This window comes from Leptodactylus fuscus, chromosome 2, assembly GCF_031893055.1.
Source record: "Leptodactylus fuscus isolate aLepFus1 chromosome 2, aLepFus1.hap2, whole genome shotgun sequence".
NCBI classification, from domain to species: Eukaryota; Metazoa; Chordata; class Amphibia; order Anura; family Leptodactylidae; genus Leptodactylus; species Leptodactylus fuscus.
In genome coordinates this window covers 273,160,071-273,232,159 of record NC_134266.1, presented here as the reverse complement: position 1 = coordinate 273,232,159, position 72,089 = coordinate 273,160,071, and the positions used below count along the sequence as shown (strand labels likewise).

General features: G+C 42.5%; 1 protein-coding gene across 4 annotated transcripts; it reads right to left on the bottom strand.

Moving 5' to 3' along the window:
• Positions 1 to 27,976: 27,976 nt before the first annotated feature.
• Positions 27,977 to 56,033, bottom strand: LOC142196092 (P2Y purinoceptor 2-like). Of its 4 annotated transcripts, none has more exons than XM_075266300.1 (2): positions 55,913 to 56,033; positions 27,977 to 30,242 (listed from the first exon to the last, which is right to left on the bottom strand). In XM_075266300.1, exon 2 carries the CDS (start codon positions 30,217 to 30,219, stop codon positions 29,155 to 29,157), a length of 1,065 nt encoding a protein of 354 aa, XP_075122401.1. In that variant the 5' UTR covers positions 30,220 to 30,242; positions 55,913 to 56,033; the 3' UTR covers positions 27,977 to 29,154. The 4 variants fall into 4 exon arrangements, with proteins under 4 accessions (XP_075122401.1, XP_075122403.1, XP_075122402.1 ...); XM_075266302.1 differs by lacking the exon at positions 55,913 to 56,033 and adding an exon at positions 54,074 to 54,096; XM_075266301.1 differs by lacking the exon at positions 55,913 to 56,033 and adding an exon at positions 34,143 to 34,227.
• Positions 56,034 to 72,089: the final 16,056 nt, after the last annotated feature.

The following is a 72,089-nucleotide window of genomic DNA, read 5'->3' as shown; positions in this document are numbered from 1 at the left end:
AATACTGCGAGCCATACAAGAATTCACACACACAGAGTCCCATGTAACCGCGTCCCCGAGCCTCCAGTCCAACACAGGGTTATGCAATTGTAACCACGGCAACCCTAAAACAACCTCAGAATGTTCTAGAATGTTCCGTTCCCACTTTACATCTAAAGGAGGAGTAACAAATGTAAGTGACTTCTGGGTCAGAGGAGAGGAATCAATGGCAGTCACCGGATCAGGAATCTCTAGTCCAATCAGAGGGCCATACAAGGGGGGACCCAAAAGTTTCCAGAATGAGGCTGCTGCGCGCGCAGTTTTCGTAGTACTGCAGCTAGTTATTTGTCCAACCACGCCTTCTCAGTCAGTGTGCCAAGCGGCGTTGATGTGGAAGGTTTCGTCTACCCGCAGTGAATTTTCTTGCAAGAGCTGTTTTGTCCAGCCGTCATTTTTCAATTGATGATCAACCGCGTTCTGGACGTCCGTCAACTTCCCGAACAGACGAAAGTGTCCAAAAAATCAACGAGCTCGTGCATAAAGATTGACGACGAACCATTGAGGAACTCGAAGAGTTGTCTGGAGCGAGTTGGAGCCGATTCAGCGCATTTTATCGGAGGATTTGGGCAGGTCACGGGTCGCTGCAAAGTTTGTGCCCTGGCTCTTGACTGATCAACAGAAAGAGCGTCGCATCAAAACATGCCGTGCCATGAAAGAACATGCCGAAACCGACCCAGAATTTTTTTCTAAAGTTATTACGGGAGAAGAGTCTTGGTGCTATGCTTACGACCCGGAAACCAAACAACAATCAAACCACTGGAAGACGCCATCCTCGCCCCGCGCCAAAGACAATGGTCATTTGTTTTTTCGATGCAAAAGGGATTGTACACTCGGAATTCGTTCCAACAGGTCAGACCATCAACCAGGTTTTCTACTTGGGGGTTCTCAAGAGGTTGTGCAACAGTGTGTGGCGAAAAAGGCCCGAAATGTGGCAGTCTAGTGATTGGTTTTTCCACCACGACAATGCCCCAACCCACACCGCCATCTCAGTGACCACTTTCATCCATGCCCCACCCACCCTATTCACCCGATACGGCTCCCAGTGACTTTTTTTTATTCCCACGAATGAAGAGGAACCTGAAGGGGAAGCGTTTCGCCGACGTGGAGAAGGTGAAGAGGAAACCGACGGAGGCGCTTGCACACATCAAAGTAGATGAGTTTAAAAAATGTTATGAACAATGGCAGACCAGATTTGACAAGTGTATTGCCGCTAAAGGAGAGGACTATGAAGGAGATTGAAGGAATTTTGTACATGCTTCAAAAACAACTTTTCTGGAAACTTTTGGGTCCCCCCTCGTATGTATATGAAAGAAATTGGCTACCGAACCACAATCCCCAAATGCACTTGCCTTACCAGATACAATTTCAACAGGAAACACAACTCTCTGGTAAGACATGGACGGAGGTGCCTGTTCACCTAGGCGGTACTTCTGGGAAGATTCCCAACACTAAGAACCCTTCGCCCCAAGATGTTTGGGGCATTTGTTTAACACGTGACCAGTTTCACCATAGTAAAACATAGAGCCTTTCGTCTCCTGAAATCCTTGCGTTCCCCAGAAGTCATAGCAGAACCGAGCTGCATTGGTTCAGGTCCTTCCCGGCAGCGCCGTACTATTACGGCAGATATTGGGAAGGGGTTAACAATAAAGGACAGAATCAATAGGGTCACCTCATTAACATGAAGGGATAGAGTTATCTCATGGATACTCAGGGTCAGCGGAGTCATCTCATTCTCATTCAAAAGTGGGATCAGGCAATTCATTTAAGTATCACCAAGGTCAGCAGAGTCATCTTGTTGTTATTATTAGAGGGTGAGGCAGCAGAAAGGATATTATAATTAAAGGGCAAAAATATTAGAGGACTTGGACAACAAAGTCATTTTATTATCATTAGAGAACAGAGTCATCTCAGCGACATAAGGGAAAATAGTGATCCTATTTTCAACAGAGTCGGCAGAGTCATCTTCTAAACATTAAAGGACATGTCCGCAGAGTGTTAGTATTATTATTATTATTATTATTATTATTATTATTATTATTATCATTAGAGGATATGGACAGGAAATTCATATTACCATTAGAGCCTGGAGCTGAAGAGCTATCATATTATTATAAGAGAACAGGGACAGCAGAGTCATCTCATAATCATTAGTGAATGGCGTTGGCAGAGTTATCTTATAATTATTTTTATTATTATTAGAAAATATGGACAGCAAAATCATATTAGAAGCAAAAGCAGCAGACCTACCTTATCATAAAAGGACAGGGACAGCAGAGTCATCTCATTATCATTAGTGAATGGTGTTGGCAGAGTTTTCTCATTATAGTTATATAGTAGATGAATTTGGACAAGTCCATCATGTTCAGCCTATAATATGATTTGAGGGATATGGCACTAACTGCTTACCAATAGAGGGCAGGGACAGCAGAGTCATCTCAATATCATTAGAGGAAAGGGTCAACTGATTCCTTTCTTTATCATTAGAAGGAAGTGTCAGCAAAGTCATATCAGTATCAATAGGGGAAATGGTCAGCAGTATTGTTACAGGACAGGGACAGCAGAGTCATCTCCTTACCATTTGAGGGAGAGAGCTGCAGAGTCATCTGCTTATCTTTTGCAGGAGGGGGCAGCAGAGTCATCTCATAATCATAAATAAGAGTTTTTATTGTCAGATATAGCACCCATGTGGCCCAGCCCCAGAATGGAGATCTGTGACGGTTATAATGAATATGTCACACGGCAGCGTCCTCACCCCAGCCTGTCCCATTCCAGCCCATTCCACTACCCAACTCTCTCAATACCAGAATGGAGGGATTGATAAATCTCCCCAATGTGATGCAACATCTGCATAGTAATAATAACAGTGATGATATAAAATACGATAATAGCAATTAAAATACTGATACTAGTAATACTAATAATAGTAATAGCGCTGTGACCCTGACGGCCTCTCGTGTCCTCTCTCCTTGGTGATGTGATAGGGCAGTATATCCTGGAGACTGTTTATATCCTATAAGGGTGCAGTATTATCCGGTCGCCGACTGATTTCCTAGTATATGGCTATTGATTATACCGCCTGGTATATTGCACTACACGAGCAGTAATGCGTCCGAGCACGCCGGGGACCATTCACAGCTTCGTGGAACATTGTAAAATCTTTAGCGCTCACAAACATCACTAGAGTTTCCAGAGATGATTGATTTCTGCACATATGTTATGTTACATAATTGTTAGAGATGAGCGAACACTAAAATGTTCGAGGTTCGAAATTCGATTCGAACAGCCGCTCACTGTTCGAGTGTTCGAATGGGTTTCGAACCCCATTATAGTCTATGGGGAACATAAACTCGTTAAGGGGGAAACCCAAATTCGTGTCTGGAGGGTCACCAAGTCCACTATGACACCCCAGGAAATGATACCAACACCCTGGAATGACACTGGGACAGCAGGGGAAGCATGTCTGGGGGCATAAAAGTCACTTTATTTCATGGAAATCCCTGTCAGTTTGCGATTTTCACAAGCTAACTTTTCCCCATAGAAATGCATTGGCCAGTGCTGATTGGCCAGAGTACGGAACTCGACCAATCAGTGCTGGCTCTGCTGGAGGAGGCGGAGTCTAAGATCGCTCCACACCAGTCTCCATTCAGGTCCGACCTTAGACTCCGCCTCCTCCGGCAGAGCCAGCGCTGATTGGCCGAAGGCTGGCCAATGCATTCCTATGCGAATGCAGACTTAGCAGTGCTGAGTCAGTTTTGCTCAACTACACATCTGATGCACACTCGGCACTGCTACATCAGATGTAGCAATCTGATGTAGCAGAGCCGAGGGTGCACTAGAACCCCTGTGCAAACTCAGTTCACGCTAATAGAATGCATTGGCCAGCGCTGATTGGCCAATGCATTCTATTAGCCCGATGAAGTAGAGCTGAATGTGTGTGCTAAGCACACTCATTCAGCACTGCTTCATCACGCCAATACAATGCATTAGCCAGTGCTGATTGGCCAGAGTACGGAATTCGGCCAATCAGCGCTGGCTCTGCTGGAGGAGGCGGAGTCTAAGGTCGGACCTGAATGGAGACTGGTGTGGAGCGATCTTAGACTCCGCCTCCTCCAGCAGAGCCAGCGCTGATTGGCCGAATTCCGTACTCTGGCCAATCAGCGCTGGCCAATGCATTCTATTAGCTTGATGAAGCAGAGTGTGCACAAGGGTTCAAGCGCACCCTCGGCTCTGATGTAGCAGAGCTGAGGCTGCACAAGGGTTCAAGCGCACCCTCGGCTCTGATGTAGGAGAGCCGAGGGTGCACTTGAACCCTTGTGCACCCTCAGCTCTGCTACATCAGAGCCGAGGGTGCGCTTGAACCCTTGTGCACACTCTGCTTCATCAAGCTAATAGAATGCATTGGCCAGCGCTGATTGGCCAATGTATTCTATTAGCCTGATGAAGCAGTGCTGAATGTGTGTGCTTAGCACACACATTCAGCTCTACTTCATTGGGCTAATAGAATGCATTGGCCAATCAGCGCTGGCCAATGCATTCTATTAGCGTGAACTGAGTTTGCACAGGGGTTCTAGTGCACCCTCGGCTCTGCTACATCAGATTGCTACATCTGATGTAGCAGTGCCGAGTGTGCATCAGATGTGTAGTTGAGCAAAACTGACTCAGCACTGCTAAGTCTGCATTCGCATAGGAATGCATTGGCCAGCCTTCGGCCAATCAGCGCTGGCTCTGCCGGAGGAGGCGGAGTCTAAGGCCGGACCTGAATGGAGACTGGTGTGGAGCGATCTTAGACTCCGCCTCCTCCAGCAGAGCCAGCGCTGATTGGTCGAGTTCCGTACTCTGGCCAATCAGCGCTGGCCAATGCATTCTATTAGCTTGATGAAGCAGAGTGTGCACAAGGGTTCAAGCGCACCCTCGGCTCTGATGTAGCAGAGCTGAGGGTGCACAAGGGTTCAAGTGCACCCTCGGCTCTCCTACATCAGAGCCGAGGGTGCGCTTGAACCCTTGTGCAGCCTCGGCTCTGCTACATCAGAGCCGAGGGTGCGCTTGAACCCTTGTGCACACTCTGCTTCATCAAGCTAATAGAATGCATTGGCCAGCACTGATTGGCCAGAGTACGGAATTCGGCCAATCAGCGCTGGCCAATGCATCCCTATGGGAAAAAGTTTATCTCACAAAAATCACAATTACACACCCGATAGAGCCCCAAAAAGTTATTTTTAATAACATTCCCCCCTAAATAAAGGTTATCCCTAGCTATCCCTGCCTGTACAGCTATCCCTGTCTCATAGTCACAAAGTTCACATTCTCATATGACCCGGATTTGAAATCCACTATTCGTCTAAAATGGAGGTCACCTGATTTCGGCAGCCAATGACTTTTTCCAATTTTTTTCAATGCCCCCGGTGTCGTAGTTCCTGTCCCACCTCCCCTGCGCTGTTATTGGTGCAAAAAAGGCGCCAGGGAAGGTGGGAGGGGAATCGAATTTTGGCGCACTTTACCACGTGGTGTTCGATTCGATTCGAACATGGCGAACACCCTGATATCCGATCGAACATGTGTTCGATAGAACACTGTTCGCTCATCTCTAATAATTGTCCCTTTAATTAGTGTAGATTGGAATAGAGCATTGTGGGTAATGGGCACTGTGTGCTATATACTGGATTGTGTCCTGTGCATTGTGGGTAATGGGCACTGCATGGTATATACTGGATTATGTCCTGTGCATTGTGGGTAATGGGCACTGCATGGTATATACTGGATTATGTCCTGTGCATTGTGGGTAATGGGCACTGCATGGTATATACTGGATTATGTCCTGTGCATTGTGGGTAATGGGCACTGTGTGGTATATACTAGATTGTGTCCTGTGCATTGTGGGTAATGGGCACTGCATGGTATATACTGGATTATGTCCTGTGCATTGTGGGTAATGGGCACTGCATGGTATATACTGGATTATGTCCTGTGCATTGTGGGTAATGGGCACTGTGTGGTATATACTAGATTGTGTCCTGTGCATTGTGGGTAATGGGCACTGCATGGTATATACTGGATTATGTCCTGTGCATTGTGGGTAATGGGCACTGTGTGGTATATACTAGATTGTGTCCTGTGCATTGTGGGTAATGGGCACTGCATGGTATATACTGGATTGTGTCCTGTGCATTGTGGGTAATGGGCACTTTGTGCTATATACTGGATTGTGTCCTGTGCATTGTGGGTAATGGGCACTGCGTGTAATACTGGATTATGTCCTGTGCATTGTGGGTAATGGGCACTGCATGGTATATACTGGATTATGTCCTGTGCATTGTGGGTAATGGGCACTGTGTGGTATATACTGGATTGTGTCCTGTGCATTGTGGGTAATGGGCACTGCATGGTATATACTGGATTATGTCCTGTGCATTGTGGGTAATGGGCACTGTGTGGTATATACTAGATTGTGTCCTGTGCATTGTGGGTAATGGGCACTGCATGGTATATACTGGATTATGTCCTGTGCATTGTGGGTAATGGGCACTGTGTGGTATATACTAGATTGTGTCCTGTGCATTGTGGGTAATGGGCACTGCATGGTATATACTGGATTGTGTCCTGTGCATTGTGGGTAATGGGCACTTTGTGCTATATACTGGATTGTGTCCTGTGCATTGTGGGTAATGGGCACTGCGTGTAATACTGGATTATGTCCTGTGCATTGTGGGTAATGGGCACTGCATGGTATATACTGGATTATGTCCTGTGCATTGTGGGTAATGGGCACTGTGTGGTATATACTGGATTGTGTCCTGTGCATTGTGGGTAATGGGCACTGCATGGTATATACTGGATTGTGTCCTGTGCATTGTGGGTAATGGGCACTGTGTGGTATATACTGGATTGTGTCCTGTGCATTGTGGGTAATAGGTTCTATGTGGTATATACTGGATTGTGTCCTGTGCATTGTGGGTAATGGGCACTGTGGGGTATATACTGGATTGTGTCCTGTGCATTGTGGGTAATAGGTTCTATGTGGTATATACTGGATTGTGTCCTGTGCATTGTGGGTAATGGGCACTGCGTGGGACAGTGTTGGCCAAAAGTATTGGCACCCCTGCAATTCTGTCAGATAATACTCGTTGTCTTCCAGAAAATGACTGCAAGCACAAATTCTTTGGTATTATCTTCATTTAATTTGTCTTCAATGGGTGGACAAAAGTATTGGCACTGTTTGAAAAATCATGTGATGCTTCTCTAATTTGTGTAATTAACAGCACCTGTTACTTACCTGAGGCACCTAACAGGTGGTGGCAATAACTAAATCACACTTGCAGCCAGTTGAAATGGATTAAAGTTGACTCCACCTCTGTCCTGTGTCCTTCTGTGACCACATTGAGCATGGAGAAAAGAAAGAAGACCAAAGAACTGTCTGAGGACTTGAGAAGCAAAATTGTGAGGAAGAAGTCCATCTCCAAAGACCTGAATGTTCCTGTGTCTACCATGCGCAGTGTCATCAAGAAGTGTAAAGCCCATGGCCCTGTGGCTAACCTCCCTAGATGTGGACGCAAAAGAAACATTGACCAGAGATTTCAGCGCAAGATTGTGCGGATGGCGGATAAAGAACCTCGACTAACATCCAAACAAGTCCAAGCTGCCCTGCAGTCCGAGGGTACAACAGTGTCACCCCGAACTATCCAGTGTCAGCGTCTGAATGAGAAGGGACTGTATGGTAGGAGACCCAGGAAGACCCCACTTCTTACCCACAGACATAAGCCAGGCTGGAGTTTGCCAAAACTTACCTGAGAGAGCCAAAACCGTTCTGGAAGAATGTTCTCTGGTCAGAGGAGACAAAAGTAGGAGAAGGCCTCAACATAGAGATTACAGGGAAAAAGAGGCCTTCAAAGAAAAGAAAAAGAGTATTATCTGACAGAACTACAGGGGGGGCCAATACTTTTGGCCAACACTGCATACTAAAGTGTTCTTTAGCTTCTTTGTTGATGGTGCTGAGTGGGGTTTGTTTTTTGCAGGACAAGTTGAAGTTTTCATTGGCACCATTTTATGGTATTTACATTTTTTTTTTATCCCTTTTTATTGTTTTTTAGGGACCAGTAAAGATCACATCAACCTAAAGGTTAAGCTACTGGAGTCCAAGAATTTTATGACTACCCTGGGTCTGGAAGTCGTGATGCGTTAGGTTGTAGGGGGAACCTATGGTGACGTAAGGAAATCTCCTCCATTAAGTTCCCATTTAACACAACCATTACAATACTCTGCTACATAACGCTGGATAGTCAGAGTTTCCTCCCGGGGTCTTCTCCTCTCATCTCTCTCTTCCCATAAATCATCTGTATCAACGTCCTTTCTTTGTATAAACCAAACTATTAAATTCATCCGCCATTATATCCCCTCACATACATCATTATAGGATCATAATCTAATAAGAGGTTCATTGTAATGGATGTGTCAGAACGAATCAGTCAGGAGAATATTAACCACAAGAGCGTCATACCGGAAGAGAGTGTACACTGTGTAGATCTGCAAGAAACCTATCGCCCAGTTATATTATATACCGACATCTGCTGTGTCCATATACAACCGCTAACAAACCCAGTAACCTGTAACCTCCAATGGTATGGAGACAAAAAAATAGTAGTATTATAGTAGTTATATTCTTGTACATAGGAGTAGTATTATAGTAGTTATATACTTGTATATAGGAGTAGTATTATAGTAGTTATATTCTTGTACATAGGAGCAGTATTATAGTAGATATATTCTTGTACATAGGGGGCAGTATTATAGTAGTTATATTCTTGTACATAGGAGTAGTATTATAGTAGTTATATTCTTGTATATAGGAGCAGTATTATAGTAGTTATATTCTTGTACATAGGAGTAGTATTATAGTAGTTATATTCTTGTACATAGGAGTAGTATTATAGTAGTTATATTCTTGTACATAGGAGCAGTATTATAGTAGATATATTCTTGTACATAGGGGGCAGTATTATAGTAGTTATATTCTTGTACATAGGAGTAGTATTATAGTAGTTATATTCTTGTACATAGGAGTAGTATTATAGTAGTTATATTCTTGTACATAGGGCAGTATTATAGTAGATATATTCTTGTACATAGGAGTAGTATTATAGTAGTTATATTCTTGTACATAGGAGCAGTATTATAGTAGTTATATTCTTGTACATAGGAGCAGTATTATAGTAGTTATATTCTTGTACATAGGAGGTAGTATTATACTAGTTATATTCTTGTACATAGGAGGTAGTATTATAGTAGTTATATTCTTGTACATAGGAGTAGTATTATAGTAGTTATATTCTTGTACATAGGAGCAGTATTATAGTAGTTATATTCTTGTACATAGGAGTAGTATTATAGTAGTTATATTCTTGTACATAGGAGCAGTATTATAGTAGTTATATTCTTGTACATAGGAGTAGTATTATAGTAGTTATATACTTGTATATAGGAGTAGTATTATAGTAGTTATATTCTTGTACATAGGAGTAGTAATATAGTAGTTATATTCTTGTACATAGGAGGCAGTATTATAGTAGTTATATTCTTGTACATAGGAGTAGTTTTATAGTAGTTATAGTCTTGTACATAGGAGTAGTATTATAGTAGTTATATACTTGTATATAGGAGTAGTATTATAGTACCGTATTTTCCGGACTATAAGGCGCACATAAAAACCTACGATTTCCTCAGAAATCGTAAGTGCGGCTTATAGTCCGGTGCGCCTTATATATGGATGGAAGCGGCGGCAAAGTCTGCGTGCCGCTTCCATACATACATAAAAGGCACCGTAAGGGTGCATTCACACTACGGAGCAGGGCTGCCGGACACTTCCTATACATTTCTATGGGAGCCGGCATGCGAGCGCTCCCCATAGAAATGAATGGGAAGTGTCCGGCAGCCCTGCTGTCACGCCGGCCTGAAACAGAACGTGAAACTTACCGAGCGGTGCAGGGCGGGCGGGCATTCAGGCCTCCTCTTCCTCCGATATCCTGACCACTTCCTCCGGCGCTCGCGAATTGATAATGGCCTGGGCGCATGCGCAATATCATAATGCTTCTACTACGGCTACTGCGCATGCGCCCAGGCCATTATCAGTTAGCGAGCGCCGGAGGAGGAGGACGGAACATCGGAGGAAGAGGAGGCCTGAATGCCCGCCCATCCTGCACCACTCGGTAAGTTTCACATTCTGTTTCAGGGTTTTATTTTAAAACGGGGGGGTAGTTTAATATAACTTTTACGGTTGGGCTCTATCAGCATGATTTTGCTGATAGAGCCCCTCCTCGCCTGCCGCCGCTTTCAATAACATATAATGCGCACCGGACTGCGGCTTATAGTCCGGTGCGCCTTATATATGAACCGAGACGGACTATAAGGCGCTCATGGGCAATGCGCCTTATAGTCCAGTGCGCCTTATAGTCCGTAAAATACGGTGGTTATATTCTTGTACATAGGAGGTAGTATTATAGTAGTTATATTCTTGTACATAGGAGTAGTATTATAGTAGTTATATTCTTGTACATAGGGGTAGTATTATAGTAGTTATATTCTTGTACATAGGGGGCAGTATTATAGTAGTTATATTCTTGTACATAGGGGGCAGTATTATAGTAGTTATATTCTTGTACATAGGGGGCAGTATTATAGTAGTTATATTCTTGTACATAGGAGGAGTATTATAGTAGTTATATTCTTGTACATAGGGGTAGTATTATAGTAGTTATATTCTTGTACGTAGGAGTAGTATTATAGTAGTTATATTCTTGTACATAGGAGGTAGTATTATAGTAGTTATATTCTTGTACATAGGAGTAGTATTATAGTAGTTATATTCTTGTACATAGGAGTACTATTATAGTAGTTATATTCTTGTACATAGGAGGTAGTATTATAGTAGTTATATTCTTGTACATAGCAGCAGTATTATAATAGTTATATTCTTGTACATTGCAGCAGTATTATAGTAGTTATATTCTTGTACATAGGAGTAGTATTATAGTTGTTATATTCTTGTACATAGGAGTATTATTATAGTAGTTATATTCTTGTACATAGGAGTAGTATTATAGTAGTTATATTCTTGTATATAGGAGCAGTATTATAGTAGTTATATTCTTATACATAGGAGCAGTATTATAGTAGTTATATTCTTGTACATAGGGGCAGTATTATAGTAGTTATATTCTTGTACTTACGAGCAGTATTATAGTAGTTATATTCTTGTACATAGGAGCAGTATTATAGTAGTTATATTCTTGTACATAGGAGCAGTATTATAGTAGTTGTATTCTTGTACATAGGAGCAGTATTATAGTAGTTATATTCTTGCACATAGGAGTAGTATTATAGTAGTTATATTCTTGTACATAGGAGTAGTATTATAGTAGATATATTCTTGTACATAGGAGTAGTATTATAGTAGTTATATTCCTGTATATAGGAGGTAGTATTATAGTAGTTATATTCTTGTACATAGGAGTAGTATTATAGTAGTTATATTCCTGTATATAGGAGGTAGTATTATAGTAGTTATATTCTTGTACATAGGAGTAGTATTATAGTAGATATATTCTTGTACATAGGAGTAGTATTATAGTAGTTATATTCTTGTATATAGGAGCAGTATTATAGTAGTTATATTCTTGTACTTAGGAGCAGTATTATAGTAGTTATATTCTTGTACATAGGAGCAGTATTATAGTAGTTATATTCTTGTACATAGGGGCAGTATTATAGTAGTTATATTCTTGTACATAGGGGCAGTATTATAGTAGTTATATTCTTGTACTTAGGAGCAGTATTATAGTAGTTATATTCTTGTACATAGGAGCAGTATTATAGTAGTTATATTCTTGTACATAGGGGCAGTATTATAGTAGTTATATTCTTGTACTTAGGAGCAGTATTATAGTAGTTATATTCTTGTACATAGGAGCAGTATTATAGTAGTTATATTCTTGTACATAGGAGTAGTATTATAGTAGTTATATTCTTGTACATAGGAGCAGTATTATAGTAGTTATATTCTTGTACATAGGAGCAGTATTATAGTAGTTATATTCTTGTACATAGGAGGTAGTATTATGGTAGTTATATTCTTGTACATAGGAGTAGTATTATAGTAGTTATATTCTTGTACATAGGAGTAGTATTATAGTAGTTATATTCTTGTACATAGGAGTAGTATTATAGTAGTTATATTCTTGTACATAGGAGTAGTATTATAGTAGTTATATTCTTGTACATAGGAGCAGTATTATAGTAGTTATATTCTTGTACATAGGAGCAGTATTATAGTAGTTATATTCTTGTACATAGGAGGTAGTGTTATAGTAGTTATATTCTTGTACATAGGAGTAGTATTATAGTAGTTATATTCTTGTACATAGGAGTAGTATTATAGTAGTTATATTCTTGTACATAGGAGGTAGTATTATAGTAGTTATATTCTTGTACCTAGGAGTAGTATTATAGTAGTTATATTCTTGTACATAGGAGTAGTATTATAGTAGTTATATTCTTGTATATAGGAGGTAGTATTATAGTAGTTATATTCTTGTACATAGGAGTAGTATTATAGTAGCTATATTCTTGTACATAGGAGCAGTATTATAGTAGTTATATTCTTGTACATAGGGGGCAGTATTATAGTAGTTATATTCTTGTACATAGGAGTAGTATTATAGTAGTTATATTCTTGTACATAGGAGTAGTATTATAGTAGTTATATTCTTGTATATAGGAGGTAGTATTATAGTAGTTATATTCTTGTACATAGGAGCAGTATTATAGTAGTTATATTCTTGTACATAGGAGTAGTATTATAGTAGTTATATTCTTGTACATAGGGGGCAGTATTATAGTAGTTATATTCTTGTACATAGGAGTAGTATTATAGTAGTTATATTCTTGTACATAGGAGGTAGTATTATAGTAGTTATATTCTTGTACATAGGAGTAGTATTATAGTAGTTATATTCTTGTACATAGGAGTAGTATTATAGTAGTTATATTCTTGTACATAGGAGTAGTATTATAGTAGTTATATTCTTGTACATAGGAGTAGTATTATAGTAGTTATATTCTTGTACATAGGGGGCAGTATTATAGTAATTATATTCTTGTACATAGGAGCAGTATTATAGTAGTTATATTCTTGTACATAGGAGTAGTATTATAGTAGTTATATTCTTGTACATAGGAGTAGTATTATAGTAGTTATATTCTTGTACATAGGGGGCAGTATTATAGTAATTATATTCTTGTACATAAGAGTAGTATTATAGTAGTTATATTCTTGTACATAGGAGTAGTATTATAGTAGTTATATTCTTGTACATAGGAGCAGTATTATAGTAGTTATATTCTTGTACATAGGAGTAGTATTATAGTAGTTATATTCTTGTATATAGGAGCAGTATTATAGTAGTTATATTCTTGTACTTAGGAGCAGTATTATAGTAGTTATATTCTTGTACATAGGAGCAGTATTATAGTAGTTATATTCTTGTACATAGGGGCAGTATTATAGTAGTTATATTCTTGTACTTAGGAGCAGTATTATAGTAGTTATATTCTTGTACATAGGAGCAGTATTATAGTAGTTATATTCTTGCACATAGGAGTAGTATTATAGTAGTTATATTCTTGTACATAGGAGGTAGTATTATAGTAGTTATATTCTTGTACATAGGAGTAGTATTATAGTAGTTATATTCTTGTACATAGGAGCAGTATTATAGTAGTTATATTCTTGTACATAGGAGCAGTATTATAGTAGTTATATTCTTGTACATAGGAGGTAGTATTATAGTAGTTATATTCTTGTACATAGGAGTAGTATTATAGTAGTTATATTCTTGTACATAGGAGTAGTATTATAGTAGTTATATTCCTGTATATAGGAGGTAGTATTATAGTAGTTATATTCTTGTACATAGGAGTAGTATTATAGTAGTTATATTCCTGTACATAGGAGTAGTATTATAGTAGTTATATTCTTGTATATAGGAGCAGTATTATAGTAGTTATATTCTTGTACTTAGGAGCAGTATTATAGTAGTTATATTCTTGTACATAGGAGCAGTATTATAGTAGTTATATTCTTGTACATAGGGGCAGTATTATAGTAGTTATATTCTTGTACTTAGGAGCAGTATTATAGTAGTTATATTCTTGTACATAGGAGCAGTATTATAGTAGTTATATTCTTGTACATAGGGGCAGTATTATAGTAGTTATATTCTTGTACTTAGGAGCAGTATTATAGTAGTTATATTCTTGTACATAGGAGCAGTATTATAGTAGTTATATTCTTGTACATAGGAGTAGTATTATAGTAGTTATATTCTTGTACATAGGAGTAGTATTATAGTAGTTATATTCTTGTACATAGGAGCAGTATTATAGTAGTTATATTCTTGTACATAGGAGGTAGTATTATAGTAGTTATATTCTTGTACATAGGAGTAGTATTATAGTAGTTATATTCTTGTACATAGGAGTAGTATTATAGTAGTTATATTCTTGTACATAGGAGTAGTATTATAGTAGTTATATTCTTGTACATAGGAGGTAGTATTATAGTAGTTATATTCTTGTACATAGGAGCAGTATTATAGTAGTTATATTCTTGTACATAGGAGTAGTATTATAGTAGTTATATTCTTGTACATAGGAGTAGTATTATAGTAGTTATATTCTTGTACGTAGGAGGTAGTATTATAGTAGTTATATTCTTGTACATAGGAGTAGTATTATAGTAGCTATATTCTTGTACATAGGAGCAGTATTATAGTAGTTATATTCTTGTACATAGGAGTAGTATTATAGTAGTTATATTCTTGTACATAGAAGTAGTATTATAGTAGTTATATTCTTGTACATAGAAGTAGTATTATAGTAGTTATATTCTTGTATATAGGAGGTAGTATTATAGTAGTTATATTCTTGTACATAGGGGGCAGTATTATAGTAGTTATATTCTTGTACATAGGAGTAGTATTATAGTAGTTATATTCTTGTACATAGGAGGTAGTATTATAGTAGTTATATTCTTGTACATAGGAGTAGTATTATAGTAGTTATATTCTTGTACATAGGGGGCAGTATTATAGTAGTTATATTCTTGTACATAGGAGTAGTATTATAGTAGTTATATTCTTGTACATAGGAGTAGTATTATAGTAGTTATATTCTTGTACATAGGGGGCAGTATTATAGTAGTTATATTCTTGTACATAGGGGGCAGTATTATAGTAGTTATATTCTTGTACATAGGAGTAGTATTATAGTAGTTATATTCTTGTACATAGGAGTAGTATTATACTAGTTATATTCTTGTACATAGGGGGCAGTATTATAGTAGTTATATTCTTGTACATAGGAGTAGTATTATAGTAGTTATATTCTTGTACATAGGAGCAGTATTATAGTAGTTATATTCTTGTACATAGGAGTAGTATTATAGTAGTTATATTCTTGTACATAGGAGCAGTATTATAGTAGTTATATTCTTGTACATAGGAGGTAGTATTATAGTAGTTATATTCTTGTACATAGGAGTAGTATTATAGTAGTTATATTCTTGTACATAGGAGTAGTATTATAGTAGTTATATTCTTGTATATAGGAGGTAGTATTATAGTAGTTATATTCTTGTACATAGGAGTAGTATTATAGTAGCTATATTCTTGTACATAGGAGCAGTATTATAGTAGTTATATTCTTGTACATAGGGGGCAGTATTATAGTAGTTATATTCTTGTACATAGGAGTAGTATTATAGTAGTTATATTCTTGTACATAGGAGTAGTATTATAGTAGTTATATTCTTGTATATAGGAGGTAGTATTATAGTAGTTATATTCTTGTACATAGGAGCAGTATTATAGTAGTTATATTCTTGTACATAGGAGTAGTATTATAGTAGTTATATTCTTGTACATAGGAGTAGTATTATAGTAGTTATATTCTTGTACATAGGAGGTAGTATTATAGTAGTTATATTCTTGTACATAGGAGTAGTATTATAGTTGTTATATTCTTGTATATAGGAGTAGTATTATAGTAGTTACATTCTTGTACATAGGAGTAGTATTATAGCAGTTATATTCTTGTACATAGGAGTAGTATTATAGTTGTTATATTCTTGTACATAGGGGGCAGTATTATAGTAATTATATTCTTGTACATAGGAGCAGTATTATAGTAGTTATATTCTTGTATACAGGAGTAGTATTATAGTAGTTATATTCTTGTACATAGGAGTAGTATTATAGTAGTTATATTCTTGTACATAGGAGCAGTATTATAGTAGTTATATTCTTGTACATAGGAGGTAGTATTATAGTAGTTATATTCTTGTACATAGGAGTAGTATTATAGTAGTTATATTCTTGTACATAGGGGGCAGTATTATAGTAGTTATATTCTTGTACATAGGAGTAGTATTATAGTAGTTATATTCTTGTACATAGGAGTAGTATTATAGTAGTTATATTCTTGTACATAGGGGGCAGTATTATAGTAGTTATATTCTTGTACATAGGGGGCAGTATTATAGTAGTTATATTCTTGTACATAGGAGTAGTATTATAGTAGTTATATTCTTGTACATAGGAGTAGTATTATACTAGTTATATTCTTGTACATAGGGGGCAGTATTATAGTAGTTATATTCTTGTACATAGGAGTAGTATTATAGTAGTTATATTCTTGTACATAGGAGCAGTATTATAGTAGTTATATTCTTGTACATAGGAGTAGTATTATAGTAGTTATATTCTTGTACATAGGAGCAGTATTATAGTAGTTATATTCTTGTACATAGGAGGTAGTATTATAGTAGTTATATTCTTGTACATAGGAGTAGTATTATAGTAGTTATATTCTTGTACATAGGAGTAGTATTATAGTAGTTATATTCTTGTATATAGGAGGTAGTATTATAGTAGTTATATTCTTGTACATAGGAGTAGTATTATAGTAGCTATATTCTTGTACATAGGAGCAGTATTATAGTAGTTATATTCTTGTACATAGGGGGCAGTATTATAGTAGTTATATTCTTGTACATAGGAGTAGTATTATAGTAGTTATATTCTTGTACATAGGAGTAGTATTATAGTAGTTATATTCTTGTATATAGGAGGTAGTATTATAGTAGTTATATTCTTGTACATAGGAGCAGTATTATAGTAGTTATATTCTTGTACATAGGAGTAGTATTATAGTAGTTATATTCTTGTACATAGGAGTAGTATTATAGTAGTTATATTCTTGTACATAGGAGGTAGTATTATAGTAGTTATATTCTTGTACATAGGAGTAGTATTATAGTTGTTATATTCTTGTATATAGGAGTAGTATTATAGTAGTTACATTCTTGTACATAGGAGTAGTATTATAGCAGTTATATTCTTGTACATAGGAGTAGTATTATAGTTGTTATATTCTTGTACATAGGGGGCAGTATTATAGTAATTATATTCTTGTACATAGGAGCAGTATTATAGTAGTTATATTCTTGTATACAGGAGTAGTATTATAGTAGTTATATTCTTGTACATAGGAGTAGTATTATAGTAGTTATATTCTTGTATATAGGTGTAGTATTATAGTAGTTATATTCTTGTACATAGGAGGTAGTATTATAGTAGTTATATTCTTGTACATAGGAGCAGTATTATAGTAGTTATATTCTTGTACATAGGAGGTAGTATTATAGTAGTTATATTCTTGTACATAGGAGTAGTATTATAGTAGCTATATTCTTGTACATAGGAGCAGTATTATAGTAGTTATATTCTTGTACATAGGGGGCAGTATTATAGTAGTTATATTCTTGTACATAGAAGTAGTATTATAGTAGTTATATTCTTGGTTATAGGGGCACACTGAATTTCCCCATGGTGGGACTATTAAAGGATTATCTTTTCTTATATAGGAGGTGAGGAGATGATATATTATATAGTATAGGAGGTATATAGCTCAGCAGCAGTATAACATATTATCAGGTTAGATACACATCTTAGCAGACAGTATGTTATATTTTGGTATAAATTACCTATTTTTTATAAACTTGTACTAGAAATTACATGTTTTTTCCTGCTTGTAGCTGCCGCCATCTAGTGGTCATATCTTACTATATATCTTTCTTGGTCCAGTATAAATCGCTCTGATACTATTCCTCTTCTCAGTCATCCTCCATACTCAGATCTATCCATTAGCAGATAGTGAGCCGTGCGCCCTCACTCCATACAACATGTTCTGCTGCTCTAGAGGGAACAACGAGCTTTACTCCACTCCAGCTGACACCTGGCATTGTGCATGTTGACCATAGGCAACAGGCCACTGGTTGCAGTCCTATTGCTGTGGCAATCTCATAGTCAGTACGACCTGCGTCTTTATTCAGGTGTAACCATAGAGCAGGACTAACATCAGGAATATCAGAAAATGGAGACGTCACTGGAAATTGTATTTTATTTCTATATTACTTTCTTTTGATTTTTTTACATTTGTAGAGTTTCATACCAGATGGGCCACTAGGGGGCTCTGTGCACCAAGACATTTGTCTAAACTGTACTTAGAGTAACTTATTTCTTCAGGGAATGATCAGAGAAGTGAAATAGTCTCCCAAGTGTCCTGCTAACTGCTTACATTACTGCGTCTTATCTTATTGTGAACTCTGTAATATCTGTATAGAAACCGTAACAAGTATCAGCAACCAAAGAAAATTATAATCTATCTCCTATCTATCTATCTATCTATCTATCTATCTATCTATCTATCTATCTATCTATCATCTATCTATCTATCTATCTATCTATCTATCTGTCTTCTATCTATCTATCTATCTATCTATCTATCTATCTCATATCTATCTATCTATCTCCTATCTATCTATCTATCTGTCTTCTATCTATCTATCTATCTATCTATCTCCTATCTATCTATCTATCTATCTATCTATCTATCTATCTATCTATCTATCTATCTATCTATCATATCTATCTATCTATCTATCTATCTATCTATCTATCTATCTATCTGTCTGTCTCCTATCTATCTATCTATCTATCTCCTATCTATCTATCTATCTATCTATCTATCTATCTGTCTCCTATCTATCTATCTATCTATCTATCTCCTATCTATCTATCTATCTATCTATCTATCTATCTGTCTCCTATCTATCTATCTATCTATCTATCTATCTCCTATCTATCTATCTATCTATCTATCTATCTATCTATCTATCTGTCTTCTATCTATCTATCTATCTATCTATCTATCTATCTATCTGTCTTCTATCTATCTATCTATCTATCTATCTATCATCTATCTATCTCATATCTATCTATCTATCTCCTATCTATCTATCTATCTATCTATCTATCTATCTATCTATCTATCTATCATATCTATCTATCTATCTATCTATCTATCTATCTATCTATCTGTCTGTCTCCTATCTATCTTTCTTTCTATCTATCTATCTATCTATCTATCTATCTATCTATCTTCTATCTATCTATCTATCTATCTATCTCCTATCTATCTATCTATCTATCTATCTGTCTCCTATCTATCTTTCTATCTATCTATCTATCTATCTATCTATCTATCTATCTCCTATCTATCTATCTATTTATCTATCTCCTATCTATCTATCTATCTATCTATCTATCTATCTATCTGTCTCCTATCTATCTATCTATCTATCTATCTATCTCCTATCTATCTATCTATCTATCTATCTATCTATCTATCTATCTGTCTCCTATCTATCTATCTATCTATCTATCTTCTATCTATCTATCTATCTATCTATCTATCTATCTATCTATCTATCTATCTATCTGTCTCCTATCTATATATCTATCTATCTCCTATCTATCTATCTATCTCCTATCTATCTATCTATCTATCTATCTATCTATCTATCTATCTCCTATCTATCTATCATCTATCTATCTCCTATCTATCTATCATCTATCTATTTATCTATCTATCTATCTATCTATCTATCTATCTATCTATCTATCATCTATCTATCTATCTCATATCTATCTATCTATCTCCTATCTATCTATCTATCTATCTATCTATCTATCTATCTATCATATCTATCTATCTCCTATCTATCTATCTATCTATCTATCTATCTATCTATCTCCTATCTATCTATCTATCTATCTATCTATCTATCTCCTATCTATCTATCATCTATCTATCTCCTATCTATCTATCATCTATCTATTTATCTATCTATCTATCTATCTATCTATCTATCTATCATCTATCTATCTATCTCATATCTATCTATCTCCTATCTATCTATCTATCTATCTATCTATCTATCTATCTATCTATCTATCATATCTATCTATCTCCTATCTATCTATCTATCTCCTATCTATCTATCTCCTATCTATCTATCTATCTATCTATCTATCTATCTATCTATCTCCTATCTATCTATCTATCTATCTATCTATCTATCTCCTATCTATCTATCTATCTATCTATCTATCTATCTCCTATCTATCTATCTATCTGTCTCCTATCTATCTATCTATCTATCTATCTATCTATCTATCTCCTATCTATCTATCTATCTATCTATCTATCTATCTATCTATCTATCTATCTATCTATCTATCATATCTATCTATCTATCTATCTATCTATCTATCTATCTATCTATCATCTATCTATCTATCTATCTATCTATCTATCTATCTATCTCATATCTATCTATCTATCTATCTATCTATCTATCTATCTATCTATCTCTTATCACCATATCAGTCACATTAGGAGAGTTTTGCCTTCAGGCCTTGGATTGGAATTTCCTGGAGATATTGTTCGTATTCCTAATATTCAGGGTCAGGAGGTTGCGCGGTGCGTGTTTGGTTTGGGCCATATGATGGCAGGCAGACATTACAGTGAGAGGGATCCGTGTGAGTCAATATTTGGCGTTTGGCGCTGGGTACACAGGACACTAATTACCTCTCAGAGTCTCTGTGACAACTAATCCTGGCAGGTGCCGAACGTGTCACCGACATCAATGCAAAGTAGTCACCTCCGTGCTCCAAGGTACCGAGGGTATGAGGAAGATGGAGACATCACCCAGGACGCTGAAATATTACTTAAGGGGCACGTGTCACCTAATATCACCTAACTTTACGTTAAGGTTTTGTGTTAAAAATATTATTTTTGCAGAATTTTTTATTTTATTTTCTCATTTTCCATGTGAATATATTTTGTTTTTTAAAAATTTCTTCTATCTTCCTTCTGACCACTAAGTCTGATAATAGATGAACTTGCCAATTTCGTAGGGGTTTTCTTTACACCACAGACAGTATTGCAAAAGTAGATATCACCTCTATAGATAACACCACTGACCCATTACGCCATTACTGCTGACCATAGGTGACATCCCAGCTTATCTCCTACCCCCATACCTTCAAAAGAACAGAAAGAGGGGCAAAATGTGTGGCGTGCTGTGCGTGCTGCCGAAAATTGAGCTCCACCCACTTCTACATTGACTCCGCCCATTCTCATCCATTTTTCCAAGTGCCTCCACACAGTATAATATTATATACCCACACATTATAATGTTCCCCTACAGTATTATGCCCCCCCCCGTGCCCCAGTTCAAACTGCAGCAAATAAAGGGGGGCATTAAACTAGGGCAGCTGGAGGGGGACATTAAACTGGGGGCGTCTAGAGGCAAACATGTCCGCCTCCAGCTACCACCCATGGTTTAATGTCCTCCTCCAATTGCCCCCAGTTTAATGTCCACTCCTCAATCTAATGCCCGCAGGCCACGAGAAAATAGCCGCTTACAGTACTATGTAAGCAGCCATTTTTCTCGTGGCCTGTGGGAATGCACAGTTGGCTTTGCCCAAGGCCCGAGGCCTAGAAGTTAAAAGACACCGCCAAAAGATGACGTGGTGAAGATCTCATTCCAGACGAAGATGGAGGCGGCGCTGGAGAGTTCTCTCACAGCATTAAGGCCACCCCAAGTGCTGTTTGAGCGCTGAGGTCCGCCCCCAGTGCTGCGAAAGAACTCATTTACATACTGGAATTTCAAGCGAACGACGACGCGGAGAAGACAATGAAAGGTAGGAGAAGAATAGTGCTTCTTAAGGCTATTCCGACGTGTTAGAAAAAAAAGGGTTTTAAAGATAGGATCCCTTTAATGTCCCCCTTCATCTGCCACCAATTTAATGCCCTCCCTTTGTCTGCTACCAGCTTATTGCCCCATTTTAATTGCCCCTCTATAACTACCGGCAGTTTAATGTCCCCCTTTATGTGCCACCAGCTTAATGTCCCCCTTTATCTGCCCCAGTTTAATTGCCCCTTTATCTGTCCACAGTTCCCCCCTCTTGCTCACACCTCTTGTCTCTTACCTTCAATCAGTCTCCGTTCCCAGCAGCTTCCTCACTCTCTGCAATACTGCTCTGTCCTGTAGTATCCAGAATAGCTCCGCCCACACAAGAGTCTGATCACATGGTCATGACATCACCAAAGTCCTTTAGCCCACTAGGATTTAGCATCTACCACTTAGCTTTTACCCCACCCTGAGATAAGAGCCGGTGGCTGCCGCAAAGTTTGATAACAACAAAACACTTCAGGGGCATCTATCTAGGACCTAGATAGATGCCGAATTGCAAATCAGCTAAGGGACCTTTGATGACATCATCACAGGTCCTTTAGTTCACTAGGAAATGATCAGACTCATTAGTGGGTGGAGACACACCGGACAGTGCAGTGTTACACAGAAACATCGAGCTGTCAGGAATGGAGAATGAAGGAAGATAAGATGGTTAGACGAGACAGCGTGTGTGGGGGCAGATGTAGGGGGTAGTTTAACTGAAGGCAGATGAAGGGCGACATTAAACTGGTGCGAACTGGAGGAGGATATTAAACTGTGGGGGGTAGCTGGAGGGGAACATGTCTGCCTGTAGTTGCCCCCAGTTTAATGTCTCCTTCCAGCTGCCCCAGTTTATTGCCCCCCTCTAGTTTCTGCTAGTTTAAACTGGGGCACAAGGCTTAATACTGTGGGACATTTGGAGGGGAACGTTATAATGTGTGGGCAGAGCACGTGACGTCTGGGACATTGCCATACAAGCCTGAAGCCTACTCAGATTAACATTGGATCCCAAAGAGGTAAGTAACACTGTTTATTATGTTTATTATGTTCCGTCACCTCCGACCCCGGAGGTTGCTGCCGCCAGGCGGACGCTGTGGCTTGAGGAGCCGCGGAAGTCGCCTGAAGAGAGGGCAGCCCGCTTCTTTTATCAAGGAAAAAAGTAGCCTGGCGGTCTCCATAGACCACCATTGTGAGGGGGTGGGATTATGACGTGGATTACGCACCATAATCCGCCCCCTTAGTCCCTGTGTGAACGAGCCCTTAGTCCTCGTCCTCAGCATCTCCTATAGTATCATGTAGGAACATAAGAGGTTTTTATACTGTGGGGGTGCAAAAGGGGCATGATATAGTGTATGGCACATGAAGGTGGCATTATACAGTATGGGGGTAATAAGCAGGGCATTATACTGTGTGGGGGTAATAAGAGGGACCATACCCAGGTCACAGCACTGTAGGTGAGATTTCTGCAGGTGACAGGAGGAGTACATAAGGGTTATTCTTTAGGGTGGGGTCCTCTGCTGGTCTCGTCCAGTATTCTGAGCCGGTTTTAGCCTCCATTGTTTATCTGGTTGAGCCCTGCAGACATTCACATTATATCGCCGCTGGACTTTACACGCTCTAACACTTCACTTCATGATCCGCTGATAACAGAGTTTCCTCCCCATATTTGCTCCATATTTCACGGCTGTCAGGTGTTAGGTGGGGACATCTCTGCTGGATTGCAGCATAGCTGTCTGACTAGATGTCGGTATGTTACCTCTGCTGAGTAGTCAGTATCAGAGTCATTATCTCTCCGAGTATATTAAGTAAGGTTTGGGTTCTGTCTACTGCTAGAAGCTACGCCAAAAAATCTCCATCCACTCGAATTCTGGATACTGGTTGATGTGTCCTTATCTCAGCTGGAAATACCAGAACGTTCTATAAAGCCAATACACGGCAAATCAGATAAAATATATCTGTGCACTGAGTAACATCCCTGGTGGTCTAGAGATGGGGCAGAGTGGATGGTAACACCTTGGAGGTCTAGAGTATGAAAACATTTGATGGTAACATCCCTGGTGGTCTAGTGTTGGGAAAGGGTTGATGATTACATTCTTGGTGGTTTAGATCAGGTAAACAGTTGTTAGTAACATCCCTGGTGGTCTAGAGATGGGATAGAGTGGATGGTAACATGCCCGGTGGGTGCTCTATGAAACAATTGATGATAATATCTCTGGTGATCTAGACATAGGACATAGTTAATGATAACATCCCTGACAGTATCATACACTATGTATTATAGATAGGTTCCTAGGAGCCCTGACAGTGTTATACACTATGTATTATAGATAGGTTCCTAGGAGCCCTGACAGTGTCATACACTATGTATTATAGATAGGTTCCTAGGAGCCCTGACAGTGTCATACACTATGTATTATAGATAGGTTCCTAGGAGCCCTGACAGTGTCATACACTATGTATTATAGATAGGTTCCTAGGAGCCCTGACAGTGTCATACACTATGTATTATAGATAGGTTCCTAGGAGTCCTGACAGTGTCATACACTATGTATTATAGATAGGATCCTAGGAGCCCTGACAGTGTCATACACTATGTATTATAGATAGGTTCCTAGGAGCCCTGACAGTGTCATACACTATGTATTATAGATAGGTTCCTAGGAGCCCTGACAGTGTCATACACTATGTATTATAGATAGGTTCCTAGGAGCCCTGACAGTGTCATACACTATGTATTATAGATAGGTTCCTAGGAGCCCTGACAGTGTCATACACTATGTATTATAGATAGGTTCCTAGGAGCCCTGACAGTGTCATACACTATGTATTATAGATAGGTTCCTAGGAGCCCTGACAGTGTCATACACTATGTATTATAGATAGGTTCCTAGGAGCCCTGACAGTGTCAAACACTATGTATTATAGATAGGATCCTAGGAGCCCTGACAGTGTCATACACTATGTATTATAGATAGGTTGCTAGGAGCCCTGACATTGTCATACACTATGTATTATAGATAGGTTCCTAGGAGCCCTGACAGTGTCATACACTATGTATTATAGATAGGTTCCTAGGAGCCCTGACAGTGTCATACACTATGTATTATAGATAGGTTCCTAGGAGCCCTGACAGTGTCATACACTATGTATTATAGATAGGTTCCTAGGAGCCCTGACAGTGTCATACACTATGTATTATAGATAGGTTCCTAGGAGCCCTGACAGTGTCATACACTATGTATTATAGATAGGTTCCTAGGAGCCCTGACAGTGTCAAACACTATGTATTATAGATAGGTTCCTAGGAGCCCTGACAGTGTTATATATTATATTTTAAGCCAATTTAAGGTGTGGTTTGTACCAAACTAGTTTGACCTGAAGCAAATCAGGGACTCAAACTGGTTGAACCTGAAACAAAACAAATCCTTAGTGGTTCATCCATCTTTAGTCTAGAGTAGGGAAATGGTTTATGGTACTATGGCTTATTATCTAGTACAGCTATGAGGCTATCTCGGGCAGAGAAGATGTTCATGATATATCCCATGATTATTTATGACAGGAAGCTTTAATTGTAACATTTCTGTGATTTAGGTCGATGATGGGATTGATAATAACATCCCTGGTGGTCTAGGACAATGAAGGGGGCTATGTTATAGTTTATATAATTGAATAGTTATGAGGTGGTGGAAATATTGGTAGGTGTCCTTCAGGAAATCTTCAACATCAAAAAGTAAATTTTTAAGTCACCCTTGCCACGGATAGGTCCCTTTTAAGGGAGTGAACTAAAAGCATGTGTACAAGTTGTGAAATTTTTTGTGTTGAGAAATTTCCCCAAAATTACTCATGAGTTTTAATTTCCTGAGAACTTCTCCCTGGAATGTGATCATTGGATGATTTTGGACTATTTTTGCCTTTCGGTGAGTCACTTCTTCCCGGTGTGATACGATGTTGTCTTCCTGTGTACAACCAACCTTTGCTCTCTGTAATTGGGATGGTGGAGATATATTTTCTTCTTGGGTCCTTTCTGGAATGATCTGTGTTCCGGTCACAAGCACAATGAGGCTCAGGTATAAGCCAGGAAGATGGAGAAAATACACCACCAAATATGATGGTCCACCAAACCAGGTCAAATCTGGCTGAAACCACTGACTTTGGTGGTGCCAGTCAATATGTGTTTGGTATTTCAATTCAACTCCATCCACTTCATCAAGTTTTGCCTGCAATGCCAGACACAACCTATGGACAAGTGTGGCGCTGTTTGGGAAGAAAGCAGCCATGTTTTTCGAATTTTGAACACTTTGTTTAGGGTCCTGGATAAAGTCTAGTCTGAGGCTAAAGATACTAATGGGGCTCAAGAGTCTACTGAACTAAAATTTTGTCATCACCTGTGTTTTTTGGCTTAAATTCAAGGGTCAGTTCAGGATCTTAGTCACCATATTGACATAACTATTAATGGGAAACACTGGCATCATAAAGACGTTTAGGGGAACTGAGAGCAATCTCATCATCAATCACCGCAGTGCACACAAACCTTCTCAAGAACCTGTCTCAGACCTGTATTACCGGTTGTTTGGCATCTCACAACGAAGTCTACCCTTAAGCAACCTCTGCTCTTGGATGGAGGACACTTGACCTGACCTAGGGCTGAAGTACTAGCAATTATATATGATCTCCATGTCTATCCCTCACGATACAGAGCAGATCATATCTAGAGAGAAAGGACCTTCCTATGGGAATGAGCCAGCAAAAAATGGACTTGAAGGACCTTCCACCCTTGGTCTGGTCCCCAGTCTCGTGATTGTCAAGACTCGGGACTTTCAAGGAGATGGTGGATTTGTCTAAATGAAGGGACCTGGTTGATGGGATTTCCAGTATTATCCACTAGATAGGGGATAACTGCTAGACTGGTGGGGTCCAAATTCATGGATCCCCACTAATCGCAAGAAAGGGGACCCTAGTTTTTTTGTTGGAATGGGGCCCATCATGTCCAGCACAATGCTTGGCTTTCAAAAAATAGACCGGGCCAGCCCAACTCATACAATATCTCTATTCCATTGGCTTGGACCCTTGTTCTAGGCGGAGGTCCCAGCGTTCAGACTCTCAAAGATCTTGTAGTTATCTCGGATCCATTAGGTAGGGCGTAACTAGGACATCACCTCTCTTTGGGTTACACCAGACAAGTTTTTATTGGTGAGGTCCATGGACTGGGGCCTCCACCACACATTCGAGGGATTGTTCTCCTTTAACATTTATTCGCCTCATCTCCAAAGAGTCCATGTCCAAATGGCATTTTGGACATATTGAAATTCTCAAAACAAGTGAGAGGTATGGAGCTCAGGAATGGGCACCTTCATTTTAGTAGTCATGGGCAGTGGTCATCCCATAGTAAAGATCAATAATGGTCTCCATATTGTGGTTGGCTTTGGTCTCCTCTATGTGCTATCTATAATACTGGTATCTTCTTGTATGGTAGAGAGGCCTTAGATTGAGGTTCTAGGGTGTGGTAGCTTCCTTTGCACCCCCTATAGCTAGGTCCCAGGGTCTGGATTGTACATCCCCTTCCACCCCTCTTCCATGACCCTTGGGACACTTCATCACCACCCACCATTTTGGCTAATAATGCAGTTCCTCAGTAGACCCATAGGAGTCCTCAATAGGTCCAGTAGTGAGGAGGATAGGACCAACCAAGGCTGGGCCCCTTATCTCCAAGGGCCCTATAGGAAACCAATTCAATAAAAAGTAAGCAAAAAATTGAAAACAAAAATTTATTTTTATACAGCGGGGAATAAAATCTTTTGTACAATAAAATCACATTTACATAGACACTATATTACAGGATCAGGACCCCGGTGTAAGGCCCTGTTCACACTGTTCGGTAAATTCAGTGCATACCCTGGGAAATTCTCCCATGTGGCCAACAAGTCTGTGGTGCACTATGGCTTACAATGTTATGGAGGTACTGTTTATAGCAAGGTTATGGGGCGGTGTGACTGGCACAGTTATGGGGGAACTGTGGAACTTCATATGGAACCTTCCCCACGTTCTTTACCAGCCCAGTCAATTCAGTCCATCAAAGTCTTAAGATGTAAAGTCATCATTTCATGCCCCCTAAAGTCACATAGAACCTAGACATGCAAGGTCTAACCCTTTGACTTCCAAGAATGTATGTAATACTTCCTGACTTGGCTTTCATATGACACCAGGATCAGAGCTTTAGGTGCAATAGTCGGGGAGCATCACTGGTTTTAAGTCGAGTTTCAAGACAAGATCCCAACAAATTCATTAACTCATTCAGTCTTAATCTCAACCAATCCATCCATTCTACGCTCAAAAAACTTCAGTCAATCATATCCCAAGTCCGACAACTTCAGTCATATAAAGTGGTTCCCTCAAGACTCCCCTACAAACTGGATCTCCACAAGACCAGTCAGTATATCTGAGAGACAGAACATACGGCATCTCAAAATGTCAACCAAAACCTAATTCTGGAGCAACAACTCCAAGACAGTGCTGTCTATAGATGGATGACTCTGGTTTGACCGATAACCCAAAAACATGTTTAAGACTCCTTGAAGGGTCACGCGTGGTATCTATAAATAGTACTAGAAAGACATGGAACCCTTAAGGCTAAAACATTCGGTTTAATCAGCCTTGAGGCAGATGTTCAACCATCTTGAAGACACGAGTTGGTCAAGTTCAACCACTGCGACTTTGACAAGTAAGTCCATCATGTCTAACCACTTGCCCTTTCTACGAACGAATCCATCATTCCGAGTCACCCCATGGAATGGGCAATGTTCTTTCTGAACATTGATATCTAAGAAGATCTCAAGAGGTGAAGGAACTTTCACGGAGCTACGTCAAGGTCACTTCTTTGAAGTGTTAACTTGTAAAGTCGCCATTTCTATGGACTCATATTGGAGTGGTCTTCACATCCTGGTAATCACTGTAGGACACGGACTCGGGCTCGAGTTCCCCTCAACAACATTGCCGTTCGTAACGGAGCTCCAGTTGTTTTCTCGTACATAACTTGAGAATTTACTTTTTATTTTTGTGATTCCGTTTCTTGAGATAATATTCCTTCGGATAGTCTGACCTGCCAAGAAGTATAGGATGGGGTCAAAGCAGCTGTTGGCGCAGGCCAGTGGCCTCATGGCTTTGTAGGCCATGTTGATGGCATTTAGGATGTCGCAGTCAAGGTCTAACTTCCGAAAGTAATAGTAAAGCGTCCGGTTCACGTGGAAAGGTAAAAAGCAAATGACGAAGACAAACAATACGATAATGATCATCTTTATGGACTTCTTTTTGGAGTTGGAAGTGTCAGAAGAAGAAGCCGCCGATGGCTTCAGAAGAGCCCGGGTCATCTTGATGTAACACACGATGATGACAACGAAAGGGATGCAGAAGAGCAAGACCAAGGTCACCGTGCTGTACACCACAAACGTGTCGAATAAAGCAGGGTTAGATGTGTCATGGCACGTTGTACTCTCCCCACTGGCGCTGATGGTGGTGCTGGTGGTCACAAAGTACAATATAGGAGACTGGAAGGCGACCACCAGCACCCAGACAATGACTGATATTATCCGGGCGTTTCGAACCTTGAGCCATCCCAGCGACTTCATCGGGTAACAGATGCCGAGAAAGCGGTGGATGCTGATACAAAGCAGGAAGAAGATGCTGCAGTACATGTTGGTGTAGAATAAGAATCGGACAATCTTACATAAAGCCACTCCAAATGGCCAGTTGTCGCCTTGGGCGTAATAGTATACCAGGAGGGGTAGCGAGATGACGTACAACGTGTCCGAGATGGCCAAGTTGAACATGTAGGTGGTGGAGGCATTCCAAGGTTTTATCCGGAACAGGAAGAGGTAAAGAGCGGTAACATTGAGGATGAGGCCAATGCAGAACACAATCCCGTAAGACACCGGCAGGAGGACGTACTTAAAGTCTTCATCGAATTGACACTTGTATGTAAAATTCTGTGTGGTATTCATGGTTAAGTCACGTGGGCGGTCCTCTACAATAGAAAAATATAACAACGGGGTTAGATAGACATATCATGTAACGAATACAATATATTACCTAGAAATAAGTGCCCAGATAATACCGCACAGTGCCAATTGGCATAGACAGGCCCTACCGCACAATTGGCATAGGCCCTATGACATCATGGGGCCCGGACTGTGCCAAGTCCTTGGGCTTCATAGTGAATAACCCTATAACTAAGGGCGATTGTCTATAAGTGACCTATAGAGATCAATGACCAGGAGTCCAGCTCAGCCCGGGCCTGTGACAACAATGGGATCAATAGATCAAAGTGACAAACTCTCTGCTAATATTTACGAAGGCGGACGTGTCAGAGCCCAAAATGGGGCAGGAGAAGGAAGGTTTTTTCAAAATTTGTAACACATTTATATCTTTTGTGTTTTCAATAGGCAGAACTCATTTTTTGTAGGACAAGTTCATTTTGGGGGCTTATTTTTTGTAGGACAAATTCATTTTGGGGGCTTATTTTTTGTAGGACAAATTCATTTTGGGGGCTTATTTTTTGTAGGACAAGTTCATTTTCACCTGTTACAATTTTTTGAGCCTGGTTGAACAGAACTAAGCAATTTTGGCTTTCTAACATGTCGTGTCGGTCATTACAGACACAGCTATACCAAAACAGGGGATATAGGGGCTTTCAGAAAAAAAAACAGAACCGAGACTGTTTTCAGAGTTTCACAACTTTACGACCAAATGTCAAAAAGTCTCTTCGTAGATAACAAGGCCGTAAAGGCAGTAAAATATTTTCCACGAACAGGACGGCGGGTGACACAAGGATCTTGCTATCAGATCTCACATGTTCAGGTGGCACAGATAAGAGATGAACTTAGTGACAGAACACGCCGTGTAGGGCCGCATGCGTGGGAACAATAGTGATATCATCAAATCTCCTAAAATATTACTAAGGCTCTTCTGTGTTTTGCCTGAGCTCAGTGCGGGGTCGGTTCTGGAGAGAAAGGTCCTGCACGGAGGACCCCTTTATAGTCCACCAGCATCTGTTTGTAGCCACTGAAACTGTGGGCCACCTATCCATCACTCGGAAGACCCAAACAAAGGAGAAGACAACACATCAGACCTAGCATAGTTGCTAATCTATAGTGAAATTATTATTAAAAAATTATAAAATTTTGTAAAAAAAAAAATAAAACACTAAAAAACATTGTCTGGATAGATATTTTCTTATCATCCTGCCTATCGGAAATAGGAATAAAGGAAAAGAAAAAGGTTATATGTACCCCAAATCAGCACTGAGAGAAACTAAAGCTCTACCCAACAAAAAACAAGCCCTCACACATAACAATGTTATAGGTCTTGAAATGTGTCAAACAAAAACTAATTATTTTGTGTATGAAAAGGGGATTTATTGGGTTACGAAACAGGATCAAAAATAGAAGAAGTTGATAAAACCAATGGTGATTTTTTTTTTTCTCCAGTCTAAGGCCCACTTTGCGGTAATGGTCCTTTTTTTTTGCAGATTTTGCTGCGCTTTTTTTAAGCTAGAAGGAATGGTAAATATCTAGCAATCTCTTATATGTCTCTATGGCTTTGGCTTAAAAAACCACAGCAAAATCTGCAACAAAAAAAGCTGTGTTTTTGCAACATGGGGCCCGGGTCTAATTTTTTTTTTTGGGGGGAAATTTTTTTATTTTTCAAGAAAAAAGCATAAAACCTACATAACTATGTCATTACCCAAAGCCCTGGAGCATAAAGTTACCATAAAAGACGCAGAACCTTCAAAAATAAAAGCGATCCTGCAAAAAACAAGTCCTAATACAGCTAGTTCAATCACTGTTAAATATTATTAAAAAATATAATTTTAAAAAAATATTATTAAAAAATTAAAATAAAAAAAAATTTAAAATTAAATTTAAAAAATTATTTAAAAAATATTCAAAAACATTATAACATTTTCTTTTGATATGTGGAGATTGAGAAGGATTAAAAAAATTCCTGAACCCTTGAGGCCCAAACTAGGAGTCTTTAAGGGTTTAAGGTAACGTCTACCTGCAAAAAAAAGTAACAAAAAAATTTCTAGGTAAAGGTTTAGAAAATTTTCTAGTAAAAATACCTACGATAGAAAAAAAATACTTAGCGAGAATCCTCCCTCAGGCTACACTTACTGGCCACCGAGGTGTTACAATGAACCTGAGACATCTCACACTGAGTCATTCGCCGCCGACATTCACTCGAGACCTACAATTAAAATCGTCAATTAAAAAAATTGACATTTTTGGGAAAATTTTTGAAATTTTAAAAGTGACTTTTAGAGTTTTTGCTTCGTGGAGGGTTAGATAATACAGATTTCCTCCATCCTAGACGTGATGTGTCGCATGATGTCCAGTAAGCGCTCCACATACGTAAACCGTTTCATTGTCCGGATTCCCACCTGGGCCCCAGTGGTAGAGCCCAACCCAGGAAAGGTCAGATATAGCGGACCCCGCGGTCGCTCCGGCGTCTCCACTTCCTCCCTGTTTATTTCTATCTTATGATTGTTTCCTGTTTTAGTCTTGTTGTTACAGTTACTGCCTGTCTGGAAATGACCCGATGTCGGGGGTCCGGGGGTCAATAGACTGGTACGTTATATACACTATATACAGCGGAGTACATAGATATGACTTGAGGGAGGGTGTACATGTAACAGCCTTTATATGACCAAAACCCCCTCACTTGTACCCACTGTAACATAAACCCCAACTATAAGGGGGCAAATAGACACATGCCCTTGAATGGGGTAGTGATATATACAGTGCCCCATAATAGTGATATATACAGTGCCCCATAATAGTGATATATACAGTGCCCCATAATAGTGATATATACAGTGCCCCATAACAGTGACAGCCATAGTGCCCCCATAACAGTGATATATACAGTACCCCATAACAGTGATATATACAGTGCCCCATAATAGTGATAGCCACAGTGCCCCATAATAGTGATATATACAGTGCCCCATAATAGTGATATATACAGTGCCCCATAATAGTGATATATACAGTGCCCCACAACAGTGACAGCCATAGTGCCCCCATAACAGTGATATATACAGTGCCCCATAATAGTGATAGCCACAGTGCCCCATAACAGTGATATATACAGTGCCCCATAACAGTGATATATACAGTGCCCCATAACAGTGATATATACAGTGCCCCATAACAGTGATATATACAGTGCCCCATAACAGTGATCTATACAGTGCACCATAACAGTGATATATACAGTGCCCCATAATAGTGATATATACAGTGCACCATAACAGTGATATATACAGTGCCCCATAATAGTGATATATACAGTGCACCATAACAGTGATATATACAGTGCCCCATAATAGTGATATATACAGTGCCCCATAATAGTGATATATACAGTGCCCCATAACAGTGATATATACAGTGCCCCATAACAGTGATATATACAGTGCCCAATCATAGTGACAGTCCCAGTGCCCCCATAACGCTGACAACCACACTACCCCTATAACCGTGACACCCACATTGCCCCCATAATAGTGACCCCAACAATACTCTCATACTGGTGACAGCCACAGTCCCCCCATAACAGCCATTGCGTCACATGTCAGTGGTTTAGATCTTCTCAACCTCTAAACATAAGCCCACATATCTTTAGTCACTGACTAAGGGAGTGTGTCACCAGCGGTCATCGGAGTAAGGAGGACATCACCATTGCTCCAAAGAGACCAAACCAGAGATCCACAAGGGGATCCACCGTTTGATTCAGGTGACCCTATAACCTGTCTCCCTTGGGGGGATATTGGGGGCCTCTGACACACTCCCTTTACTCGGGTGAAGAATCAGAACAGAACGCTTCTTGGAAATCTGCAGAACATTTCGGCGTATGACCTCACCTACAGCTGACGGTCTCCGGGGTCTGCCCTGTTCACACACAGAGACGTCCACCCTGTTAGGAGGAGGAGGATGGTGTGAACAGCTGCGTGTGACCGTGGCGGGATTGCACGAATGGCGGCTGGTACACGAGGCCTCGCTGACGCCCTTTACTCCAAGAGCTTGTGACATTCACATGAAACTTTATAGCCGGATAATGTCCCCGGGCGCACATCTGCTCCTCCGCACACATCTCATAGCCCAGCTGTTTATGTCACCCGTGTTTACAAAGGAGAGCGACTGGTGTTGACCATGTGTGATAACCGTTGCGTGATCCTGGGCGCACCCCGCTTTATGAGTCTTATCTTAAGAAAGCTAATATATGCTCCAGACACCTACGCAGCCTGGGATCAAACCACTACTGAATGGGGTCAATTATTTTAACAAATAATGGGTTCATATTTTTTTGTTAACAAATAATCCATATTTTCACACGTTAGTGTGGAAACCATCAGCAAGCTGGCAGTGATTGAATTACTATTGACATGTAAAGGTCTGTTGCCTGTACATTATATCAGTAAGACTAACTGTGTGTCCTTGAGCCAAAGCAAAAGCAACATCTAAATAAGATCCAAAAACAGGATCTAGCCTGCCTGCTGATGGTTTCCAAGACAGATAGTAGAATCTTCATGCAGCGGACCTTCCAACTGTACTGGTATTAGGAAAGGAGTTGAAACCAGATGGTAGGGTGGTGGGCTTTTTACAGTTACTTGAAACCTCGGATGTACTATGTGGATATGATAGGGGGAGCTGTGGAGGAAGCACATCAGCAAGTTGCTCCACAGGTTTCCTCAAGAGTGCAAACTTCTCCAAAACATGGGGCTTCACCAAACACTCTCTGGCTGCAGCACTACTGTCTAATACAATGTACTCACACTTTTGTGTTCTCATGTGACCTTCAGCACTTTGTTTGCCAAAATCCAAAATTTAAAGGGACTTTTCGCCACGTCCACCAACTCCAACTCCTTGCATCCTTCAATAGGCGCTGCTCCCCTGATTCCAACTCAGTTGGAATTTTTTCTCTAGCCCCCACCATTCCTGAGTAATCAGTGTTTCAGCAACCAATGTGCCAATTAGACTCCCTACTAGTGGGCTGTCTTGGGCTGGAGCAAGTAGTCTGGGCCCCGCCCACCTGATAGTAGAGAGCAAATTGGGCACTGAATCTAAAAGCATTGATATCTCAGGAACGCTGGGGGCTAAAAAAAAAATTCCAACTGCGTCAGAATCGGGGGAGCGGCGCCTATTGAAGGATACAAAGAGGTGAAGGTGGTGAAAGGTCCTTTTTAAAGGAATTGTCCAACTGTGCTCAAACTCAGTTCTTCTCTGTACTTGGAGACAATGCGAGGTTGATGTCCTATGGTGTTTACGTTACTCCTCTATACACCAGAGTGTAAAGACCTGACTCCTTATCTCTGACTACTATGAACCTCATGAACCCGCTGCCCATAATAACCAGCCCTACCATACTAGAATGTCTGACGCAATGCTGGAGTGTGCCTATGCCCCACATTTTAACTACTGTAGGATGTATCCTGTAAACCCCATAAATGATAAACCCTGTGACCTTGACACTTGGCTCGTAAAATGAGATCACAATCTTGTGAGACCAACCTTGACCCGTGCTACAGACCTGACTCTCGGAGTGAAGTTATGCAAGGTATTCGGGTTGTAAATGCCACGAGGTGCGGATACCAGTCCCATGGAGAGGAAGTAGTGGTGCCAAGATTTGGGCTAGCTCCATGTGTTTGCAAGTCCTTGTGCAAGAGATTTACATCAGTCCTGCCCAGGACTACACCAGGGTGGAGCATGTGCCCATATCGCTATATGACCATCGCGCCCCCTGATAGAAAGAGGAGTCTGGGGGCCGCAGTCAGGACAGATTGTAGAGCAAAGATTAGTAGGAGGAAGAACAAGAAGAAGAGAATTGTAACAATAACAACCAAAAACTTACAAAATCCAATATCTAACAGTGAAAAGGTAACCAAGAATCAAACAGAATCCAGACCTTCTCCACCCCCGCACGAAAAAACATTCCCCCCTGCCGAAGCAAAAAGCGAAGAATCATCATAAAAGCCGACACAATACAGACAGAGTTACCTTTGTGGCGAATGAACCACCAAGATCAATGGACTGATACAATGTATCACACGCAATCCCCGGAATGGCGCGATCGGTCCGGTGACAATGTGCTGCAATCTGACCGTCCTCATGAGAACTGACTATTTATAGCCAATACAAAAAATGTCTTGAGAAAAAAAGTTGAACTAAAACATGAATCCGACCACAAAGGAAATGTCACAATCGATAAAGTTGACAATTCGTGAGAGCCGGGGGCTGACGCCACACAGGACTATCCTGGTAAGGGTCTGCAGTCCGGTGAGAAGTCACACGTTCCCGCAGGACTTCACAAGTCATTGGGGTGCAGGAAATATGGCTGGGTGGGTGTCCTGAGAACGTGTATTGTTCACGTCTTAGGACAAGGGTGGGCGGATGGCTGGAGGAGACGGCGAGAATTTTTTGATGGCTGGCCAAGAAGTTGCATAGACGGCAATAGAAAAGAACCCAAAAATTTAGGTTCAGGGTTGGTTGCTGGTCCTGGTCTCTACATGGCCAGATGTGGCCACTCCTGTTGACTCCAGTCTGGCTGTATGGCTAGCGTAGAGTATCCAAAGGATAGGTCATCAATAGATCTGATTGGTGGGGATCCAATTCTCGGACCGATCTAGTTGCATTTAATTGGTTGGAGTGCTGGGAGTTGGACCTCCACTGATTTGCTATCAATGAGAACAACCCCTTTAAGGAGAACCTGTCACCAGGTATGAAACGCCCAATGGCAGCCATCATCTGATCGGCGTGGTCACCCTGAGCCTTATAGCGTTTTGTTTATCCAAATCCGTTCAGCTATTCCACAGCTATAAGCCCTTTTAATGTTGATGAAAATTAGGGTTTACTAGAGAAGTGGGCGTTAACACGGCATGACATACATCACAGAGACCACGCCCCCAGGGAAACCACCCACTTGGTTAGTAGACTACACATCAGGGCTTATAACTGTGGAATAGCTGAACAGATTTGGATAAACAAAACACCAAAATGCTCAAGGTGACAGCGCCGAACAGAAGATGGATGTCATTGGGCATTTCAGACATGGTGACAGGTCCTCTTTAAGGGGTGCCCCATCCACAATTAGTGTGGACTTCCACAGTATGGTCCCCCCCCCCCCCCCCTGGCTCTACAGAGGGAGGTGCTATTGGGTGCATGACCATTACCTCCAGGACTGTAGCAGTCTTGGCCAAAAACAACAAGTTCCTCCAGAATGGGGGCGTTTGGGACCTCCATCCTAGTGATCTGCGTCATGTCTATTTTTTACTTCTTTAGTGGGTGACCATTGAAGGGGCGTGGCTTGTTTATAAGGGGCGGAGAATATTTTTCTTATAATTTAGGACTATAAAACCCCTGTTCATCCTCGTGATCCGAGCACAGACGTCCGGCTGGACTTGGCCTCTGCCGCCTTACGTGGCGCTGTATATCGACACTCGCATTGTTACACATTGTTGGGCTGTTTACATTGCTGACAGTGATCGATGACAGAAACCACAGAGGACACGCAGCTGACTGGATGGGCGGCCATTTTCTATTAGCATGTATATTCCTGATACACCAGGAGACTCCTGCGCAGATATCATTATATCCAGTCTAGACAATGCTCTGTGAGCTAAACACATCAGCAGCTGCAACAATGTTACAATGTATCAGTCTTGAGTCCAGGCTGTTGAGCTCACAGAGCATTGTCTAGACTGGATACATTTGTAACAATCCCTCAGCTGAGGGCAGGACTATCTATATACAGGGATACTGCCTCTGACCAAGCGGGTAGTCAGTGACTGACAGCAAGCAGAGATGTAGAGACTGATAGCTCTTATATACCGTCATGTACGGGGTCAGAGAGTCGTCCATCAGATACTTTCCTAAGGCTAAGCTGTTAATAATCCAGTCCCGGAAAACCCCATTAGCCGGATCTGCAGGGAAACGAGAGCAAAAGGTCCCTGACAGACGGGAAATAATAACAAAAAATCCACTGTCCAGGATGAAGATGCTGCAACCAGATATTCAAGGCAAGGGGGGCACATACTTTCCACATTAATGGGAAATCCTCATCTATAATTAAAGTTAATTGTATGTTTTGAAAGACACAAAAATGTAATCTTATAGCGAGGTCACCTGACCTGTGCGACCAGATCGGCCATTGTTCAGACTGTGGTCCTCCAAGGATTTATCATTGTTCAATTCACACAAAGAGACTTAATAACTGCGCAACAGAAAGACGCCACGCAACAAACAGCACGAGGGCGGACGCAACGGAAGAAACATTAGATATATATATATATATATATACTCCAGCAGGGCTGCAATGAATATGCCCCTAACCCTGCTCATTCTCATCAACCCACATTGTGCCCGAATACAGTAATAGTGCCCTTACATCCTGTATTATACTCCAGAGCTGCGCTCACTATTCTGCTGGTACAGTCACTGTGTACATACATTACATTACTTATCCTGTATTATACTCCAGAGCTGCGCTCACTATTCTGCTGGTGCAGTCACTGTGTACATACATTACATTACTTATCCTGTATTATACTCCAGAGCTGCGCTCACTATTCTGCTGGTACAGTCACTGTGTACATACATTACATTACTTACCCTGTATTATACTCCAGAGCTGCGCTCACTATTCTGCTGGTACAGTCACTGTGTACATACTATTACATTACTTATCCTGTATTATACTCCAGAGCTGCGCTCACTATTCTGCTGGTACAGTCACTGTGTACATACATTACATTACTTATCCTGTATTATACTCCAGAGCTGCGCTCACTATTCTGCTGGTACAGTCACTGTGTACATACATTACATTACTTACCCTGTATTATACTCCAGAGCTGCGCTCACTATTCTGCTGGTGCAGTCACTGTGTACATACATTACATTACTTACCCTGTATTATACTCCAGAGCTGCGCTCACTATTCTGCTGGTGCAGTCACTGTGTACATACATTACATTACTTATCCTGTATTATACTCCAGAGCTGCGCTCACTATTCTGCTGGTGCAGTCACTGTGTATATACATTATATTACTTATCCTGTATTATACTCCAGAGCTGCGCTCACTATTCTGCTGGTACAGTCACTGTGTACATACATTACATTACTTATCCTGTATTATACTCCAGAGCTGCGCTCACTATTCTGCTGGTACAGTCACTGTGTACATACATTACATTACTTATCCTGTATTATACTCCAGAGCTGCGCTCACTATTCTGCTGGTACAGTCACTGTGTACATACATTACATTACTTACCCTGTATTATACTCCAGAGCTGCGCTCACTATTCTGCTGGTGCAGTCACTGTGTACATACATTACATTACTTACCCTGTATTATACTCCAGAGCTGCGCTCACTATTCTGCTGGTGCAGTCACTGTGTACATACATTACATTACTTATCCTGTATTATACTCCAGAGCTGCGTTCACTATTCTGCTGGTGCAGTTACTGTGTATATACATTACATTACTTATCCTGTATTATACCCCAGAGCTGCGCTCACTATTCTGCTGGTACAGTCACTGTGTACATACATTACATTACTTATCCTGTATTATACTCCAGAGCTGCGCTCACTATTCTGCTGGTGCAGTCACTGTGTACATACATTACATTACTTATCCTGTATTATACTCCAGAGCTGCGCTCACTATTCTGCTGGTACAGTCACTGTGTACATACATTACATTACTTATCCTGTATTATACTCCAGAGCTGCGCTCACTATTCTGCTGGTACAGTCACTGTGTACATACATTACATTACTTATCCTGTATTATACTCCAGAGCTGCGCTCACTATTCTGCTGGTGCAGTCACTGTGTACATACATTACATTACTTATCCTGTATTATACTCCAGAGCTGCGCTCACTATTCTGCTGGTGCAGTCACTGTGTATATACATTACATTACTTATCCTGTATTATACCCCAGAGCTGCGCTCACTATTCTGCTGGTACAGTCACTGTGTACATACATTACATTACTTATCCTGTATTATACTCCAGAGCTGCGCTCACTATTCTGCTGGTGCAGTCACTGTGTACATACATTACATTACTTATCCTGTATTATACTCCAGAGCTGCGCTCACTATTCTGCTGGTACAGTCACTGTGTACATACATTACATTACTTATCCTGTATTATACTCCAGAGCTGCGCTCACTATTCTGCTGGTGCAGTCACTGTGTACATACATTACATTACTTATCCTGTATTATACTCCAGTGCTGAGCTCACTATTCTGCTGGTGCAGTCACTGTACATACATTACATTACTTATCCTGTATTATACTCCAGAGCTGCGCTCACTATTCTGCCGGTGCAGTCACTGTTTACATACATTACATTACTTATCCTGTATTATACTCCAGAGCTGCGCTCACTATTCTGCTGGTGCAGTCACTGTGTACATACATTACATTACTTATCCTGTATTATACTCCAGAGCTGCGCTCACTATTCTGCTGGTACAGTCACTGTGTACATACATTACATTACTTATCCTGTATTATACTCTAGAGCTGCGCTCACTATTCTGCTGGTGCAGTCACTGTGTACATACATTACATTACTTATCCTGTATTATACTCCAGAGCTGCGCTCACTATTCTGCTGGTACAGTCACTGTGTACATACATTACATTACTTATCCTGTATTATACTCCAGTGCTGAGCTCACTATTCTGCTGGTGCAGTCACTGTACATACATTACATTACTTATCCTGTATTATACTCCAGAGCTGCGCTCACTATTCTGCTGGTGCAGTCACTGTGTACATACATTACATTACTTATCCTGTATTATACTCCAGAGCTGCGCTCACTATTCCGCTGGTGCAGTCACTGTACATACATTACATTACTTATCCTGTATTATACTCCAGAGCTGCGCTCACTATTCTGCTGGTACAGTCACTGTGTACATACATTACATTACTTATCCTGTATTATACTCCAGAGCTGCGCTCACTATTCTGCTGGTACAGTCACTGTGTACATACATTACATTACTTATCCTGTATTATACTCCAGTGCTGAGCTCACTATTCTGCTGGTACAGTCACTGTGTACATACATTATATTACATTACCTATCCTGTATTACACTCCAGAGCTGCGCTCACTATTCTGCTGGTATAGTCACTGTGTACATACATTACATTACTTATCCTGTATTATACTCCAGAGCTGCACTCACTATTCTGCTGGTACAGTCACTGTGTACATACATTACATTACTTATCCTGTATTATACTCCAGAGCTGCGCTCACTAGTCTGCCGGTGCAGTCACTGTGTACATACATTACATTACTTATCCTGTATTATACTCCAGAGCTGCGCTCACTATTCTGCTGGTACAGTCACTGTGTACATACATTGCTTATCCTGTATTATACTCCAGAGCTGCACTCACTATTCTGCTGGTACAGTCACTGTGTACATACATTACATTACTTATCCTGTATTATACTCCAGAGCTGCGCTCACTATTCTGCCGGTGCAGTCACTGTGTACATACATTACATTACTTATCCTGTATTATACTCCAGTGCTGAGCTCACTATTCTGCTGGTGCAGTCACTGTACATACATTACATTACTTATCCTGTATTATACTCCAGAGCTGCGCTCACTATTCTGCTGGTGCAGTCACTGTGTACATACATTACATTACTTATCCTGTATTATACTCCAGAGCTGCGCTCACTATTCTGCTGGTGCAGTCACTGTACATACATTACATTACTTATCCTGTATTATACTCCAGAGCTGCGCTCACTATTCTGCTGGTACAGTCACTGTGTACATACATTACATTACTTATCCTGTATTATACTCCAGAGCTGCGCTCACTATTCTGCTGGTACAGTCACTGTGTACATACATTACATTACTTATCCTGTATTATACTCCAGTGCTGAGCTCACTATTCTGCTGGTACAGTCACTGTGTACATACATTACATTACTTATCCTGTATTATACTCCAGAGCTGCGCTCACTATTCTGCTGGTACAGTCACTGTGTACATACATTACATTACTTACCCTGTATTATACTCCACAGCTGCGCTCACTATTCTGCTGGTGCAGTCACTGTGTACATACATTACATTACTTAACCTGTATTATACTCCAGAGCTGCGCTCACTATTCTGCTGGTACAGTCACTGTGTACATACATTACATTACTTATCCTGTATTATACTCCAGTGCTGAGCTCACTATTCTGCTGGTACAGTCACTGTGTACATACATTACATTACTTATCCTGTATTATACTCCAGAGCTGCGCTCACTATTCTGCTGGTACAGTCACTGTGTACATACATTACATTACTTATCCTGTATTATACTCCAGTGCTGAGCTCACTATTCTGCTGGTACAGTCACTGTGTACATACATTATATTACATTACCTATCCTGTATTACACTCCAGAGCTGCGCTCACTATTCTGCTGGTACAGTCACTGTGTACATACATTACATTACTTATCCTGTATTATACTCCAGAGCTGCACTCACTATTCTGCTGGTACAGTCACTGTGTACATACATTACATTACTTATCCTGTATTATACTGCAGAGCTGCGCTCACTATTCTGCTGGTGCAGTCACTGTGTACATACATTACATTACTTATCCTGTATTATACTCTAGAGCTGCGCTCACTATTCTGCTGGTGCAGTCACTGTGTACATACATTACATTACTTATCCTGTATTATACTCCAGAGCTGCGCTCACTATTCTGCTGGTACAGTCACTGTGTACATACATTACATTACTTATCCTGTATTATACTCCAGAGCTGCGCTCACTATTCTGCTGGTGCAGTCACTGTGTACATACATTACATTACTTATCCTGTATTATATTCCAGAGCTGCGCTCACTATTCTGCTGGTATAGTCACTGTGTACATACATTACATTACTTATCCTGTATTATACTCCAGAGCTGCGCTCACTATTCTGCTGGTGCAGTCACTGTGTACATACATTATATTACTTATCCTGTATTATACCCCAGAGCTGCGCTCACTATTCTGCTGGTGCAGTCACTGTGTACATACATTACATTACTTATCCTGTATTATACTCCAGAGCTGCGCTCACTATTCTGCTGGTATAGTCACTGTGTACATACATTACATTACTTATCCTGTATTATACTCCAGAGCTGCGCTCACTATTCTGCTGGTGCAGTCACTGTGTACATACATTACATTACTTATCCTGTATTATACTCCAGAGCTGCGCTCACTATTCTGCTGGTGCAGTCACTGTGTACATACATTACATTACTTATCCTGTATTATACTCCAGAGCTGCACTCACTATTCTGCTGGTATAGTCACTGTGTACATACATTACATTACTTATCCTGTATTATACTCCAGAGCTGCGCTCACTATTCTGCTGGTATAGTCACTGTGTACATACATTACATTACTTATCCTGTATTATACTCCAGAGCTGCGCTCACTATTCTGCTGGTGCAGTCACTGTGTACATACATTATATTACTTATCCTGTATTATACCCCAGAGCTGCGCTCACTATTCTGCTGGTGCAGTCACTGTGTACATACATTACATTACTTATCCTGTATTATACTCCAGAGCTGCGCTCACTATTCTGCTGGTGCAGTCACTGTGTACATACATTACATTACTTATCCTGTATTATACTCCAGAGCTGCGCTCACTATTCTGCTGGTGCAGTCACTGTGTACATACATTACATTACTTATCCTGTATTATACTCCAGAGCTGCGCTCACTATTCTGCTGGTATAGTCACTGTGTACATACATTACATTACTTATCCTGTATTATACTCCAGAGCTGCGCTCACTATTCTGCTGGTGCAGTCACCGTGTACATACATTACATTACTTATCCTGTATTATACTCCAGAGCTGCGCTCACTATTCTGCTGGTATAGTCACTGTGTACATACACGGCACAGTACAGTATACAGGACTAATATTCCACATTGTAGTTACAGATACGTCTCATTGCTGGGCCCCAGGTCATATTGACCAGAGATAACTTCAGGCCTCTGTGTGTTTTCTTATGACATTCTTCTCCTTCCTGTCAGTGATATATGAGGCGTCAGATAACATTCGGTGTATACGGTATATCAGTGACACAAGGATATATAATAACATCGACAGTCTGGAAATCGGATATGAACTAAAATACATTGTCAGATGCTGAGTAATGGGGAAATCATACACGGCTGTCAGGGGAGATTATATCTGTTCTTTGACTCTGTTCACATTTGTATCTGGGTTTCTGTCTATTATGGAAACTGCAACACTCGGGTGATAGATACACAATACACACAACTAGTATATCACTATGATTATTATAATTCATTGGACGTTGATAACACATTACACATCAGATGTCCCTTTAAAAGAAAATTCTTAGTAACTGGAGAAGATTTTAGGTGAAGTTTTTCTTTCTGAGAAGAACATTGTCCTGAGAGTGAGGAGGGGGATGTGAGACCTGATATACCGCCATCCTGCTACTGCCTGTGGTCAGTGTGACCGCGCTCCTGTCTCACTATTACTGCCACCAACACTGCTCAAGGTGAAGTGAGAAGAAGAGGGAGGTGAGAAAATAGTCAAAATTCTGGGGAATTTTATTACCCCTCCCCCAACCTTCCTCTTCCCGTAGATAGATAGATAGATAGATAGATAGATAGATAGATAGGAGATAGATAGATAGATAGATAGATAGATAGGAGATAGATAGATAGATAGATAGATAGATAGATAGATAGATAGATAGATAGATAGATAGGAGATAGATAGATAGATAGATAGATAGATAGATAGATAGGAGATAGATAGATAGATAGATAGATAGATAGATAGATAGATAGATAGATAGGAGATAGATAGATAGATAGATAGATAGATAAGAGATAGATAGATAGATAGATAGATAGATAGATAGGAGATAGATAGATAGATAGATAGATAGATAGATAGGAGATAGATAGATAGATAGATAGATAGATAGATAGATAGGAGATAGATAGATAGATAGATAGATAGATAGATAGATAGATAGGAGATAGATAGATAGATAGATAGATAGGAGATAGATAGATAGATAGATAGATAGATAGATAGATAGATAGGAGATAGATAGATAGATAGATAGATAGATAGATAGATAGGAGATAGATAGATAGATAGATAGATAGATAGATAAGAGATAGATAGATAGATAGATAGATAGATAGGAGATAGATAGATAGGAGATAGATAGATAGATAGATAGATAGATAGATAGATAGGAGATAGATAGATAGATAGATAGATAGATAAGAGATAGATAGATAGATAGATAGATAGATAGATAGATAGATAGATAGGAGATAGGAGATAGATAGATAGATAGATAGATAGATAGATAGATAGATAGATAGATAGGAGATAGATAGATAGATAGATAGATAGATAGATAGGAGATAGATAGATAGATAGATAGATAAGAGATAGATAGATAGATAGATAGATAGATAGATAGGAGATAGATAGATAGATAGATAGATAGATAGATAGATAGATAGGAGATAGATAGATAGATAGATAGATAGATAGATAGGAGATAGATAGATAGATAGGAGATAGATAGATAGATAGATAGATAGATAGATAGATAGATAGATAGATAGGAGATAGATAGATAGATAGATAGATAGATAGGAGATAGATAGATAGATAGATAGATAGATAGATAGATAGATAGGAGATAGATAGATAGATAGATAGATAGATAGATAGATAGGAGATAGATAGATAGATAGATAAGAGATAGATAGATAGATAGATAGATAGTTCTCTCTCCGTCGCCCGCACTCACACTATAGGTATCAGAGCTGACGTGTGTGAACATTTCCTTATTTGCTCAGTGACTTTTCTAGTTCTTCAGTTTTCGTCTTCAGATATTTACCAGTAAACAGTCGGTGGCAGGGAGAAGATTCTGAGAAGATTCTTAGAAGTTTCTGAGATGTTTCTGAGGTCCTCGGGCGGTGGCAGAGACATTACAGGACGTCACTGTGCTGAGAATGTTCCTTCAGTCTCTGAGATTCCTCTGCCCGGACTAGGACACTGTACACACTGCTGATTCCTCCACCTGACAATACGGCAGCTATGTGGCGGATTATTGGACTGTGATTACATTTTGTAGATTTTTCTCAATCTTTAGGGTGAAAGTTTGTATTTTAGGTAGTGAGTGTAACACCACATGCCTGGTTAGAGTACACAGGACGTGTTTGTAGTCTGTAACCATTGAGACAGAGATTGCAGAGGAGCTGTATACACAGAACGAGGCCTGATATTTTAATCTAAACTATACCCAAGGTTGTGTCACTGCTTCTGTTATATACATTGGAACAATAAAACATGGCAGCAGCCTCCCTCGAATACACAAGGGACCCCTTTAACCCCTTGACTGCCCCTTTAAATAGCGTCAATGATACATCGTAGGTCTGGTTGCCCTTTGGGACCATCACCCACTCTGACTTGCCCAAGACCTACAGTCACTCTTTGACAATGTTGCAATTTTGTTACAACTTGTGGACAATCAAAAGTCGCCGATTGGCCTAATGGTGACGCTGTTTCCCGCCTGCAGACTCGCTTTATGTCACGTGGGAAAGACGGCGTTAGATCCTCTGCAGAGCTGTCAGTAATGTGACTAGACAGAGATGTTATCGCAGCGGTTACGTGTCCATACTTGTACACAGGAATGTATAAAGAGCAATAAAATCCTGAACAGGCAGCGAGAGTAAAGTCCTGAGAGGGAGGCGGCCTCTTAAAGGGGTGGTTTGTTTTATACATGCCCTTTTATATAAGAAATGAATAAACTGCTTTCGTCCTGAGACGGGTTTGACTCTTTTTTTAATGAAACAGACCCCAGAGTATAATGGGTGGAGCCCCGGGGGAGGGGTAAAAAATAACAAAAACTTCCATACCTTCTGTAGCCTTTTTTGGGTCTCCACCACGGCGCTCAAATCAAACAAGCTTTATTGGCACGTCCGAATAGATATTTGGCATTGCCAAAGCTAGTAGAGTGGGGCGGGGTGAGTTGGGGGGCTGAGTGGTGGGTATGGGGAGGTGGGGTGGGGTGGTTGATTTGGGGTATAACAGTCCGTGGAGTCTCATCTTCCTCTTAGTTGGTGACCGCCATATGGTGGGGTGGGGTAGGTGGTTTGGGGTATAACAGTCCGTGGAGTCTCGTCTTCCTCTTAGTTGGTGACCGCTATATGGGGAGGTGGGGCGGGGTGGGTGTTTTGGGGTATAACAGTCCGTGGAGTCTCATCTTCCTCTTAGTTGGTGACTGCTATATGGGGAGGTGGGGGTGGGGTGGGTGGTTTGGGGTATAACAGTCCTTGGAGTCTCATTTTCCTCCTAGTTGGTAACCGCTATATGGGGAGGTGGGGTGGGGTGGGTGGTTTGGGGTATAACAGTCCTTGGAGTCTCATTTTCCTCTTAGTTGGTGGCCGCTATATGGGGAGGTGGGGTGGGGTGGCTGATTTGGGGTATAACAGTCCATGGAGTCTCATCTTCCGCTTAGTTGATGACCGCTATATGGGGAGGTGGGGTGGGGTGGTTGATTTGGGGTATAACAGTCCTTGGAGTCTCATCTTCCTCTTAGTTGGTGACCGCTATATGGGGAGGTGGGGTGGGGTGGCTGATTTGGGGTATAACAGTCCGAGGAGTCTCATCTTCCGCTTAGTTGGTGACCGCTATATGGGGAGGTGGGGTGGGGTGGTTGATTTCGGGTATAACAGTTCATGGAGTCTCATCTTCCTCTTAGTTGGTGACCGCTATATGGGGAGGTGGGGTGGGGTGGGTGGTTTGGGGTATAACAGTCCTTGGAGTCTCATTTTCCTCTTAGTTGGTGGCCGCTATATGGGGAGGTGGGGTGGGGTGGCTGATTTGGGGTATAACAGTCCGTGGAGTCTCATCTTCCGCTTAGTTGGTGACTGCTATATGGGGAGGTGGGGTGGGGTGGTTGATTTGGGGTATAACAGTCCTTGGAGTCTCATCTTCCTCTTAGTTGGTGACCGCTATATGGGGAGGTGGGGTGGGGTGGCTGATTTGGGGTATAACAGTCCGTGGAGTCTCATCTTCCGCTTAGTTGGTGACCGCTATATGGGGAGGTGGGGTGGGTGGTTTGGGGTATAACAGTCCTTGGAGTCTCATTTTCCTCTTAGTTGGTGGCCGCTATATGGGGAGGTGGGGTGGGGTGGCTGATTTGGGGTATAACAGTCCGAGGAGTCTCATCTTCCGCTTAGTTGGTGACCGCTATATGGGGAGGTGGGGTGGGGTGGTTGATTTCGGGTATAACAGTTCATGGAGTCTCATCTTCCTCTTAGTTGGTGACCGCTATATGGGGAGGTGGGGTGGGTGGTTCGGGGTATAACAGTCCGTGGAGTCTCATCTTCCTCCTGTTTGGTGACAGCTGGACACGCATTGGGCAACGATCTCCACAGTGACCTCTTCTTCTCCCAGTAGGATGTAGAGTTTCTCTTGGTGACGTCTTGTACCTGAGACCACCGTGGCCCCATCACCGCCCTCATGGGAGACCCTGGACAGATGACGTCAGCTATGGTGCCACGAGGAGATCAAAAAGAGGTGAGGGAAGGGGAGTCTGAGTGTTTTTCACGTGTTATATTCTGGGATATAAAGTATAATAATTTCACTTCCAGGTCACACCAACCCAAACTGAATCCCAACCCGAGTCTCCGGAATGGGAAACCAAACAAACCTTGGAAGGTTCGCCTATCTCTAGTCTTGATGCCCATGACCCCCTGCCCTTCTGTTCACCTTCATACTCCATGGGCCACATTGGGCCAATACCTATATAGGAGTGTCGGACTAAAATTTATGCTTCATGGTTTGAGGGTAATTTTTGACTATGGGAACATACACTGAGATATCTGTTCATAGAAATGGAAGACGTCATGGTGGACTGGGCTGGATGGAGAAGATAAGGAAAGAGAAAGTCTACAGAGGAGATGTCCAGGGTCACTGGATATTAAAGTTATGGGTTTTCTACAGGTTTCTATAGAGTGAGGGTGGAAGGGAGACGAATTTGACCACCCAAAATTGGGACTTAGGCCCTAACTCTTTAAGGACCATCACGTTGCCACTACTGAGTACAAGAGTAGTAGTCTATACAAGATGGCGACTTCAGGACCCCGATTTTCAGGTCGTGCTGTTTCCTTATTTAGGATATAAATGCTCTACTATTTCTTCGATACATTGGCCCGCAATTTGCAAATGACCCATCGTAAAAACCATAATTTATAATGACCACAATTTCCTGAGTTGCGAGAGATAATTACCGGCTCCGGTTCTTAGACATCCTTTCCAGAGTCACTTAACCTGACAGGTGTGTCCTGCGGTGCCCGGAGGGTGCGGTACGTAAATGGGGCTGTTAGCGATAAGACTAGGACAGAGGTGTGGGCAGCAGATGGTAGGAACGCAGCTATGGGTGGTGAGGACGGGACGTTACAGATGTCACCGAGATAACAGGGGATGGAGGTGTGATAAGCGTCATACGGTTATGTGATACTGACAAGTGTCTGATGGGTGGGGATCAAACTACTGTGACCACTGGTGGGACCCCAAGACTTTCTGATATAGATTGGGTACCATGAACCAGTATCAGTAGGGGGCAACTGGACCTCCTGTTTTAGGTTAAGCTAGCAAAGATTAGCAGTAGTAAGGGACAACCAGGCCTCCTGTTATGGGTAGGGGGTATCAAGATCTTCTGTAATGGATTGAGTTAGCATGAATGAACACCAGTAGGGGGCACCAGGACCTCAGTTCATGGGTTGGGTTAGCATGAACGAGCCCCAGTAGGGGACACCAGGACCTCAGTTCATGGGTTGGGTTAGCATGAACGAGCACCAGTAGGGGACACCAGGACCACCTATTATGGGTTGGGTTAGCATAAACGATCACCAGTAGAGGGCACTAGAACTTTCTGTTGAGTTGGGTTAGCATGAACGAGCACTAGTAGGGGGCATCAAGGCCACTTGCAATGGGTTGGGTTAGTAAGAACGAGCATAAGTAGGGGGCATCAGAACCCCCTGTTATTGGTTAGGCAACCATGAAGGAGCCCCAGTAGAGGGCATTAGGACCACCTGTTATGGGTTGGGTTAGCATGATTGAGCACCAGTAGGGGACACCAGGACCTACGATGATGGGTTGGGTTAGCATGAATGAGCACCAGTAGGGGGCGCCAGGACATCCAGTTATTGGTTGGGTTAGTATGAATGTGCACCAGTAGGGGGCACCAGGACCACCTATTATGGGTTAGGCTAGCATGACTGAGCGCCAGTAGGGGGCACCATGATGGCTTAAGTTAGCATTAACAAACACCAGCAGGAGGTTCTATTTTGATGTTTGCTCTACAGGGTCCATCTCTTTAAATATCCCCCTTATAGTCCCCAGTGAGTCACTGAGCAGAACCCCCCTCACATATCACTTTCCTCTATGTCCTGTCCGTTGCCTACACCAGGCGATTCATCACCGCAGCCCTGACCGTCACTACTACTCCCACCGCTCCCAGCCTGATGTATCAAACACATGTTGGGGGTTGGGTACTAAGCTCTGCTCAATCGCACAGGTCATTCTGGAGAAGTCATTAGCCATGAATTAGCTTATTATGTATTTTCCCAAAATCCCTATTTTTGTTATAGCTTTTCCACATTGAGTTCAGTGTTCTGGACATGTGACTACTGCAAAATTATAATAACATGTTTTGTTGATGGAACTGACATAACATATCAGATACATAAAAATTCTAAGAAGTATTAAACTGATTTTACACTAGCGCAGATCCTCAGGGGCGGAGCCTAACAAGAACCAATAGAATGCAGAAGAGGGAATCTGTGTGTCAGGCTCCACCTCTGCAGACCAGCCCTAGCACTCATCATCTATAGCATTGCTGATGAGGCATGATGGTTTGGCGGTGTAATGCAAAATCTGCCTGCAACAAACTAGGCCATATCATAGTGCAGGAGGCCAGCAGAGGTTTGAATGCAGCTTTGGATGTGATTGGAGCATAAAACATGATGTAACCCAAGTACCGGCCATAACTACTTATTATATTAGATGAATGTTTATCTTGCAGACGACCTGGAGACCACAGAATTACAGCGGATTTATTGAGCGAGTGATGGTGCTAAATAAAATATACAAAGAATAACATTAGAGTGAAGTTAATGGGAGATGGCGGTTTTACAGACACTAATCCCAACTAAGCCGGGCAGAAAATCAGATTCCCACAAAAGTGGTGGGAGATTAATCCGGCAGAACATTCCAGAAAGATGAATCACAGATCACAACAACTCATCCCAGCCATGACATAGAGACCATCAGGACCTGTGTGATACAGGGCCCTGCCCCAGCTGGAAGCAGAGCATTGTGGGAGTCTCCCATGGGCCCAACCGTTTTACATGTTACACAATCCCTTCAAGATTCCTGGGATACGAAGAATCAACAAGAACATGTCTCTTGTATAACAATATGAGGGAATGTGACATCATCCTCATACTATAGTGGCTGGTAGGTCACTATCCCTGCCCCCGAGGTTCCCTAAAATCCTCCTCATTCACCAAAAAGTCCTTCTAGGGTAAAACAGTAACTACAAGACAATTACGCTGGGAGAAGAACATAATGTTACTCTATGTCTCTGAGACTGCATGCTGTGAGAGGGGAGGAAGAGCAGAGCTAGACATCTAAACGGCTCACCAGTATTGACATAGCACACTTAGGCCTGCCCCCGCTTACCAGGATAGATACAGTATCTAATGCAGTATTATAGCTGCCAAAGGGGTTTAGTGTTTGTATCATTATATATAATATAACAGAAGAATTCAGAGCTGAACATGATGATCGACTTACCCCGCACTCCCTCAAAAACTGGGGCAACAGCTTATGTTACAGCGAGTCACCGGGGAATATATGTAACTGGGTAAAGTATCACTGAATATACAAAGGTATAAAATCACACAACAACAAAGGCAAAAATAATGCGCAATCACACACAAAGCGTTACTAACTGCAAATCTACCCAGTAATGGTGCCAAATAGCAGATATAAAAGATACTGCATATAATAAACACAACAATATACAGAAATAACAGTCTAGCATCCAACCAAACCCATATACATATAGCATTAGAGGGTAGTATTATAGTAGTTATATTCTTGTACATAGGAGTAGTATTATAGTAGTTATATTCTTGTATATAGGAGCAGTATTATAGTAGTTATATTCTTGTACATAGGAGCAGTATTATAGTAGTTATATTCTTGTACATAGGAGCAGTATTATAGTAGTTATATTCTTGTACATAGGAGTAGTATTATAGTAGTTATATTCTTGTACATAGGAGGTAGTATTATAGTAGTTATATTCTTGTACATAGGAGTAGTATTATAGCAGTTATATTCTTGTACATAGGAGCAGTATTATAGTAGTTATATTCTTGTACATAGGAGTAGTATTATAGCAGTTATATTCTTGTACATAGGAGCAGTATTATAGTAGTTATATTCTTGTACATAGGAGTAGTATTATAGTAGTTATATTATTGTACATAGGAGGTAGTATTATAGTAGTTATATTCTTGTACATAGGAGTAGTATTATAGCAGTTATATTCTTGTACATAGGAGCAGTATTATAGTAGTTATATTCTTGTACATAGGAGTAGTATTATAGCAGTTATATTCTTGTACATAGGAGCAGTATTATAGCAGTTATATTCTGGTACATTACAGTATATGTCACCTCTTCCTCCTGCTTTTCTTGGCACACATCCCTCCTACATTACTCAGCAGGGGACATGACTGGTGTTCGCTCCATCTGGATCATCTTTAGACTACAGTAATACGTATCTGTTATATTCACCTCCTGGCAGGGTTTGTACATTTGGAAATACTTTTAGAGCTCTGTTGTGGCCTCCAGGATCTAATAAGAGGCGGAGGGATTACTGTTCTGTATCTTCTTTCCTCCCTGTCCTCTCACTGCTGTATATAGATAGATTTGCTATCTCTGTCCTGTATACTGAGCTCCTGCTGGGCACACGTCTAATGGGAGAACATCAGAGGACTCCTTTATGTGACCCCCAAGGAGGATTGTTAGATGTGAGGAGACGTCTCAGTGCCTCTTACTATAGTAATGCAAGAATTAAACATGAAAGAAGAAAGTGAATAAAGGAAACAATTATATATGGGAGGGGACTCGAGGAACGTATAGGAGACCTGGAGACGTATAGGAGACCTGGAGACGTATAGGAGACTTGAAGACATATAGGAGACCTGGAGACGTATAGGAAAACTAGAGGCATAAAACATCCTGAAGATCTGGATATACACAGGCAGGTTCTCACGTATGAGGCTGTAACCACAGACAGATTTGTTGGCTCTTATATGGGCACTTGTCCGTCTCGCTCTTCCAGTAAGGGCTGACCATAGATGGAGCTGCAGGTGGTGTGAATGGCAGGTAAAGGCTGGGGTTTTCTATAAACAGCCCCTTTGTGTCAGGCCATTGTCCTGCAGATTTGGACATGCACCCTGCTGATCTCCTGCTGATCTCCTGCCATTCATCCCATGTTGTCCCCAAACGTCCTGCCCAGAAGGTCATAAAATCCTCCTGTGATAATATTCATCATATTACAATCACAAATAATGGGATAACCCAGATACGTGCTGGTTTATACCTGCAAACTCCGAACAATGTGGGAACGGGAGGGTGCGCTTCATCCACATAACACACCCTCTTATGTGTCATTCATTTCTATTCACCTCTGTAATACAATGCCCTGCAAGGCTTCACTTGATTTCTTCAGGACACGCAAAGCTCCAATATTGAATTAAATGCAAGAATGACAGTATAGACTGACACAGAACAGGATTCACTAAATTGCTACCAGTTACTGTCAAGCATTATACAAGTGACAGTATGAACATTGTCCTGACAACTTCACTAACACAATGTAGTCAGGGTCCACCACTGGACGGACATATGGATAGGGCTGCAAAGTCAGCGGAGGCTCCTGGAGAGAACACAGGGTTTATTCCTCTCTTTAGAATGCAACAAAATATATAGTATTACACAGAGCCCATGTAATATCAATATACAATAGCTACATATTACTGCTATACTGTACATAAATAACACCGCTATACAATGCCCATGCATTACTTCCATATCGTGCCTAAATCATTTCATTACACAATGCCCACATTGTACCCATGTAATAATCTTATATACTATCGCATATATACTCTCAATATACAATGGCCCACGTAATACTATCATACTGTACATACATTATACCACAATATAGCCATACTGTATATAAATAATGACACTGTACAATGCCCATATAAAATTGCCATACAGTATATAAATGATAACAGAGTACAATGCCTGTATAATACTGCCATATTGTGTATGAATAATGACACTGTCCAATGCCTATATAATACTGCCATACCATGTATCTATTCTACCACAATACAGCCATACTGTATATAAATAATGATGCTTTACAATGTCTATATAATACTGTCATACTGTATAAATATAATGATGCTGTACAATGCCCATATCATACTGCCATACTGTTTATCCATTATACCACAATATAGCCACACTGTATATAAATAATGACACTGTACAATGCCCATATAAAACTGCCATACTGTATATAAATAATTACACTGCACAATGCCCATACTGTATATAAGTGATAACAGAGTACAATTCCTGTATAATACTGCCATACTGTATTTCAAAAATTACAGAGTACAATACCTATATAATACTGCCATACTGTATATTCATTAAACCACAATACAGCCATGCTGTACAGGAATCATACTGCTAGATAATGTCAAGTTAATACCGCCATAGTTTATATAAAAAAATTCACTACATATTGCTGCAATGCTGTACATAAAATATAACACTACACAATGAAAAGTTAATGCTGCCACATCGTGTATAAATTATACCACTTTGCAATGCCCATGTAATAATACCGTACTGTCCATACTGTACATAAATGATACTACTATTCAATGTCCACATAATATTGCCATCCAATGCATAATACCGCCATACACTGACCTTATACCTGTATTGTATAGTCCCCAAATAAAACTGCAATACAGTGCTCATAAAATATCGTAGCTGAACCCAAAAAGGGGCAGACTGAATATAGAAAGGACTGGGGGGGTAGAAGTCTGAACATAGTACAAACCTCAAGGTAATGTGTGCTTATATGTGATGTCCTGCCCACATGGTAGATTGTCAGCTCATGAGGTCAGTATCTCCTCCACACATGGTGATCCCAATACAATAACAGCAGGACACACAGCGCTGGGCGTACCGGCTAATATACATGGAACCCATGACTGTGCTGACAACCTGCACCTCTGAACACCAAGATCCCACATGGTAATAATACAGCACGATGGGGCATGTAATACATACACACACCCTATAAACATGACATAACAAGGTATATACAGTGTACAGAGCGCAGACTTACCCAAGAAATGTAAAGCCAGAGCAGTGGACTCTCAGACCTCAGTAGACTACATGTCTTCATGTGACTGAGCCCTGGATACAAAGTCTACAGCAGAAGCTCAACACAGAATCGCCCCCTCCTCTAGAGCCGACAACTAGTGAGAGACTGTGGGTGGGAGGAAGAGAAGCTGGGAGTGACTGCGACTATTCACTGGGAACCCAATAACCATACACAGCACAGAGTACATGACACCGCACACTGCACTCCAGAAAGGTAGCCAGGGGCAAGAGACAAACAATTCGCAATAAAAATCGCAAGTAAAAGTAACTTGAAAGATTTAAAACAAAAATGACGTTCTTACATATTTCACTACAGAATGTCAACAATGGTAAAACAAGGAATGTGCTGGTCAATCCAGATACTACTGGTAATACTACTCCTATGTACAAAACTATAACTACTATAATACTGCCCCCCTATGTACAAAACTATAACTACTATAATACTACCCCCTATATACAAGACTATAACTACTATAATACTGCCCCCCTAGGTACAAGAATATAACTACTATAATACTACCCCCTAGGTACAAGAATATAACTACTATAATACTACCTCCTATGTACAAGAATATAACTACTATAATACTACTCCTATGTACAAGAATATAACTACTATAATACTACTCCTATGTACAAGAATATAACTACTATAATACTGCTCCTATGTACAAGAATATAACTACTATAATACTACCTCCTATGTACAAGAATATAACTACTATAATACTGCTCCTATGTACAAGACTATAACTACTATAATACTGCCCCCCTATATACAAGACTATAACTACTATAATACTGCCCCCCTAGGTACAAGAATATAACTACTATAATACTACCTCCTATGTACAAGAATATAACTATTATAATACTGCTCCTATGTACAAGAATATTTCTACTATAATACTACTCCTATGTACAAGAATATAACTACTATAATACTGCTCCTATGTACAAGAATATAACTACTATAATACTGCTCCTATGTACAAGAATATAACTACTATAATACTACCTCCTATGTACAAGAATATAACTACTATAATACTGCTCCTATGTACAAGAATATAACTACTATAATACTACTCCTATGTACAGGAATATAACTACTATAATACTGCTCCTATGTACAAGAATATAACTACTATGATCAAATGGGGATAGTAACGCTCCTTAGGCAGTGTGCCCCTTTACAGGTGTTTGGAGACTTACAAGCCTTTTTCACTCCACTGGGGGATTATGGAAAAAAATATGTAAATCTGTTTTCCCGGATGTAATTATTAGTGCTGTGCCTCTCTTCCCTGTCTCCGCCCCCTTATCATCATGCACAACTTTTTTTCAAGCCTAATAACATAATGTGGGGATTATTGCCAAACTAGTATTTCTATTCCAAAAGAATAGATTCCCAGCTGTGATTCTAGTCCCATGATTCTATTAGAGCGCCCCCTATCATCCAAACATGCGACCTCCTAATAAATTCCATCACACATAAATTATTGAAATACTTGATACTTACATCTTTGTAAGATGCAGAGAAGTTGCATGGACACCGGAGGAGTCAGTACAAGTGTGCGGTACATTATTGACACACAGATGTCAGTAGGGTTATCAGAGGTTACAGTTCATACTTAGGTCCTTATGGACAGGCTCCGGCTGCAGGAACCCAGCTGTGTACTGTAATCTGTCTAGACTCGGTCCTTGTAATGGGCTGGTGTCCTGCTGTGGTGCTTATAATTCCACCACCCTCTGCTGGCAGTTCCGATGCGGTACCGACAACTCTAATACTCTCCCTTCCGCTCCTGGCGGTTCTGGTGCCATACTGACACCTCCGATACTCTGACTTGGGAGGCAGGTAAAAAACCTAAAATTTGGATACAAATATCCTGCCCTACTCTAGTGTACAAAATATACCAGATATTAGATAGACAATACTAGAAGGTAGTCGCCATCTAGTGGCCTGTAGTTCAGCTGCTACATTTTTAACTGGGTTGTATCTAATTGTGCCGACTAGTTACATTGATATAACCCCGTAGCACTGTACTCGCTGGTGTACTGTCTCCTGTCTGACTGTGAGTCTCTCATCTTGTAGGAATTAGTGTTCTTACCTGCTAAACTTCCTTCAGCCAATCCCTGTCTGTCTGTATTGAAGTCCTCTCACTTAGGGGAGTGACACACCGTATACTATGTACCTGGACCTGAGCGCTTCTGTCATGTCTATTTTTCTATACTTGATTTCCTTTCCTTGTTGGCCTCTGGGCTTCTGCTACCTGTCCCACATTGGCCTAATGGCTTCTGCTACCTGAATCCATGTTGGCCTCTGGGCTTCTGCCACCTGTCCCCTGTTGGCCTCTGGGCTTCTGCTACCTGTCCCCTGTTGGCCTCTGGGCTTATGCTAGCTGTCCCCTGTTGGCCTCTGGGCTTCTGCCACCTGTCCCCTGTTGGCCTCTGGGCTTCTGCTACCTGTCCCCTGTTGGCCTCTGGGCTTCTGCTACCTGCCCCCTGTTGGCCTCTGGGCTTCTGCCACCTGTCCCCTGTTGGCCTCTGGGCTTCTGCTACTTGTCCCCTGTTGGCCTCTGGGCTTCTGCCACCTGTCCCCTGTTGGCCTCTGGGCTTCTGTTACTTGTCCCCTGTTGGCTTCTGGGCTTCTGCTACCTGTCCCTTGTTGGCCTCTGGGCTTCTGCTACCTGTCCCCTGTTGGCCTCTGGGCTTCTGCTACCTGTCCCCTGTTGGCCTCTGGGCTTCTGCCACCTGTCCCCTGTTGGCCTCTGGGCTTCTGCCACCTGTCCCCTGTTGGCCTCTGGGCTTCTGCTACCTGTCCCCTGTTGGCCTCTGGGCTTCTGCCACCTGTCCCCTGTTGGCCTCTGGGCTTCTGCTACCTGTCCCCTGTTGGCCTCTGGGCTTCCGCCACCTGACCCCTGTTGGCCTCTGGGCTTCTGCCACCTGTCCCCTGTTGGCCTCTGGGCTTCTGTCACCTGTCCCCTGTTGGCCTCTGGGCTTCTGCTACTTGTCCCCTGTTGGCCTCTGGGCTTCTGCTACCTGTCCCCTGTTGGCTTCTGGGCTTCTGCTACTTGTCCCCTGTTGGCCTCTGGGCTTCTGCTACCTGACCCCTGTTGGCCTCTGGGCTTCTGCTACCTGTCCCCTGTTGGCCTCTGGGCTTCTGCTACCTGTCCCCTGTTGGCTTCTGGGCTTCTGCTACCTGCCCCCTGTTGGCCTCTGGGCTTCTGCTACCTGACCCCTGTTGGCTTCTGGGCTTCTGCTACCTGTCCCCTGTTGGCCTCTGGGCTTCTGCTACCTGTCCCTTGTTGGCCTCTGGGCTTCTGCTACTTGTCCCCTGTTGGCCTCTGGGGTTCTGCTACCTGTCCCCTGTTGGCCTCTGGGCTTCTGCTACTTGTCCCCTGTTGGCCTCTGGGCTTCTGCTACCTGTCCCCTGTTGGCTTCTGGGCTTCTGCTACCTGTCCCTTGTTGGCCTCTGGGCTTCTGCCACCTGTCCCCTGTTGGCCTCTGGGCTTCTGCTACTTGTCCCCTGTTGGCTTCTGGGCTTCTGCTACTTGTCCCCTGTTGGCCTCTGGGCTTCTGCTACCTGACCCCTGTTGGCCTCTGGGCTTCTGCTACCTGTCCCCTGTTGGCCTCTGGGCTTCTGCTACCTGTCCCCTGTTGGCCTCTGGGCTTCTGCCACCTGTCCCCTGTTGGCCTCTGGGCTTCTGCTACTTTTCCCCTGTTGGCTTCTGGGCTTCTTCTACCTGTCCCCTGTTGGCCTCTGGGCTTCTGCTACCTGACCCCTGTTGGCTTCTTGGTTACTGCTACCTGTCCCCTGTTGGCCTCTGGGCTTCTGCTACTTGTCCCCTGTTGGCCTCTGGGCTTCTGCTACCTGTCCCCTGTTGGCCTCTGGGCTTCTGCTACCTGTCCCCTGTTGGCCTCTGGGCTTCTGCCACCTGTTCCCTGTTGGCCTCTGGGCTTCTGCTACCTGTCCCTTGTTGGCCTCTGGACTTCTGCTACCTGTCCCCTGTTGGCCTCTGGGCTTCTGCTACCTGTCCCCTGTTGGCCTCTGGGCTTCCGCCACCTGACCCCTGTTGGCCTCTGGGCTTCTGCTACCTGTCCCCTGTTGGCCTCTGAGCTTCCGCCACCTGACCCCTGTTGGCCTCTGGGCTTCTGCCACATGACCCCTGTTGGCCTCTGGGCTTCTGCTACCTGTCCCCTGTTGGCCTGTGGTCTTCTGCTACCTGTCCCCTGTTGGCCTGTGGGCTTCCGCCACCTGACCCCTGTTGGCCTCTGGGCTTCTGCTACCTGTCCCCTGTTGGCCTCTGGGCTTCTGCCACCTGTTCCCTTTTGGCCTCTGGGCTTCTGCTACCTGTCCCCTGTTGGCTTCTGGGCTTCTGCTACCTGTCCCTTGTTGGCCTCTGGACTTCTGCTACCTGTCCCCTGTTGGCCTCTGGGCTTCTGCTACCTGTCCCCTGTTGGCCTCTGGGCTTCCGCCACCTGACCCCTGTTGGCCTCTGGGCTTCTGCTACCTGTCCCCTGTTGGCCTCTGGGCTTCCGCCACCTGACCCCTGTTGGCCTCTGGGCTTCTGCCACATGACCCCTGTTGGCCTCTGGGCTTCTGCTACCTGTCCCCTGTTGGCCTGTGGGCTTCTGCTACCTGTCCCCTGTTGGCCTGTGGGCTTCCGCCACCTGACCCCTGTTGGCCTCTGGGCTTCTGCTACCTGTCCCCTGTTGGCTTCTGGGCTTCTGCTACCTGTCCCCTGTTGGCCTCTGGGCTTCTGCTACTTGTCCCCTGTTGGCCTCTGGGCTTCTGCTACCTGTCCCCTGTTGGCCTCTGGGCTTCTGCTACCTGCCCCCTGTTGGCCTCTGGGCTTCTGCTACCTGACCCCTGTTGGCTTCTGGGCTTCTGCTACCTGTCCCCTGTTGGCCTCTGGGCTTCTGCTACCTGTCCCTTGTTGGCCTCTGGGCTTCTGCTACTTGTCCCCTGTTGGCCTCTGGGCTTCTGCTACCTGTCCCCTGTTGGCCTCTGGGCTTCTGCTACTTGTCCCCTGTTGGCCTCTGGGCTTCTGCTACCTGTCCCCTGTTGGCTTCTGGGCTTCTGCTACCTGTCCCTTGTTGGCCTCTGGGCTTCTGCCACCTGTCCCCTGTTGGCCTCTGGGCTTCTGCTACTTGTCCCCTGTTGGCTTCTGGGTTTCTGCTACTTGTCCCCTGTTGGCCTCTGGGCTTCTGCTACCTGACCCCTGTTGGCCTCTGGGCTTCTGCTACCTGTCCCCTGTTGGCCTCTGGGCTTCTGCTACCTGTCCCCTGTTGGCCTCTGGGCTTCTGCCACCTGTCCCCTGTTGGCCTCTGGGCTTCTGCTACTTTTCCCCTGTTGGCTTCTGGGCTTCTGCTACCTGTCCCCTGTTGGCTTCTGGGCTTCTGCTACCTGTCCCCTGTTGGCCTCTGGGCTTCTGTTACCTGACCCCTGTTGGCTTCTGGATTTCTGCTACCTGTCCCCTGTTGGCCTCTGGGCTTCTGCTACTTGTCCCCTGTTGGCCTCTGGGCTTCTGCTACCTGACCCCTGTTGGCCTCTGGGCTTCTGCTACCTGTCCCCTGTTGGCCTCTGGGCTTCTGCCACCTGTTCCCTGTTGGCCTCTGGGCTTCTGCTACCTGTCCCCTCTTGGCCTCTGGGCTTCTGCCACCTGTCCCCTCTTGGCCTCTGGGCTTCTGCTACCTGACCCCTGTTGGCCTCTGGGCTCTGCTACCTGTCCCCTGTTGGCCTCTGGGCTTCCGCCACCTGACCCCTGTTGGCCTCTGGGCTTCTGCTACCTGTCCCCTGTTGGCTTCTGGGCTTCCGCCACCTGACCCCTGTTGGCCTCTGGGCTTCTGCTACCTGTCCCCTGTTGGCCTCTGGGCTTCTGCCACCTGTCCCCTGTTGGCCTCTGGGCTTCTGCTACCTGACCCCTGTTGGCCTGTGGGCTTCTGCTACCTGTCCCCTGTTGGCCTGTGGGCTTCCGCCACCTGACCCCTGTTGGCCTCTGGGCTTCTGCTACCTGTCCCCTGTTGGCCTGTGGGCTTCTGCTACCTGTCCCCTGTTGGCCTCTGGGCTTCCGCCACCTGACCCCTGTTGGCCTCTGGGCTTCTGCTACCTGTCCCCTGTTGGCCTCTGGGCTTCCGCCACCTGACCCCTGTTGGCCTCTGGGCTTCTGCCACATGACCCCTGTTGGCCTCTGGGCTTCTGCTACCTGTCCCCTGTTGGCCTGTGGGCTTCTGCTACCTGTCCCCTGTTGGCCTGTGGGCTTCCGCCACCTGACCCCTGTTGGCCTCTGGGCTTCTGCTACCTGTCCCCTGTTGGCTTCTGGGCTTCTGCTACCTGTCCCCTGTTGGCCTCTGGGCTTCTGCTACTTGTCCCCTGTTGGCCTCTGGGCTTCTGCTACCTGTCCCCTGTTGGCCTCTGGGCTTCTGCTACCTGCCCCCTGTTGGCCTCTGGGCTTCTGCTACCTGACCCCTGTTGGCTTCTGGGCTTCTGCTACCTGTCCCCTGTTGGCCTCTGGGCTTCTGCTACCTGTCCCTTGTTGGCCTCTGGGCTTCTGCTACTTGTCCCCTGTTGGCCTCTGGGCTTCTGCTACCTGTCCCCTGTTGGCCTCTGGGCTTCTGCTACTTGTCCCCTGTTGGCCTCTGGGCTTCTGCTACCTGTCCCCTGTTGGCTTCTGGGCTTCTGCTACCTGTCCCTTGTTGGCCTCTGGGCTTCTGCCACCTGTCCCCTGTTGGCCTCTGGGCTTCTGCTACTTGTCCCCTGTTGGCTTCTGGGTTTCTGCTACTTGTCCCCTGTTGGCCTCTGGGCTTCTGCTACCTGACCCCTGTTGGCCTCTGGGCTTCTGCTACCTGTCCCCTGTTGGCCTCTGGGCTTCTGCTACCTGTCCCCTGTTGGCCTCTGGGCTTCTGCCACCTGTCCCCTGTTGGCCTCTGGGCTTCTGCTACTTTTCCCCTGTTGGCTTCTGGGCTTTTGCTACCTGTCCCCTGTTGGCTTCTGGGCTTCTGCTACCTGTCCCCTGTTGGCCTCTGGGCTTCTGTTACCTGACCCCTGTTGGCTTCTGGATTTCTGCTACCTGTCCCCTGTTGGCCTCTGGGCTTCTGCTACTTGTCCCCTGTTGGCCTCTGGGCTTCTGCTACCTGACCCCTGTTGGCCTCTGGGCTTCTGCTACTTGTCCCCTGTTGGCCTCTGGGCTTCTGCCACCTGTTCCCTGTTGGCCTCTGGGCTTCTGCTACCTGTCCCCTCTTGGCCTCTGGGCTTCTGCCACCTGTCCCCTCTTGGCCTCTGGGCTTCTGCTACCTGACCCCTGTTGGCCTCTGGGCTCTGCTACCTGTCCCCTGTTGGCCTCTGGGCTTCCGCCACCTGACCCCTGTTGGCCTCTGGGCTTCTGCTACCTGTCCCCTGTTGGCTTCTGGGCTTCCGCCACCTGACCCCTGTTGGCCTCTGGGCTTCTGCTACCTGTCCCCTGTTGGCCTCTGGGCTTCTGCCACCTGTCCCCTGTTGGCCTCTGGGCTTCTGCTACCTGACCCCTGTTGGCCTGTGGGCTTCTGCTACCTGTCCCCTGTTGGCCTGTGGGCTTCCGCCACCTGACCCCTGTTGGCCTCTGGGCTTCTGCTACCTGTCCCCTGTTGGCCTGTGGGCTTCTGCTACCTGTCCCCTGTTGGCCTCTGGGCTTCCGCCACCTGACCCCTGTTGGCCTCTGGGCTTCTGCTACCTGTCCCCTGTTGGCCTCTGGGCTTCCGCCACCTGACCCCTGTTGGCCTCTGGGCTTCTGCCACATGACCCCTGTTGGCCTCTGGGCTTCTGCTACCTGTCCCCTGTTGGCCTGTGGGCTTCTGCTACCTGTCCCCTGTTGGCCTGTGGGCTTCCGCCACCTGACCCCTGTTGGCCTCTGGGCTTCTGCTACCTGTCCCCTGTTGGCTTCTGGGCTTCTGCTACCTGTCCCCTGTTGGCCTCTGGGCTTCTGCTACTTGTCCCCTGTTGGCCTCTGGGCTTCTGCTACCTGTCCCCTGTTGGCCTCTGGGCTTCTGCTACCTGCCCCCTGTTGGCCTCTGGGCTTCTGCTACCTGACCCCTGTTGGCTTCTGGGCTTCTGCTACCTGTCCCCTGTTGGCCTCTGGGCTTCTGCTACCTGTCCCTTGTTGGCCTCTGGGCTTCTGCTACTTGTCCCCTGTTGGCCTCTGGGCTTCTGCTACCTGTCCCCTGTTGGCCTCTGGGCTTCTGCTACTTGTCCCCTGTTGGCCTCTGGGCTTCTGCTACCTGTCCCCTGTTGGCTTCTGGGCTTCTGCTACCTGTCCCTTGTTGGCCTCTGGGCTTCTGCCACCTGTCCCCTGTTGGCCTCTGGGCTTCTGCTACTTGTCCCCTGTTGGCTTCTGGGTTTCTGCTACTTGTCCCCTGTTGGCCTCTGGGCTTCTGCTACCTGACCCCTGTTGGCCTCTGGGCTTCTGCTACCTGTCCCCTGTTGGCCTCTGGGCTTCTGCTACCTGTCCCCTGTTGGCCTCTGGGCTTCTGCCACCTGTCCCCTGTTGGCCTCTGGGCTTCTGCTACTTTTCCCCTGTTGGCTTCTGGGCTTCTGCTACCTGTCCCCTGTTGGCTTCTGGGCTTCTGCTACCTGTCCCCTGTTGGCCTCTGGGCTTCTGTTACCTGACCCCTGTTGGCTTCTGGATTTCTGCTACCTGTCCCCTGTTGGCCTCTGGGCTTCTGCTACTTGTCCCCTGTTGGCCTCTGGGCTTCTGCTACCTGACCCCTGTTGGCCTCTGGGCTTCTGCTACCTGTCCCCTGTTGGCCTCTGGGCTTCTGCCACCTGTTCCCTGTTGGCCTCTGGGCTTCTGCTACCTGTCCCCTCTTGGCCTCTGGGCTTCTGCCACCTGTCCCCTCTTGGCCTCTGGGCTTCTGCTACCTGACCCCTGTTGGCCTCTGGGCTCTGCTACCTGTCCCCTGTTGGCCTCTGGGCTTCCGCCACCTGACCCCTGTTGGCCTCTGGGCTTCTGCTACCTGTCCCCTGTTGGCTTCTGGGCTTCCGCCACCTGACCCCTGTTGGCCTCTGGGCTTCTGCTACCTGTCCCCTGTTGGCCTCTGGGCTTCTGCCACCTGTCCCCTGTTGGCCTCTGGGCTTCTGCTACCTGACCCCTGTTGGCCTCTGGGCTTCTGCTACCTGTCCCCTGTTGGCCTGTGGGCTTCCGCCACCTGACCCCTGTTGGCCTCTGGGCTTCTGCTACCTGTCCCCTGTTGGCCTGTGGGCTTCTGCTACCTGACCCCTGTTGGCCTCTGGGCTCTGCTACCTGTCCCCTGTTGGCCTCTGGGCTTCTGCCACCTGTTCTCTGGTGGCCCTTTGGCTTCTGCTACCTGTCCCCTGTTGGCCTCTGGGCTTCTGCCACCTTTCCCCTATTAGCCTCTGGGCTTCTGCTACCTGTCCCCTGTTGGCCTCTGGGCTTCTGCCACCTGTCCCCTGTTGGCCCTTTGGCTTCTGCCACCTGTCCCCTATTAGCCTCTGGTCTTCTCTGGCCTGTCCTGCCCTGGATTTGCTTTAGACCCGGCTTCTGATTTCTGTACAATCTGTCCTGGATCCGTCATCTTTCATACTGAACATGATCTGTGTCTTGTATTTAGTCAATGTTCACACCAGTGGCGTAACCAGGAATGTCTGAGCCCCAAGGCGAACATATGACATGGGATCCCCCGACCCTGCACAAACCGCATTCCTGCACCCACCATTATGCCCTATAATTGCCCCTACACACGATTATCCTATCACAGTATTGTAGTATTACAGTCTATTGTATTGACTGTATCTATTGTAGTATAACAACTTATTATTCTATTGTATCATTGTAGTATAACAGTCTATTATTCTATTATAGTATTGTAGTATATCAGTCTATTATAGCATTGTATTATAGCGCTGTATTATCCTATTATAGTATTGCAGTATAACAATTTATTATTCTATTATAGTATTGCAGTATATCAGTCTATTACAGCATTGTATTATAGCGCTGTATTATCCTATTATAGTATTACAGTATAACAGTCTATTATTCTATTATAGTATTGTAGTATATCAGTCTATTACAGCATTGTATTATAGCGCTGTATTATCCTATTATAGTATTACAGTATAACAGTTTATTATTCTATTATAGTATTGTAGTATATCAGTCTATTACAGCATTGTATTATAGCGCTGTATTATCCTATTATAGTATTACAGTATAACAGTCTATTATTCTATTATAGTATTGTAGTATATCAGTCTATTACAGCATTGTATTATAGCGCTGTATTATCCTATTTTAGTATTACAGTATAACAGTCTATTATTCTATTATAGTATTGTAGTATATCAGTCTATTATAGCATTGTATTATAGCGCTGTATTATCCTATTATAGTATTACAGTATAACAGTTTATTATTCTATTATAGTATTGTAGTATATCAGTCTATTATAGCATTGTATTATAGCGCTGTATTATCCTATTATAGTATTGCAGTATAACAATTTATTATTCTATTATAGTATTGCAGTATATCAGTCTATTACAGCATTGTATTATAGCGCTGTATTATCCTATTATAGTATTACAGTATAACAGTCTATTATTCTATTATAGTATTGTAGTATATCAGTCTATTACAGCATTGTATTATAGCGCTGTATTATCCTATTATAGTATTACAGTATAACAGTTTATTATTCTATTATAGTATTGTAGTATATCAGTCTATTACAGCATTGTATTATAGCGCTGTATTATCCTATTATAGTATTACAGTATAACAGTCTATTATTCTATTATAGTATTGTAGTATATCAGTCTATTACAGCATTGTATTATAGCGCTGTATTATCCTATTTTAGTATTACAGTATAACAGTCTATTATTCTATTATAGTATTGTAGTATATCAGTCTATTATAGCATTGTATTATAGCGCTGTATTATCCTATTATAGTATTACAGTATAACAATTTATTATTCTATTATAGTATTGCAGTATATCAGTCTAGTATAGTCTATTGTATCATTGTAGTATAACAGTCTATTATTGTATCATAGTATTGCAGTATATCAGTCTCGTATAGCATTGTATTATAGCGCTGTATTATCCTCGGCTTATCGGTATGTACACGGCCTTGTCAGTGTTTGTTGTTACCCACAAATCAGACCCGATCAGTCAATACAGATACAGAGCCAACATGAGAAAGTGGAGTCAGGTATTTGCTTTGATCTCAGTGGCCGGAGCTCTTACACGTCCTGGGACATATTGCATAGAATTGGTCATATTGAGACACATGGACAAAATACATTGTAACAGGCGGTGACAGCGCTACAGTATATGGCGCCTGCAGACCCTAAATAGTGTCCTTCACAAAGAGGACTAGCCATGCACTATTCTATACGTTACCCCCTGCCCCATAGGAGAAATAGAGATAAAAGTGACTGTCCCAGGTGGGCACAATACAGGGATGTCCTACAAGGTTTGTCACTCATCTGAGCTGCAGTACCAGACACGGCCTGTGAATAGGTGTGGCACTGTTTTTGGAATGGAGCAGACATGTTGGAGCCCCATAGCTTGGACCCCCCATTGGTACATCCTATCCCCAGCCAGGCTTGCGGCTTGTATTATTGCAGTCAATGTCCTTCTTAGGTTGTGATAAGAGCGCCATTGTGTTACTTGGGCTGGTGGCGGCGCACTTGTCTTTGTTATCGCTGGGTAAATATTGCAGTAACTCGGGTACTGTGAGAATTTTATGTATCTGCCAAGGAAAACACGGAGCGGCACAAGTCATACAAAGTATATACGGGAATGTCTGCAGTAACTGGAGAGTTCACAGATCACTGAGGGATATCAATGACACAATGTAACAAATCCCCTCTCTATGGAAACCTGTATAATGACCGACTGTGACATCACAACACACCTGACAGGGGACTGGAAGGGATTGGTTTTATTGTCCTTCACTTCCCCTGAGCCTCTACTTATTACATTGTGGGTTGTGAAGAGACCCCAGTGTATAATGATAGCATTATACTGGGCGAGGCACTGTGGTGAGCATGTTATACTGTGTGGAGAATATTATATTGTGAAGAGCATATTATATTGTGTGGATCATATTATACTGTGTGGAGAATATTATATTATGTGTAGCATATTACATTGTGTGGAGCATATTATACTGTGTGGAGCATATTATACTGTGTAGAGAATATTATATTATGTGTAGCATATTATAATTGTGTGGAGCATATTATACTGTGTGGAGCATATTATACTGTGTGTAGCATATTATATTGTGTGGATCATATTATACTTCGTGGAGAATATTATATTGTGTGGAGCATATTATACTGTGTGGAGCATATTATACTGTGTAGAGAATATTATATTATGTGTAGCATATTATAATTGTGTGGAGCATATTATACTGTGTGGAGCATATTATACTGTGTGTAGCATATTATATTGTGTGGATCATATTATACTTCGTGGAGAATATTATATTGTGTGGAGCATATTATATTGTGTGGAGCATATTATACTGTGTGGAGCATATTATATTGTGTGGAGCATATTATACTGTGTGCAGCATATTATACTGTGTGGAGCATATTATACTGTGTGGAGCATATTATATTGTGTGGAGCATATTTATACTGTGTGGAGCATATTATATTGTGTGGAGCATATTATACTGTGTGTAGCATATTATATTGTGCGGATCATATTATACTTTGTGGAGAATATTATATTGTGTGGAGCATATTATATTGTGTGGAACATATTATACTGTGTGGAGCATATTATATTGTGTGGAGCATATTATACTGTGTGCAGCATATTATACTGTGTGGAGCATATTATATTGTGTGGAGCATATTATACTGTGTGGAGCATATTATACTGTGTGGAGCATATTATATTGTGTGGAGCATATTATACTGTTTGGAGCATATTATACTGTGTGGAGCATATTATATTGTGGGTGCTACTAGGGAGCATTATACCATGGTGGGGGCCACTGTGGGTCATTATAATGTGTGGGGCCAATGTAGTATATTATATACTATACTGTGTGGGGCCAATATGGAGCATTATATACTATGTGAAGCATTATTCTATGGAGCGGCTCCTGCTGGCAGCCCGTTGTGCTATGTCGGCATCTCTATAATCTTGCACATACGTGTAGTGCTCCATGGTTGTGTCAACTTATCGTGCCCCATATATGGAAGTACAAAAAAGTTACAGGTGTCAGAATAGGGGGAATTTTTTTTCAAAGTGTTTTTTAAGGTGTTAAAATGTCACAAATACTATATAAATTTGGTATTGCCATAATCGCAACAACACAAACTATACAAGTGATATATCAGTTTGACTGCACAGTGAATGACATAAAAATTCACTTTTCGCAGATTTCACCCCATTCTGCATCTTTTTCCAGCTTCTCAGTACATTTTATGGGATGCAGGACTTTTCTCTCCACATGTTTCATGCAGAAACCGATGTGAACCAGGCCTAAGAATTTGCTATAACAAAATCTTTTTGCCAAAAATCTTTTAACTCTGATGTAACAATGTTGAAATTGTCATATTTTGCAACATTTTTTAAACTTTTTGCAATGTTCACAATGTCACTTGCAAATTTGTTTCACATAGGCAGAGGCATAGCTATAGGGTATTAGAAGGAGTATGTGCGTCTGGGCCCCCGAGCCTCAAGGGGCCTGAGGTACCATGTGTCCCATAAGAAGATACCATAACAATAGCAGTCCATGACGACAGAAACACAAAGCGCATGTAGTATCCGCCCATAGGGGTCATTGTCACCGGCTGCACGGCTGCTATTCTCATCGCTGTCAGCTCTGATGAGTCAGCCTTGGTCCTCCTACACCCCCGGAGGCGCTCTTGTATCTCAGTCCGCTGTTATTCTCTGGTCCCTGCCAAATTCCTAGAAACCACACAAAACAATGAACCGTTTCACATCTGATCATAGTAGTCGTGTTTGCAGAGATTACATATAATCTGTAGCTTGTTGTGTTTGTACAGGGGAAGGCAAACATTCGCAGAAAACTGTCAGAAAACCGCAACGCCACCGCCGCTGCCAAACACAACACCACTTAGATTTACTGGTAGTTATATCATAATGTCCCAGTCTTCATTGCATCACCTGGGGTAATGATGTGTACAAGGTGTCATATACAAGGCGTCATATACAAGGTGTCATATACAAGGTGTCATATACAAGGTGTCATATACAAGGTGTCATATACAAGGTGTCATATACAAGGCGTCATGTACAAGGTGTCATATACAAGGCGTCATATACAAGGCGTCATGTACAAGGCGTCATATACAAGGTGTCATGTACAAGGCGTCATGTACAAGGCGTCATATACAAGGTGTCATATACAAGGTGTCATATACAAGTTGTCATATACAAGGCGTCACATACAAGGCGTCATATACAAGGCGTTATGTACAAGGCGTCATGTACAAGGCGTCATATACAAGGTGTCATGTACAAGGCGTCATATACAAGGCGTCATATACAAGGCATCATGTACAAGGTGTCATATACAAGGCGTCATATACAAGGCGTCATATACAAGGCGTCATGTACAAGGTGTCATATACAAGGCGTCATATACAAGGCGTTATGTACAAGGCGTCATGTACAAGGCGTCATATACAAGGTGTCATGTACAAGGCGTCATATACAAGGCGTCATATACAAGGCGTCATATACAAGGTGTCATATACAAGGCATCATGTACAAGGTGTCATATACAAGGCATCATGTACAAGGTGTCATATACAAGGCGTCATATACAAGGCGTCATATACAAGGCATCATGTACAAGGTGTCATATACAAGGCGTCATATACAAGGTGTCATATACAAGGCGTCATATACAAGGCATCATGTACAAGGTGTCATATACAAGGCGTCATATACAAGGCGTCATATACAAGGCATCATGTACAAGGCGTCATATACAAGGCGTCATATACAAGGTGTCATATACAAGGCATCATGTACAAGGTGTCATATACAAGGCATCATGTACAAGGTGTCATATACAAGGTGTCATATACAAGGCGTCATATACAAGGCATCATGTACAAGGTGTCATATACAAGGCGTCATATACAAGGTGTCATATACAAGGCGTTATGTACAAGGCGTCATGTACAAGGCGTCATATACAAGGTGTCATGTACAAGGCGTCATATACAAGGCGTCATATACAAGGCATCATGTACAAGGTGTCATATACAAGGTGTCATATACAAGGCGTCATATACAAGGCATCATGTACAAGGTGTCATATACAAGGCGTCATATACAAGGTGTCATATACAAGGCGTTATGTACAAGGCGTCATGTACAAGGCGTCATATACAAGGTGTCATGTACAAGGCGTCATATACAAGGCGTCATATACAAGGCATCATGTACAAGGTGTCATATACAAGGCGTCATATACAAGGCGTCATATACAAGGCGTCATGTACAAGGTGTCATATACAAGGCGTCATATACAAGGCGTTATGTACAAGGCGTCATGTACAAGGCGTCATATACAAGGTGTCATGTACAAGGCGTCATATACAAGGCGTCATATACAAGGCGTCATATACAAGGTGTCATATACAAGGCATCATGTACAAGGTGTCATATACAAGGCATCATGTACAAGGTGTCATATACAAGGCGTCATATACAAGGCGTCATATACAAGGCATCATGTACAAGGTGTCATATACAAGGCGTCATATACAAGGTGTCATATACAAGGCGTCATATACAAGGCGTCATATACAAGGCATCATGTACAAGGTGTCATATACAAGGCGTCATATACAAGGCGTCATATACAAGGCATCATGTACAAGGCGTCATATACAAGGCGTCATATACAAGGTGTCATATACAAGGCATCATGTACAAGGTGTCATATACAAGGCATCATGTACAAGGTGTCATATACAAGGTGTCATATACAAGGCGTCATATACAAGGCATCATGTACAAGGTGTCATATACAAGGCGTCATATACAAGGTGTCATATACAAGGCGTCATATACAAGGCGTCATATACAAGGCATCATGTACAAGGTGTCATATACAAGGCGTCAGAGT

What these genes read in the sequence shown, in the direction of transcription:
- LOC142196092 (XM_075266300.1), bottom strand. Translation starts at nt 30,219, where the DNA reads ATGAATACCACACAGAATTTTACATACAAGTGTCAATTCGATGAAGAC.